The sequence below is a fragment of the Athene cunicularia genome (assembly GCF_003259725.1).
Source record: "Athene cunicularia isolate RWA chromosome 4 unlocalized genomic scaffold, athCun1 chr4_part1, whole genome shotgun sequence".
In the NCBI taxonomy this organism is placed as follows: Eukaryota; Metazoa; Chordata; class Aves; order Strigiformes; family Strigidae; genus Athene; species Athene cunicularia.
The window spans coordinates 19,392,523-19,464,421 of NW_020799098.1; the positions used below are offsets into that span (position 1 = coordinate 19,392,523).

Genomic DNA, 71,899 nt, shown 5'->3' on the forward strand with positions numbered 1-71,899 from the left:
CAAAGACAACACTGGGGTAAACCAAAACCAAATGCTGCTTCTGCAAGGGACAGACAGCAGTGTGACTCCCCATTGCTCTGGGGGAAAATTTAAACTACCACCTGAGGGACTTTCCACAAGGAAAGGTATTCTAAATATTGGAGTAGGTAGGGGAGAGGCAGGAAAATCAGTGAAGATAAGGTAGGAAATACAACTTACAATTTTACAGGGTGTACTGAAATAATGAATGCTGCCTTTAAGGGAGTACAGGATCCTCATCTGGTTTTGGCATAAACATATCAGTGTAGGTTAGTGAGTAAATACTTTTTAATGGTTGCTGTAGGTTCAGTGGGGTTTTGTCCTTCCTGAAAGATAACAATCTGGACATGCAGCTGTCAAGCTGTCTTTCGCAAAGAATACTTGCACATATGTATGTAAGTATACGTGTAGCAAAAAAAATTCACATCCAAAAAAATAGATCACCTTGTTGTCAACACTGTTCCTATTTGCCTGCCTGATACAAGTTGTATATCCCAAGAATAACAGGGAAACTGGGTCCTCAAATTGTCATTGTGTGGTCTTAATTGCAAATTAAATGGTTTCTCCTGCAAGTGAAACAGTTTTATGTAATACCCACTTTCTCAGGCACAAAATAAGAGTTATTGGAATACAGGACTACAGTTGGTCAGTATATTCATTGCTGATGTGAACTGATCTGAGACTAGGTTGTCACCAAGGTGCAGCCCAGTCCTCCCCACCCTGCACTGGCTCTGTGTTCTTACTCTGTAGCTAGATGTTGATAGCTGCTGGTGGCCAGACCAGAAAGGCAATCAATGAATTCATCATGCTAATGTTTAATTGTGTGATTTCAGATGATCTCTTCAGAGCTCAACTTCATCTTTGTAGATAAACAGTGATTTAGGAGTGCTTTCCTACTCTGACAACTATTTAATTCATTACCACACTAATGAAATTAATAAACAGATTCGATTAATTATACTTTTCTGTAATTCTAATATTTTTCTAAAATTAAGATGAGAAAAAATGTTGCTTGCAGAAGTCAACTGTCTGGCATTATCTCTCATGACAAACCAACTCCTGAAATACACTTAATGAGTTATACAGCTTCCTAACCAGGCTAGATGAATCATTAGATAATGTTGATGGTTCTTGTTTAGGATTTTTCAAGTTCTGTGTTCTCCCATGCTATGATAAGCATTAGTACAATGAACAACGTTATACTTAGGTTAAAGACCACCACTCAAAGATCAGAAATGGATGTACAAAACCCCCTCAAGTTTCTTCTAACAGATCCATAACTGCTTCTGGGCTAGGTGGTGGTTAATAACATGATATGAGCTCCTAATTCCTGCAGGCACTCCCATTCAAAGCAAGTGTGCTGCTGTTTAAAATAGAAAGTAGCTCTGTAGCTTGGGACACAGGGAAAGGCTGAAAAGGCTCAGGCTGAAAAGCTCTGGACTGCATCCCAGGAGTTGAAGAAAAGTGTGTACTTGGTGGCACAGACTCAATTGCTCCTTCATTTCCTCCTTCTCCAACTTGAGCCTGATTTAGCCCTGTCCCTTGTGCACACCAGCTGCTTTGTCATCTCTGGTCTCTTTAGGTATCTTCTACCAGTATCCTTCTCCAGCCAGTCCTAGATGTCCCCCTGAGCTCGTTGTGGAAATCACTACCCAAGCTCTTTGAGCTTCCTACCTGCAAACCTTTCCCCCCCTCCCCAGACACCACTCTCCTTTCCAAGGTGCCCTTGTCCTGTCCCCCATCAGTGCCCCAATATCTTTCCTGTTTTGCTTGTTTAGCTGGTTGCTATTGCACCTAACTGTCCTTTTTCCTAATCTTTGCCTCCCTCTCAAGCACAGTTTCTTTCCCTAGTCTCCCCCTGCATTCAAAGCTTCCCTGTTTCTTGGCTCTGTCTCACACTATTTTCCAGCCTTACTAGTACTCCTCCTCAGATCTGTCTCCCTCCTTGCTCATCCTAGGCAGTTCATTAATTTCTAAATCCTAATCTCCTTATCTAGCCAACCCTGATGACTAGCTATGACTGCAACTCCTCACTGTTAGATAATCAGTTCTTGCCAGACTCTTATTTCCTCTCCCAATGTGTTGTTTCTACACACCTTTGTTCAGGTTAAATGTCACTCCCTGCCCTGGTGGTGGGCAGTGTCACCAAGCCCACTGCAGGTGTAGAAGTCCAGGCTTCCCCTGTCCTAGCCCAATGCTGGTTCCACCTGCCATTGCTCCTGCTGCTTTGGGCTGATGTGTGCTTGTGGTGCTGGAGCACAGTCTAGTGCTGTGCTGAGGTGGAGCAGGCTTAGGTGATTTGTGTGTAAAACCCATCACTTCTTTTTATTGTTGGTATTTTTAAGAGCTTTTGTGGTGTTCTGCTCTCTTTGGGAGTGCTTATGATTACTGTAAGCCTAGTAATACTCTCATCTAGTGCAGACTGTACATGTCCTATCCAGCTGCAAAAATAGGTTACACTGATTTTAAACAGAACATTGAAAGGCAAGCTGGAGTTGTCAGTAGAGGTTTTGACACCTGTTTCAGAAGGGCCAAGATTTCTCTCACAACACTTGCAGGTTTTTATTTCCATGCTCATAACACTCAAAGCATGGCATGCACAGTTTTCTGTGTAGGTAACCTGTGGGGGCACTTCTCCAGGAATTAACTGGAAACACAAAGAGCCTGTAGCAAATGTTCAGAATTCTGTCAAAATACAGCTATGTAAGCCTGCACCTTTGAAACATATGCTGTTTCTTGTTTACTTGTCTTTGTTATATAGCATGCCATTTCTGAAATAATATGCTATCAGGTCATGTTTTTTTCCCCAGTTTTTTTGGGAGTTGGACTTGATGATCCTCAAGGGTCCCTTCCAACTCAAGATATTCTACAATTCTATTAAATCAAAGTGCATCTTGTAAGGCTCAACACAGATTAATTCAGCTCTGTAGTAGCTCTGGCTTGGTCAATTTTTTTTTATACTGTATATAAAGTTTTAGAGAAGTCACATACAAAACCAGTCATTAAAACACTGGAGAAGCTGTCTGAGAGAAGACATTGTTTTTAATTTGCAAATTAGTCTAACTTAAAAAAAAAAAAAAAGATTTTTTTTCTACCCTTAGCACTTCAGTGACATGGAAATTGTAGCTATATTTTTTTTTGCACTTGAGATTCTAGGAGGAATTTTTGAAGGTGGAAAGAAATAAATCAAGGTCAAAGACTTGTAGGATGTTAACAGATAATGGAGGAGAGTGGCAGAGGACTTGGAAATGCAAACACCTTTTATCAGAACTATAAGAGAATTGAAGGAAAAAGCAGAAGGTTGGCAGTGAAGGAAAACGAAGGCAACATACCAAGCAGAAGAGTGCAAGCACCTATGTCAAAGGTGGGGACGCAGCACCTAGGGCTGAGGTCATTCCAAACTTTGGCAAGACAGGTTTCATGAAACTAAATAACTGCATTGCATCTGAATGTCACTTAGCATGAGATAGGGTGTGACCTTTTGTTTAGTAAGTGTAGACATAACAGCAACAAGTTTGAGAAATCCTGCTTGTGGAGCAGCCAACCTTTCACAGACCTCGCGCTGCAGTACTGGCAGTGTGGGACCCCTTTATGAATCCTTTGCCTGCTCACTCGTCACAGGGTTTAAAGTGGATGGCTGCTCTGCTCTGTGTGGTAGGGATTTTTTGGTCTATCCCACTGCAACATCTGGAGGTGCACAGTCCTTGGCAGGTGCTGTGCAGGGGGCCCAAGTACCTTCCTGGGTCTGTGCTTGTCAGTGTGGAGCTGCAGTACCCACGGCTCTCCGGCTACACCACCCTTCTGCATGGGGAAGGAGGGGGACCTTTCACACCCTTTGTCTCTTTTGGGGCATCAGTGCATAAGCTGGCACTTGTTATTATTAAACTCTCTTTTGTTTTTAGTTATGTAAATATTTTCTGTAAACAACAGAATAAAAAAGCAAATATAGTAACAAAAAAAGATGCTTGGTTGTCATCTGTGGATTTACAGAAATCTGTTAGGCAAAGGGACTGCACTATCTCCATGGCCACAGTACTGATCTGCTGTCTCTGGTAGGAATAACATAGTCTTCCAGCGCATCTCCAGTGACATTATAGCTGAGGGATGAACAGAGCTGAATGTGAACAAGGTTTGTGTCATTCGGTGTGTCAGCAGGAAATAAGTCTGTTGACCAACAGGCAGCATAGATGGTGTCAGTTGGTCACAGGTGATGAAGTTTCAAATACAAATACATGGTGGAGATGAATTAAAATTTTATCAGCTGTGGGAAAAACTGATTTCTCAGCCACTGCTGTCATAGTCTTCAATGTAAATACATGACCAAGGTTAATAAAAAAATTTTACTTGACACGGTAAAGGTCTGGTAGTAGGAATGTACAACAGAAATAATGGAGAAGCCATAGAACAAAACAAATAGATAAATTATTCTTTAATTTTTGCAGTGTTTTTTCTTCCATAGCATAATTTATATTTCTTCTCAGTGAATGTCTATTTGTAGTTTTAAACCCACTGAAATTTATCTCCTAATTATAAATATGCTAGAATGAATACAGAAAATGAAAAGTGGGTTTGTGCATGGATTTGATTATAGCATTCAACTCTGAAGTAAAAAATTATCTTGAAAAAATTACTTGCTCTGCCCTTAAAATCCTTGTTTTTAAACTCCTATGCAAATTCTTCAGTTTGACAGATCAGCAGACACTATTTTAAGTATACTCAAGCTAGAACTTGAATAGTTCCAGATATTTAATTTCATTGCATTGAGAAAAATATTAAAGATCTTAAGGATGGACAGAGAGTGTCTTGGAATACAGTTCATGGTTTTACCTGCGATGGTCATTTACCCTGGAAACAGTTAATTCAGCAACATCTTGGCTTTCTCATCATCTAATCTCTTTAAGACTGAGACTGAGTATTTTCTGTAAGCTAGATGCTTCAACTTAATCTAAAATTGTGGGTTTGATGCAAAGTCATTTGGTCAGATTCAGAAACTGCAGTTGTGCAAATCAGAGGAGATAAGAAATAATCATTCCCTCATATTTATACAAAATTGTTCCTCAGTTGTAGCTTTCATAGTACTCTGCACTTTCCTGAATGTATTTCAAGGATATAGTGCATGTTCTCAGTTACTTAAACAATTAAAATTATCATCACAATTAACCAACAAGGTATGGCAGCTCCAGTCTCTGGTTTGGAGGAGAAGGCAGAGCGGATAGCTGTCTCCAACCTATTAATAAAAATGCCAGTGCTATTGCTTCTTTCTCTACCAGGGACAAATCACCTAAATATGCTTTGCTTGTTCTCCCTCCCCGAGTTATTAGGAGAGTCTTTCCTCTTGTCTTTGTGGAGCAGTCCAGGTCTGTAAATGGAAAATACATCCATTAGATTCTGATACTTATGTTGAGAAAGCTTTTCTATAAGTGATTTAAATAGGCCTACTATAGTGAGAAAGGTGCTGCTTACTGTGAGAACACAAAAATGCAGCCCTTTCCTTGCCCCTCTTACCCACAGCGTGTGTTATGCAAACCACTACTCACTGATTTGTAACTCAACTTTCTCAGCTTTCCACAATAAGGCATCCCGAGCGTGCAGTGCTAAATTGGTCAGCCTTGTGGATGCCTGTTCTGGGTGTTATGCAGCTTTAAAATTTGATGTTCATTAGTTATTGTTCCCTCAGTTGTTTCTAGCAAAGGCTGTTTTATCCAGAGCTGTCTCTCTGGTTATTGTTTTCTTTTTGGTTGCAAAGGCAGAAGCTTCCACTCTTCCTTGAGAAGTCAGTGGGTGGTGAGCCTACATTGCTGACAAGAGAAACATGCCTGTTGATCACTGACCCAGGAATCAAGATAGTTGGGTCCTATTATATGCCAGCTTGTGCCTGCACATCTGGTCCAGGCATAATACTTGTGAACTTCACAGGGGGTGTTATTCATTTACTAGGACTTACTCTTTCCATAGTGCATAGTCTTCCTCGAACTAGGCTGGGGTGCTCTATTGTCTGACTTTCCTTTCCTTGTAGGAATGTGACTCCGCTTGTTTCGTTAATATCCAGAGAAGCACGTTGTTGATGCTAAAAATAGTAACGAATAATCATGACTACAAAACCAAAGGAAACAAAGAGAGAATCTGGGAGCCCTCACTATGTAAATCTTCAGGTTTGGCTGGTGTTTGTTTGGCCTTTTTATCTGCATTTTTAAATTTGTAATCAAATGAAACTTTGATAGATAGGTTTGCAGCTAAGCTGACTTTATCTAAAAGGCTAACAAGCTTTTCAAACAAAACATTTATTTTTTTTAATTGGATCATAAAGCTGTCTTCTGTGGTACTTGTAAGAATTAAGCAATATTTAATGTTCAAGAGAGTCTTAGCCTGCAGAATCTGACATTTTCAGAGGCCAGGAAAAAATCTCGGCTTCTCAGCTGCTTTGTCTATCTTTATTTTCATTTTTTTACCACCCTAGCTGGAGGCATTTGGTCATTCACATACTGCAAAATAGAAGAAAAGTAGAACTGATGTAAAAAAATATATTCTGGCAGACCTTTTTCATGTTGTTCTCCCATTCTGTGAGATGGGGGAATTCATTAACATCACTTTTATACTTATTTACTCGCATCTATATTTCAGCTCCATCTGCTTTGTTGGCTACAAGGCTATTAGCACAGAGGATAAAGCACAAGAGCAAAAAAGTAACTCTTAAATGCTCTGTACATGAGTGTTATAAATGATGGAGAAAATTTATTATCTGTGCTTAGTGAAAAGCTTAACAAGTGAAAGCAGGGCTGTAGGGCCACAGAAAAGGAGAGACATGGTTCTGCAGGGGTTTTGTGCTGAAGTGCAAGCAAATGTTTGGAGCCTGAATTTTGGTATTTAAACCATCAATGCCTCAAAGGTCAAGCCTCTCATCACCTAATTATGAGCATCCTCAGTGTTGCTCTGGAAACTGCACAGCTGCAAAGTGTGACTCTGGAGTCCTGCTGCCCACGCAACAGAGGTGTGGAGAGCTGTACCTCACAGCCTGCAGTCCCATCATGTCTCTCCTCTTACAAGGCTAGCTTCTATTTTTATTATTTTTTTTACAAATTGAACTATTTTTATTATGCTATATGTCTCTTATTGTTATTATATTGGTTTATGTATTTTTAATTACATTCCGAGACATGAAGACTGTTGGTGATCAACCATATGAACAGCACGGAAGGAGTACACTGAAACGTGGGATATTGTGGTTCTTCATGCGTGCCTGTAACTTGACTGTTTTGGCCAGAAGAGGAGTGTTTGTCACAGTAAAATGAAGCCTTTGGTAATGTCAAAAACTGTGTCATTAGATGTCTATGGAGTTTGGGCTTCTAATTCACAGAGGACAGGTCTGCACCAGCCTCTGGAAGATGGCACAAGGAGGGCTTGAAGGTAGTGCCAGCCCAAGCCCATCTTCTATTCATTAACAGTGCCTTCACACAGAACTGTGTGCTTGGAACCAAAATCAAGGTAGTTGTGTTAGAGAAATGCTGCGCCCTATCACGTATGACCTGGTGGTTCAGACAGCACTTAGTGCTGATGTGGCAGCACCACTCGATCCCTCAGAGGTATCTGTGCTCTGTTGCGACAGTTCATGGAGACCAATGTAAGCAAGCAAGGAGCCTGAGACACACACATCAAGATGTGCTCCTTGGAACTTTCACTGTAATCTCATGAAGCAATTTTTCTTACAGTCCTACTTGCTTTAGATATGACTAGTTCTGTGGAAGTCAGGGAGTCCATTTGAAAAATCTGAGCATGATGAAGCTTTTAGGGAATAAACTTGGATGAAAAACAAGGGATCTGGTATTAATTTTTATTAACACAGAAACTCAGACATATGTAACACTTGCCCAGTTCCTTCCCAGTTTTGTGGATGCAAATGAGTCTTATGTTTGTATTGAATTCTCTGAAGTTTCCATCAAGCATCAGGCAGCACTTGCTCATCCAGAAGCTGTCAACATCCCTTCCTACCGATGTCAATGGAAATAGTTGAATAGTTTGTTTCTGATTTTGGCAATTGGGTATAGCATAAATTCAGCGTAGTTATGAATATAGCACAAGTCTAACAGAAATCAAGAATTAGATTTTTGAATGTGAATAAATAGGCTAAAGACGCACATTTGGGGTTGGGTGTCACATATTGTGTGACTGTACATTTTTATAGGTTTACAGGTGGGGCAAGGAGTTCTCATATCTAGACCTACAAATATTAGTATTTCTTAATCAGCACTATGATGTACAAAGTCAGTAAAAGCATCTGTTTAAAGTCTTGATGTTACTTTTGAAATAACTGAAACTGGTTTAGAATACATGTTGAATTTTAACAGTTGTTAAAATAAGTATAAATGGATCTTGCAATGTTGACACAGATCCAAAGCAGTAGACATAGATCCAAAGTAATATGCATAGCTCCTTAAAGCACAAAGCTGATGCAAATTCTTCCAGGTTCTTTTAGAAATAGCAGAAATACACTACATAAATTCAACCTAGAATAATGGAAATGGAGAGGCTGGACTACTCTTCATATTGAACAGGAGCCTGTTATGCTATTAGTCTGTTATGCTTCATTTTTTAAACCTCAAAAGTTCCACTACTGTGGAAAGATGAAAAGAGTGGAGTTGGACAAGACATGCGTATTTTAAAGTGTCTTTCTTTTAAACCCACTCTTCCTCTCACTTGTTTGAAGTCAAGCAATGCTGCTTAGCTTTGGCTTGGTTTGGATTTAACCATACAGAGATATGATCCCCTGATTACTTAAAGGGGAAAGAAGAGCTTAACTACTTCTGCTGCCCCATGTTTTATGAAGTTAACCATTTTTCTGAGAATAACATATTTTAATTAATAGGAAATATCTAATTTATCCTTTTTTTTTTTCTTTTTTTTTTTTGGCTTGCAGTCACAGAGCATTGGCTTATAATCTTCTCATACCTTGGATGCTGTTTGTCACCAGAGGCAAAGGTGAGGTTCCTGTAGCATGTACATCAAGAGTTGAGCAATGGGGAATCTTTCGTTTCTAAATTGCTTCCTTCTTGTGAACCAGACATAAAGTAGAGTTCCTGAATATTTAGTATGTTTAAATATCCCATGACATTTCTTTCCTGAACTGCATAATTCAAAAGTCAACACTCAATCTTTCTTCACCCTGGTGACAACTGCTGATGTGTGTCAAAGCACTGTGCATTGTCCTAGTTGAACTCTCCAAGACAAGTGCATGTGGTACGATGCACTAATGTGGCTGCAGTGCAAGGGCACCTGAAGAGTGTTGTTTCTGTAGGATGACACTATCTCCAGACTAATTACAGTGTCCTCTCTGCAGCACTGTTTGGGTGATGCTGTCACACTATTTCAGTCCTGGAGCTGGTTTGGCAGTAGGTCAGCAAACCTAAATCCTGACTCCATTGGGCACATAAATATATATCAGAGCTCTGTAAAGGTCATTGGTAGAAAGCAAGTTCAGACTGTGGTCCCGCCTACATCATAACTGGAAAAATGGTGGGTGTCATCGTCCCCATCCCCCTTTTCTTCTCTTTCTTGAGGGATCTTCCCTTGATATTCATAGTGCTTTGCTTCTCCTGTGTTCTGTCCTTACCCCTCTGCCTTTGTTCTGGAAGCCCCAACTTCCCAAAGAGAGGACTCACTGCTGGTATGTCTAGTCATCAAGTCCTTCAACCTAGTCCAATGGACAGGAAAGATGTTTATGACTGCCTTCCGGGAGCTCAAGGTACCAAGGTTATTCCCCTGACATAACCCATCAGTCAGCAGGGGTCACAGTGTACCAGTTTAGTTCAGAAAGTTAGTTTAGGGAAAGAATTCAAATGAACAGACGTTTGCAAGCTGCCTCTTCAATTAGCAGATAAAAAGGCTGGTTTTGCAGTACTGTGGTTTGTTGCTGCCTTCTGAACACCTTTTGGAAGAACAAGTCTCCATTTATTGTGATTGACTGGAAACTAGCAAGAGTAAGCTTGTGAGACTAAAACTAGCTATCTTGGTGCCTTTCTTTGTTACCAGTTCTCAGGTTTTTTACATCATTTGTCTAATAATAATTTTAACACAATCATGCAGCTGTGTGCTCTTCTGCAGTTCCCAATTATTTCTCTTTCTGCATGACAAACATTCTTGCTGTGCCTTTCTATCTGCTGCATCTTCCAAATTACCTCCAAGACTTTCTGCAGTGAAGGTATATGTTGTCAGAACAACCCCTACATGATAAGAAAGCCACAATTCTTTTTGTGTGAGCACATTCAGTGTAAAGCTATATAAAGAACTGGCTTAATACCAGTAGCTGAAGGTGGACTGGCCCAGGCTGATGCAGATGGACTGCCTCCAGCACCTTCATATATTGCTTAGTGCTTTTATAGCTTTCTTATCCATAAGTTGAAAGGAGTCCTTGTGTGGAGGTAAGTGACATACAGATGTCAGGAATTTGTAAGGATTTTTTTTTTTTTTAGACTATGACAAGACAGTGACTATTATGCTAGTATTCGTTTCACTGAGTTTCGCCTCTGAAGAGACAGGTGGCAGTCCAGGCTGCCTACAGTTAACAGAAAGCACATCAATCTAGTTTAGGTAAAATGTTTAATGAAGGGGAATGAAACAGCTTTTTGAGGTATTGATGTGTTTCCAGTGACTAGAAAGGGGAGCCTCACTGTTTCTGTTGCTCCAGTTGCCAGAAGGTCTTTGCATCAGGGAGCATGAGAGAAAGGATGAGAAAAAGGAACAAGCTCAAGAGAACTATGAGAATGTAACGTAGCACCTCTGTAGTTAGGTCCTCTTCAAATAAGGGCTGCAAACTGAAATTATGGGAAGTAGTTACAGACCAGTAGCTATATCTTAGAGCTAAAATTCTGCTTTCAAACTGAGTATTCAACATGTGTTTCTATGTAAAAACAGAGTTCCTTTTTTTCCTGTTCTACAGAGTGAAAGGTTCTACGGGGCACTTTCCAGTATCGAAAGAACTGGCAGAAAGCTTGCCCTCTTTCTTCCTTCAGCTCAACATTTTTCAGCTTTTCAAGAACTGATTTTGCTTTGTGTCATTGACTAGCATTTGGATAAATACTGGATTTAGAAATATCTTCTTTTTCTTCCTCTCTAGTGGGAATAAGGCATTTACAGAGAAGCTGCATTTTTCTAAACAGGGGAAGTTAAGATCAGTGCTAGAAAGGTCATGTACTTTCTTGTTAGTCTGTATCCCTCAAAGTGCCAGCTTTTAATAATGACATTAAACTCTCCAGATCTGTGAGCTCTTTGATGATACTCATCACATTCATAAGTACTTTTTGCAATTGCTTGTTATTCTTATAAACAGTCACTGTAAAAGCAGTAGTGTTGAGAAAATGGATTTTTAATGTGAATTAATGCTCAAAGAAAGGTGGAATTATCTTATAGTTTGCTTATATATCTGAAATATATGGCAACAGCATGAGGAGAATGTTTCCATGGGAGCATCTCTTAAAAGTGCTGTCCTCAAATTACACCTATGAGTTAGTAGAAGAGATATGTTTAAGGAAATGATCAAAATTGGAAGCTCTGTTTTGCACATCTGTTTTGAATTTTTAAAGCATCTTAAGCTTTGTATTTAACTATGTTCTTCATGTGGTACTGTAATTATTGTCTATACCCATTATATTTTTTTCTCTCCTCATTCATTTCCTTGAACTTCTAAATTTTAAACTTTCATCTATTATGACCTTTATGTTTTGTTTGCCTATAAATTATTGTTATTTCTTGAGCTTTGCTGTGACTTACTATTATTAGAATGAAAAAATTCTTTCACATATGGGCCCTCAATTATTTTTGCATCCAGGAACAATAATGTCCAATATGGGCAACAATAAAAAGGCTATTGTTTTCTCTATTTTCTGACCACTAGGTGAATATAAGATAAAAATTTCTCATCTTACTATGTTTCCTTTGTAGTCTTACTCACTGGACAATCAGTACTTGGTGTCAAACATACAAAATTTGATATGCTGATTGCTATTGAAAATTTTGGTCACTTCTGATTGTATGAAGGGTCACTTAGCTAAATGAGGTGTACTTTCAGGCCCCTGACAGATGGCTGCCTCTGCTCCAAAGCCATCTCTGCTGCTGAATTTCTCAGGTTATCAACTCCTAATCTTCTACAGTTAAAATGAGCTTTAGTAGCTCTTGGCCCCAGTGATTGCTATTCTAATGACCCTTTCCACAGGTGTTTGCATGGAATAGCTGTGGTTGGAAGAGGATGTACAGGCAAACCTTAGTGGGAGTTACTCACGAACTAAACTTTCTGGGCTGACATCCCACAAACCTTTCCTCTTTTTTGAACAACAGTCCAATTCCCATTCCAAGGAACCTTTCTTTCAGAAGTTTTATCATTATAAACTGTATGAATCATGAAGAGTTTTGACAAATCAGCATTCTCTAACAAGTGTAATGTCTCAAACACCTACCTCCAACTCTAAGGTCCTTTTCTGACTGCTTGGGGTTTTAGGTGATGCTTCAGAAAGGCAGCTTGAGTGATCTGCTCCCATTTCTCTTGAAGCTCTCAAATGACAAAACCCCAAATATATGGCCAGTGAGACACTGGAGTATTATGTTGTTCCATCAAGCTATGATGAGTGACTTGACATGTCTAATTTCAGTTCCAAGTTCCTGATTGCCTTTATGTACACTATTGTCAAATAAAGACTGTGTTTATTGTGCTGACCTTCTACAAAATATGAGTAATAAATTAAACAAGCTTTTTGAATCAAGTGTAAGAAACCCAGAGTTAATTGAAAGGGCTTAAAGGTGGAGGCTGGTAGAGTGGCTTCCTTATTCTCCAGTGTCCCTGAGATCTGCCATGCTGGTTCTCCTACCCAGTGATTGCTGTATTGATCAAGGCTGAAGTTTGGCCAGCAAGCCTGACCAATTCCCAAAAAAGGGGGGAGGACTTTCCTGTGAGCTTTTCCAGCTTCTGGGTTTGTGTTCAAGGGCTATGGATTGGTTTTCTTCTCCTCAGAGGCTTCTTCTCTTCTGGCCTTTTTGTCTCAGGGTGGGCATAGCGTAGCATCCTGACCTGGCTGTTTTCTTGTGTCTTTGGCTGGGAGCAGCAGTCCTGAACTGAGCCGGTACCTTTCAGAGACACAAGCTGTGTGACTTGGCACCAGATGAAGGCTGCACCAGATGAAGGCTATGCCAGCTGCTCTGCATGACACACTAAATAAAATTTCTCTGCTGTCAGGTAGGAAAGTATTATTTACTGTAATGACTGAAAGCGTCCCCCATTTTGTTTCTCACGCATTTTTGACACACTGCTTTGTATGCAACAGCAGTTGGTGAATAAAGGTTTCCAGGAGTTCCATGCTGCATGTGCAATCCTACTTGCAATGTGCTCTTATGTGCTATTACTTGATGTAACAGCAACTGAGGTGATGACATGCTCCATAAGGCAGTTCTTATATCCAAGATCTACCTAAAGAAAGATAATTTAAGAAAGGATTTTTTAAAAGTGATATTATGTTCAAAAGCCTAGATCCTCAAAAGGCTCATGAGTGTAAAACAGAGCGAACCCTTCGTACAACCCTTTCCTGTTTCTGGAAATGATAGGTGTGTGTTTTGTCTTTAAATAGCAGATAATTTGTCTTTGCTTATACCCCTAGCACAGAGAGCATCTATTCCATGATGGATCTTAGGTAAATTGATTTGTTAAATATTGATTTCTTTCTTTAGCACTAAAAGAAATTTGGCTATGTGGTTGTCTGTGTCTCCTGTTGATCACCAGGTTAATGGTGCATCATTGAGGGGGAAAAAAAAAAAAAGCAGACGACTCTTCCTGGGGAAAAACACAGGGCAGTGATTAGGGTCAGAGGTGTGGGAATATACTCACCATACCTGAAATGGCAGCAGGAGCTGCAGTGTGCTGGGGAGGCTGCTTACTTGTGAGCCCAGATTCTGAAATAATGGACAGAGGAAATTGTGGGTCAGATGACTTAAATGTCTGCCAGTCCAAGAAGGAATCAACAGGACTGGAAATAGCAAGTGTAGCATGTTATCCATGTAAGAAGGGAAAAAAATGGTGACTAAACCGATACAGGTATGTTGTAGTGTGCAAGGCCTCAGAAAAAATTCAAGGTAATAATTATTAACATACAGAGGCTGATAAAACAGAAAGTCAAGTGCAGATAGGTTTTGCTAACCCACACATTTTTTTAATAAAAACTTTTATTTTCTAGGCCTGCTGAATTCCTTATTTGTGTTCCTGTGGAACTGTGAGTATTCTTTCAGAAAGGAAGGGATATCTAAATATGGAGGAGAAGTATTCATGCAAGAAGTATGATGTTGAAGAGCTATCTGACAGATTTATATCAGTCAATTGGTATTGACAAGGTTCAGAGTATCATACCAAAAAACCATCAGGACCACAATACTAGAAATCAGTCTAAACATACATAAAATACAAAATGGGTGGATGGCAAGAATATTAGCAGTCAACTGTTGTTTACATTAGCAGGAAAGAAAGTATAGGGAGAATAATTTACCTAGTCAATCCTGACACTCCCAGTTCTTCTGTAGCACTGGAGTCATCTTCCAACACTAGAAACTCCATTGTAGCTCTAATGCCACATTTTAACTTTTTGACTCCCAAGCCAAGGCTAAAGTTCCTTTAGTGAGGCTTGTTCCACCTGTCAGAGTTAATACTGTGGCAGAAATGGCCTTAGCATCCAGATTGTCCTAATTCACAACAACAATAATGAAGGTGGAGCTGCATCTTGCAAACATTTCTTGCAATCCCTGCAATCCAAAACCCACAAAAGACCATGCATTTTCTCACCTGAGAATAGGAATCTACAGACTAGACACAGCATTAGCAAATTGCACCCTGAACCTCCAGGTCTGGGAACTTTCTTTCCTTCTGGCCAGTTGTAAACTCGTTGGGGGGATGAAATCTGCACGTCTCACCCTGTTCATTAGTGCTGGTGAACGTTTCTGTGTGGCAACAGATTACAGCACAGCTGGATTTGCCGGTGGCTGAGAGAACACCTCAGCCCTCGACCCTCTTCCCTTCTGCCTGTCCTTGCCAACCACAACCAAGCTGTCAGACAGGTGGTTTATGGGGTTTAGTGGCACCGCTGTGCCCTTCCCCAGCCCTGTCAGCTCTTCCTCATCACTGAGCTGTGAACCCCAGTCTGTTCCCAGGGGATGGTCCACCTTTGTGGGCGCCGGCATCTTACACTGGGACAGCTGCATGGGGTGAGCAGCCCTGATGTACTAGGTTGCTCCTGCATCCCACAGAGCAGTAGCTGCCCACTGCACCTGAAGCGGTGTGAGCTCCATGGCTGCTTCTGCCTGCAGTGAATTCACCTCTTCTGCCAGCCTCGAGGAGCTGCCGGTGCTGCGGTCAGGCTGCCCTGGGCCTGGAGCAGTGGGGCTGCCTGCCTGGGTGGAGGAGGAGGAGGAAGGTGTTTGGCGGGGGGATGCTCTCCACTGATGGCGGTGTGGGGATCCAGCTCAGAGCAGAGCATCCCAGCAAGGGCTGTGTCTAGGGCAGGAAGGTTTCCACTGAGCATGTGTAAGCCCGAATGAGCTTGAAGTGAAGGTTTTTGCTTAGAGCATGTGTAAGCCCGAATGTTGATTCACATGGCAGCAGTACGGGCTGGGGTGCTGCAGCCAGCCTGACTGGCTGACCAAGGGGCCCCAGGGAGTCGGAGGGGATTGCTCCGAGGGTAGAGGCAATGCCGTGCTGTCACTGGACTGAGGGGGGGCACATTTTGAACAACTCAGCAGAAAGTTTTTTACCTTTCTGAAATTGGCCACCTCAGTGTTCCCGTGCTTACTGGCATGGATAGAAATTCCATTAGACCACTTCTTTTAAGAAAGTACTTTCAAGCAGAGGAAGTTTTCAGAAATGGTTGTTCAAAATGGGCATCTCCCTGGCCTCCCCTTCAAAGAACAATTTTAATCTCAGGACCACCTGAAATCTGGGAAGTTTAAAGTAAAGATTACAGAACAGAGATGTGTTGGTATTTCACATATGGTATGGTATCTATCCCAGGCAACATTAACTTGTCCTTCAACAGGAATTGCTCTTAACCATTTATATCTCTCTTAATCTTACATCTTCAACATGCTGTAACAGATTAATTCCCTTTAATGTGAAATGCACTATAGAAACACCAGATGTTATTATTATACTATTATTTGACATAATAGCCTTATGTATTTTGTTTACAGAATACACCAGTTGTGCTGGAAATGGTTCTATATACCTCCTGAATAGACTGTGCTGTCTTTGTATTAATACCATTTAGGGTCTGCTTTACTCTTCAAAGTGCAAGACCAGTAGTTGAATCTGCCACATAGTAAGTACTACACTTTTCAGAAAGTGGTGGGACTAAGAACAACAAGAAGTGGTGACTTTCCAGAGGAAGTATCAGTAAGTCAGTAAAAGAGACACAATAACATGGTTGATATTACAAATAAATGGGTTGTACGAGCTATTTCTTCTTCCTCGTGCTATCCTTTGCTGTGGCGTTTTGCTGTCTCCATCTCTGTAATATCCTGCTAACATAAGAGTGTCTCTGCAGTTGTCTTTGCAGGCAAGTGCATACCGTATCACAGACATGAAAGAGAAACTGCGACAGTAACAACATTTATGTGGACTACTTCTGTGAGTAAAGGGGGAGGGAGTTGGACTGAGACTTGTGCACTTGTTTAGTGTGTGCAGTCACACTGTAAACTCCGCTGGAAACCTTGACAGTTAGCTGTGCTCCCATTTTCCCATTTTCCAGGGCTTGTACTGCTTCGCACTGCTTATTCATTCATGAGGAATAGCTGTGTGTTTCTCAAGGCACCACCTCTAGAAACTGATGCTCACTTGCCCCCATGCCTTAGTGTAGCTGTCAGAGCATGCTAAGCATCCTCGAAGGACCAGGGGCAGGTCTGGGGCAGTGAGCATGGACAGTTGGCTCCTTCCCAACCGCATCCCCGGCACTGTTTGTCCCACAGGCTGTGGTTCCCAGCATGCACCCCATCCTGGGCACAGTGTGCCCTGTTGTCCTTAATGCACCTGGGCTGAAAAAAGTCCTGACCATTATTCCTGATGCTAAGTCTCAGTGAAAAGAATAACCACAAGTATGGAACAATTAAATCTGATCACGAGCTTCAGTCTGTGGAAAAGTCACGTATAACAGTTATTTTGAAATGTCTGGTTTGAATATCTCTAAATATCACAAGCTCTATATTTCATCCTCTTTTATTCAGTAATAATTTTCAAATAAAGAAGCTCTATGGACTTTTTTCAGACTCACATAATAATGAGACAGAGTGTGCTGTGGTATATGGCATGTGAAAACCCTTGCTGTGACTAACAGGGGAGAGGGCTGATAAGTCAAATCTTAGATCCTGTAACCAGTTTGAGGCCTGTGGAGACTGAGCTGATAAAGAAATAGCAGACCAATCCAAGCATGGTGTGGGGATCAAGGACAGCACGTAATGTATTTGTAAATGGACTATACATAATTTATTGAAATTAGCATAAAGTTACAGTTTTACAACTCTAAGTCTTGAGTTACACATCAGCTGTAACAGAGACACCTCTTTAAATCTTAATATATGCAAAATGACACTTGTTACCTTCAGGTTTTAAAAAAAGGTTCTTCCAGTACAATTAAGAAGCAATTCTTGTCTTCTCGCTGTACTAATTTATGCTTGTTACTTAAACAAAGAAACAATTTTAAAGTAATGGAAGTCTTAGGTTTGCGATATTGTCACTTTTATTGATACTGCAACAATTTTAATCAAAGTAAATTAACTGATTATTAAGACTAGGTTCTCACAGAGGGATAGAGATACTTATCAAGGCTAAAGCAACAGCTTAATTAGGTCATATTATGCCAGGAAATTTATGCTCATCAGTAAGCATAACATTTGGGTTTAAGTTTGAAGAGGCTTTAGGGAGCAGCCAAACTATATATCCGGAGGTTTATCGATCAGTCTTTTTTAGAGAGGTAAAATTGTATTTTCCTATGCAGTGGATTGTTCATCATAATTTTAATAGCTCACAACATCCACCTTTTACAGTGAGAAGATGGTCTCTGCTACAGTTATTACCTCTTGGGACTTGAGTGATCAAGCCAAAGTTTAGATCTGTTTCCTTTAGGAAAAAAGTTAATGATGGAGTCAAGTATCCCTGAAGTATCTTTCTGTATTTCCAAGAAATGTTCAAATTCCTGTTCCATGACTTCAGTTTAAGAATAGGACAGAAAATATTTTGCTGTGATTTGATTTTTAAGTCCTTTTGTTACTTTTCCCTGCCTCACTGCTTGAAGCATCTTTCTGCCAGCACTGAGCCCAAAGGCTCAGGGATTTATTCAACATCTTTGCGTTTTGCTTTGTGTGTCCCACATTTTCCTTGTAAAGAGACACAACTGCAATAAAAACACTCACCTCAGTTTCTGTTTTTTAAGGGAAACAGGGAGGGAAAACCCTGTCTATCAGCCAAGGCTGGATGCTGAGGGAAAATGCTTTCCGTCTTGGATTCCTCTTCAGGTTAACATTGAGTCTATTACAGTCGTCCTTTGGAAAAGCAAATATTGGCCTCATTACTCCCTTAATTCTCCCTTATAAAGCCAAAAATATTTATGTAAGAGGAGGAACTGTAACCAATTAAAAAGAAACTACTTCCTGTGTGCCGTGGTCCATATGATGTCTTACATACATACATGTAAGTTCTTCTAAGTCAATAGGAACTATAACTTTGTGTCTGTGGTAGATTTTAATTTTCAGTAGTTTACAAGAGGCTATGCTCTTAACAGATGGAGACTGACTTCTTATTCTGCTGAAGTCACTCATTACATGCATCTTAAAGACAGGCACCTGAGGTCTATAAAAAGTCCGTGCGAATAGAATTATGTTAAAGAAAAAACCTGTTTCTCCATGTGTAACTTAAAGCTGGGGACCAAAATCCAATTTATACTGCAAGGAGAGTGGGGACGGTTTCTGTACCACATAGAGTGTCATGTTTCCAGAAAAAAATCCTCCAAAACCATCCACAGTTTTTACAGGTGACAATAGGGTTGGCTCAAAACAATTTATGTGGCACAGGCATCACTGGGAGAAGTTGCTGTAACAGAAGGAGAACATTTTTCTGATGTGTGGCACAGAGAGGTCTCTTAATTGCAAGATCTTAAAACTATGCAGCAAAACTACTTTACCTAATGATGTAGTAAGAAAGTTACTTTAGTGCTCACTCCAGAGAAGGCCATCCTCACACCCAACTTTTTATCCTTTACTAATTATTCTGGCAGAAATCAGAATAGAATAAGAGTAAGAGTAAGAGTAAGAGTAGAGTAGAGTAGAATAGAATAGAATAGGAATGGAATGGAATGGAATGGAATGGAATGGAATGGAATGGAATGGAATGGAATGGAATGGAATAGAATAGAATAGAATAGAATAGAATAGAATAGAATAGAATAGAATAGAATAGAATAGAATAGAATATAGAATAGAATAGAATAGAATAGAATAGAATAGAATAGAATAGAATAGAATAGAATAGAATAGAATAGAATAGAATAGAATAGAATTTGGAAGGGATTGATGACAATCATATAGTCTGACTGCCTGACCACCTCAGGGCTGACCAAAAGTTAAAGCACATTATTAAGTGCATTGTCCAAATGTTACTTAAACACTGACAGGCTTGGGGCATCAACCTCCTCTCCAGGAAGCCTGTGCCAGTGTTTGATCACTCTCCTGGAAGGAAACTTCCTGATGTTCAGTCTAAACCTGACACAGCTTTGAACCATTCCCACGTGTCCCGGCACAAGATAACATGGAGAAGAGCTCAGCACCTCCCTCTGCACTTCCCCTCCTCAGGAAGCTGTAGAGAGCAATGAGGTTGCCCCTCAGCCTCCTTTTCTCCAAACTAGAAAAACCCAGAGTCCTTAGTCACTCCTCATAAGACATTTCTTCCAGACCTTCACCAGCTTTGTTGGCCTCCTCTGGATGCATTCAAACACCTTCGTGTTAGATGATAATCATGAATAATCGCTCATGAACTATATATTAAGGAAAGTTACTGTATTTGACATTTATTAAATACCAGATGGTTTGATTTTGATGTTAATTCTGCAGATCTAGTTTAAAGATCTGTACAGAATTAGCATGTTGGATAATTAGTTGTATGGAAAGTATGTTCAAAGAAAAGCGATTTGTTGTCTCACCGTATGGTGGAAGATCACTGTTAGGTAACTTACCTAGAGTTGTCCAAAAGCTCTTTCAGAGGCGAAGGCTCGGAAAGGAGGTACTGCCAAACATTTTGCAACAATAAGTAATGAACAGGGTCATTAATGAAATAATTTGTATTTTTTAAATTACATTTTGAGGTGTTTAATACTTTGTGTGGAATGTACAATTTTGCACAGAATTTGTACATATATGGCCTTTGAAAGAGTAGCGTGTTTGTGCAAGATGATTTATTTTTGCAGAAATCCTCAAGTCACTCTCAAATCCGTCTTCTAGGCAGAAGTCATTTGGGTAGAAGACAAATAAGTGTGGCTGTTGTACCTGAGCAGCTGTTCTGTAGGCAGCACGTGGAGGCCAGCAGGCTGTACAACACAGATGCAGAAGTGGACAGGTTGGAAATGTAAGATGAGTCTTCTCTTCAGTGTAAACATGCTCAGCTGGCTGCCGTTAATTATTCTTGCCTATCCTGCTACTGGCAACACCATGTCCAGTGTCAGCCAAGGGTTAACAAATTGTGTAGGAAGAAAATAATGGATTTTTTTAAAAAATCTGAATTGTCTGTAATATTAAAGGAGTCAGCAACATCTACTTTCCTAAAGCACTTTGAGATCTGCAAATTAAGGTTTACATAAGAGTGTAAATATTATTACTTATTTAAGAGCTCTCACATTTCCCTTCACTTCTTCTCTTCTTCCTCTTCCCTGTTACTTCTTTGTTGGGAAGATGCTATTTGCATTCATGAATATGTGTCCAAAGTGGGAGGCAACAGGAAGATGTGGAATATAAGATTGGCTGAGAGAGTGAACAGGAGCAGGGACGAGAGGGGGTGTGGGCAAGGTAAGGGGAGAGTATAAAAAGAGTAAGTAAAGGTTAACAAGAGGGGAATAATATTGGGTTTCTTTTGTGATTAAAAATTTCTTACCCTAAAGCATGAGCAGATCTTTGTTTTGGGGTTGAGGGTTTTTAGTAGACATTTCTTAAACCTTTTAGTTTAACATTCAAGAGAAACAGTAAAAGTTTAAAGCAGCTATCATAAGCAAAGTTTTAAAAATCTGGGCTTCAGTTGCCAAAGCATGTGATATGATTCCTAAGTTTAGCATTCTGGCTGAAATCAAATTCAGGCTTCTGCTGGTGCTATTTTTTTCAGGTGCCATGCTTTAGTCTGTGCCTTTTTGCCGGTCATCATGTCTCCCGGGAAGAAGGTAGGAAGCACCTGCCGTCTAGCCGCAGGGCTATGCAGAGCTCCCACCACTCCAAACCCGCGGTCCCCCTGCACCTGTACGGCAGGCTCTGGGTGAGCCGTCCCTTGTGTTCTGGTAAATGTTGAGACTGGGTACCGGCATATATTAGTAACAAACCATCAGCTAGGCAGGAAGTTAAAATAAGCTGCACCAGGGAGAATAAGAACAATTGTAATATGTGAATGGAAAACATAGGTATCACATGTGAACAAAATAACCTCCCTAACTTGTATCCCAAGGATGCAATTGTAATGACAAAAAAAATTTGAGGCATGGTTGTAATGAGAATAAACTGGTTCTATAGTGAAGGGGCTGCTCAAGTATTATAAGAGCAGAAGAGTCTGTTTTTCCTTTCAAACACATCTGTCTCTCTAAAATTGTTGGCCATATTATTCCTTTTTAAAAACTGGCCTTCCTGTATTGAAATATTTCTTTTCCTTTTTATGTCTGAAAGCCCTTCCTGTAGTCTTTCTTTTCATGACTCCACATTTTATGTCCCCCTCCCATTCATGGAAAGGGGGATTGGCTCTGTTGAATGCTGCCTCTTTATGACTTTATTAATTACTCAGCTCTGGAAGTATGTTAACTACTGTAACTGCATTAATTTTTTTTGCATATAATTTATGTGAGATGAAATGCACAGTATTGTAATACAGAACCTTGTGATAGGATCCAGGTTCTCTACACATTAAATTAGGTATTTTCTCATTGCTGTCAAAGTAGCTTTAGGAGTTCTTCTTTACTATTCCCAACTACAGCAGAAATATTGGGCAAAAAATTGTTCTGAGGATGCATTTCAGCCATACCCACCTTAAGCAGAAGAGTACAGGGTAGCTAAAAGCAGACAGTTTCCTGGTAGGCATTGAAGCTTCAAAGACAAATTTAAATTTCTTAATGGAAAATAAAGTAATTAATCATTGACAAAATTCTAGCATTTACATTTTGTTTCAAAATCAAAGCATCCTATATAATGCCAGGGACAGAGTCTGCTACAAATATTAATCCATAGTAAATACCCAGATGTATATCAATATGGAATTTAATATTCATTAAACATATCTGACTGGGCATTTTCATTAATAAAATTCATTGCTAAAATGTTTACATGCCAAATACTTTTCAGACAATAGAGAAGGCCAGGGCTTAAATTATTCTGGGTAATTGCACAAAGAAGGAAGGTGTTCTTCAGCTGAGTAAGGATAAATCCTTAACCAAGTAAGTATTCTGGCTGTAATTCATACTGAAATCAGCACTGGTCTCTCTCTTTAATGATGAGGGCTTTGTGTTTTACATGGCTGGAAGAGGGAAGGCTAATTTACACTAATGCTGTTCCCAAATGTAGACAACTAGATTTGTTCAAGGTTTCTGAACAAGTTAAGATAGACAATGTTGTTTCTAAATGATGGAAACAATACCAATTCACTTCAATAAAGAGCCATGTAGCTGTTCCCTAGAGTCCCAACATCTCAAGTGCACAGTAAGTGTTTAGCTGTGCATTCTCTGGATTTGTGGAACACTGAAAATTAAACTGTAAGAGAGACAATTTCTCTCCTGATGTTATCCTTGAGTCTTGATCATGCATGCTATCTTTTGAGGCTGCGTCTACTAAAAGAGTAAACCTCATCACGTGAATATTGTTTGTGAATATGTATCTTGGGCTGCTCTGATACCTTTGCCAGATGGATTTCTTTTACTTCCCTTTAATTATTTTTTAATTTTAATTGTGACTTAGGTTCATTTGTTTTACTGTACTAGGGTCTGGGTCTTATAGATGAACAGGGTTGACATTTGCAAAGCAAGTATCCCTTTTGTGTGGGAGATCTGTAAGGGAGCTTGTAGAACAGATCTCTGTTATATAGACATGTTTCTTGCCTGTCTTATAACTCATTGCAACATATAACAGTGACTGGACAGAGTTCAACTCTCACAGAACTTGCACATGCCAGGAATTTTTTTCCCCATTCTGTGTTTGAGACTTTTTCTGTGGTTGCACCTCCTGCTGAATGCTAGACTTTCACAGGCACTATTCCAAGTAGCTGCAGAGTAATCCAGCACCTACGTTTGTGATAGGAAATCAGGACCCTTGAAATTTGCTTGTTTTCTTTGTTTTATTAAATGTTCCCTATTCAAGAATATTTTTTTTGAAATTAGGTCAGTTGCTTCAAAGTAAACCCTAAAGGGGGAAGAAAGACCAGCAGCATCTTTTGAATCTGTGCTGGATGCATGAAAAGCACTCTGGACTATTGCTGTGACTGCCCTGGTGTCCCAGGGAGAATTTCAGCCTCTTCTCTGATCCTGAACGAGAGAAAGGCTTCTGGAACACCCACCTTCATCCCTTGTGGCTAGCTCCTTATGGAGGCTCCTCCAGACTGACTCTGCAGAAGGCTCACCCTGGGCTTCCAAAGACAGACTGTAGATCACATGCCTTTGTTGTGAGTGACTGGTTTTTCTTTTCTGGGAATACGATGGGTCTGACCTAGGATTGTTACCTTCCTAAAACATTAACATGGTCAGCACATAGGATTGTGCTTAGCAAATGGCATGAGCAGCGTTGGAATAAAAATGCTGTGGAAGACGTCACCATGCGCTGGCTGAGCCCTACCTGGGTACCTTCTCACTGTCAGAGCTGGGTTTCACAAACAGTGACTCAGAAGAGAATAAGCCACGGCTCAGAGAAACCCAGAGGATTCCCAGTTAAAAGCTTCATCTGATTTCCTACGTGTAGGGCATCAGTGAAAAGCTACTAGGTTTAGATGCAGTGTTAAAGTACACTTCTGTTAAGAAAACTAAGCCTGTGAACCACCAAGGTTGACTTTGAATCCATTTTCCATCACTTCTTATCACTTTGGACTGTTCTCTGCTTTTCATAGATGGAAAATGCTTTTCCTTTCCACAGCCATCTCAGTGCACTGCAGCTGGGAAGGGCGAGGCAGGGCTGGTGCATTCATCCTTGGGCTCCAACGTCAGCCGTGCCCAGGGTAATGGGGGGCGGTGGGTATACACCAGCAGGGCCACTGCGGCCGGGGGAGGTGCTTGGTGGCTCCGCTGCCATGATGTGATGCTGCGTACGGGGCTGTGGAGCCTTTTACGATCACCACTTATTAAACGTTTCTGATGCCGACACAGGTGAAGGGTAAGTTCTGACTCACAGCTCCAAAGGCTGGGTGTTTCTGCAGGACTGAAAAGTGGAAAAACCAAGCGTTTTATTTTTCTAAGTTACTAAGTCACTAAGCTGCTGGGAGATATGACTGCATACACGCAGACAAAGCAGATCTGCTGATTAGGCTGCTGGTTTACAGCTTATTTTCTCAGTATAAGTTACTTGTTGAAACAGAAAAAATCCAAAGATAATAAAGCTACAGTGCCTAATGCAGCTCCCCCCCACCCCCATCCTGGTCCCCGTTAAGCTCATCAGTAGAACAGACAGCAGTGCTAGTGACTGCTTTCTAATCTGTAATACTGTACTGTATTTACTGAATAACGTATCTATTTATCATCTAGTCTTCTTCCTCACTAGTGTTCTGAGTGCAATTATCAAAGGTGGCCTTACATCTTTAAATCTCATTTAGAAGGGAAGCCACAGCCAAAATGCTAATGAGCTTGCCTTAATTGTAAACACTGAGCACTGATAAGAATGAAACTCCATCCTCTGTTCTCAGAGAAGTTCTTACGTGTTTCCTACTTACACCGTTTTTTATCTGATTCTCCTTCACTTCTGTTCTTAGGCAGATTAATAGGCACCTGAACAGACAAATAGCAGTACTACATCTTCTTCACACCTTTTTGACAGACTTTTGAGATTACAAAATTTTTTTTGAAAATTATTATTGGAAAAAAGATTACTGAATGATCAGGTGGACAGCAGTTTTTCAGGCTGGAACAAACCGTTCCCCAGCATTCACATGAACACATTAGTAATTTGTACTTAAATGCTGATGGGACATTTTTTAGAATGTGATAAGTGTGAAATAGCCTGTAGTTTTATCAGTCTTAGTTGCTGCCCACTCCTGCTAAAAAAAGGTTGATTGTGATCATTAAGTTGCAGGTAGGCAGTGCCTCTGGACTGTAAAATAGGAATGTTAGCACGCAGTGATGAAAGCAAACTTTGCTCAACACCTGTCTATATATATTGCAGGTTTCAGTGGCTGCCCAGCTGATCCGTTCGCTCTGTTGTCTGGGAATAAAGAAGTGGTAAGTAAGAATAACTAAAACCAAGTTTTCTTTTTCTTCTTTTCTTCATTTTTGAACTTCTTTAGCTTATAAATCCAAAGCTCAGCTTTTGTAGCTCAAGGAATGGCAACAGAGAGCTAAGGTGGGGAACTGGAGTGGCATGTGAAATGTCATCCACTTGTGAGCATTTTCACCTTGTGTTCTTTCAGCTGCATTTATATTTTAAGGAAGTGATAAAAAAATCATAGCTCTGAAAACAAACTGTGCTAATTTTTGTCTGCAAATAACTAGATTTATTTTTATGGAATATGATAAAGAAAAAAAGCATTTTATTAGCAGCTGTCAAAAAACCCCCAGAAATAACTGCCTATAGGATAAGAAAGTAGTGTTTTAAATATTATTTGGGTTGAAAAGAAGTGAGATTTTAAGTCACAGTAATCAGTGGTATTGGATACTGGAAAATGTCTAGGATATGATTAATGAAACATTGGAAGGAAATACTGTCAGTTCATGTGTTAGCATAGATAGTGTGTAAAGTCTGTGCTGCACTATGGCCGTGTCAGGCTATTCCTGATGGAAACATTTTCTTATGCTAATTTGGTTTGATACACGGAGGTAAAAGGAATACATTAGTCTAGTTTGCTCAACTAATGTGGCAGTAGGCAGAAATCAGCTGGATTCTCAGTAACTTTTATTAGCAGCTCTTCCATTAGATCAGTAAGTCTTTTAAATATTACTTTTTCCTCTTTTGATTCTTTACCATGTGTTTTGTGTTAGGGATGGGGTATAGCTGCTGTATTTTCTTGTTGGTGAGATTATTATTTTTCTTGTTATTTTATTCTAAAAAAGTAATTGTTTTATTTAAATACCTAGTAGGCATTTCAAATAGTTCACTGATGTTTCCTGGCTCTGGCTCCTCGGTGGCAGTGTCTAGTGCTTTGCTTGGTTGTGAATGCAAAAATTAATGTTTGGGATTCATTTTCTGTCTGCACTTGCTTAGAAATGAGTTCTCTTTATTAGTTTGTTTTATATGTGGTTTTAGTTCTGCTATGTGTTAGATTCAAGCTTGAGAGCAATGTCTCAGGGATCCATAGAATAAACAGTGAGCACAATGCTCTTTTTTTTTTTTTTAGCTTTCACATATCTATTTTTTCCTTTACTGTTATGTCAGTTGAAAGTTTACATCTGGGCTAAGCCTGTTAACTTATTTGGAGAAAAAGCTCCAAGAAAGCAGCTGGTGCCAAAGCAAAGCAAGACTTGCTCCTAACAAGGCTGAATCATTGCTGGTGTTTATTTAAGTCGTTGCCTGTTCTGTTGCACCTGGGGCTTAGTGGCTGCCATGGAACAGGTTCTGGGGCAAAATTCTTAGCTGATGTAAAGCTACTGAATGAATTTGTGCTGGCTGAGGATCTTTCCTTTCCTGTCTCTACTTAACGTGCTTCTGTGTTGGAAATGACACATTTTGAGGGGAAAAAGACTATTTCTTCAAACTGTATAAGAAGGATTGCTGTGTAGCTTGGTGTTTGTTCCTATGAAGCATGTGTGGTAAATATTAATATTTACCAAGTCATATAGTCAGATATCAGATTAGCTGATAAATCCTATTTTAACATAAAAACAGTAACACAGTGGTGAATGACAATAAAGGGATATGTTTTTATAGATAGGCTGAGAGAGAAGGAGGAAAGCCTGACTGAACCCAAAACTTGATTTGGAGGTCTTAAACAACCTGTAGGCACATGTATGATCATGTTGGTGGTTGTTGCAGTTATTACCAGTTGGTTTTGAAAATACTGCTATTTTCTCCAGTACTTCTGTTTCATCTTGGTTTGACTAGGTCTGTTTCCCTTGAGGTGAGATTTCTTTAAGGCTTACGGCTTCATAGTTCTTATTTCAGACACAACGTGGCCTTTCACTGAGCTGTCACGGGTGGAGAGGTACAAACAATACCATCCAGGCACATGGTAGTTCATATTCTCCATGTTAAGTCCAGCAAAATAAATACGTTTACAACTGTTTCTGATTTAAAACTAAAAAGCACTGAGAGTCTAGCCCTGCAACAGAGGCAGTGCTGTTACAGTCCAATGAGTCACTGAGGAACGAGATATAGGGCAACTGCATGACACCTAGTGTTGCTCAGATAATTCCCCAGAGACTTTAACTCTTTGGAATGCTGCAGTGAGAGAGTCAATATGGATATAAAAACCATGGGAGCCCACTTTTGCTTTGACTTTCTCTCGCTCACATTTTATTTCAGAGTTTGAATCCCATTGATTTCTAGCTATTTCCCTCTTAGGAGCGGGAGGTTTCAGTTTCTTTTAGAGTTAGAAAGGATGTCACATGCAGTTAGCATTTTCCAAAGGCAAGGAAAGACTATACTTACAAGGAAAGGAGCACACACGACGATGTGAGAGGATTTGCCGTGAGGTTCAATGAAACGGACTGGATTACAGTTTGCGCAGGCATTAGTTTTCAGACCTTTGCAATATGCATAGCATATTTTGACCTGCCACTTTCAGGAGGAAATTAGCTCCCATTTCAGCACAGTTCCAAATGTGTAGGTACCCCAAGTGCCAATGCTTATCTGGACGTAGGCTCCATGACTATATCCCGGGTGCGGGGATCCTGACTGGTGTCCTGCCGGCTGAGGCGGGATCTGGGCGCCCAGCACTGAGGCACGTGGGCTGGCAGAGGGATGGGCAGAGCTCATCACTCCGGGCACCTCATCCAGTAATTGTGGCTATCCTGCCTCTGGACCTGGACCGGTGCGTCCAGCTGAACATAGCTCCTTGTTGCGGTGTGCATCGTCACTGGCCCATCCTCTGCCCGTTCTCTAACATGTTCTTCGCAGTGTGCTTATGTCCTCAGTGTTCAAAAGTAAACCACTATTAGGGTTTCCATTGTCATTTATATCTTGCGTCAATGATGTTGGTCTTTTATATCACACCTGACGTCAGCCTTTCCAAAAGCGCGTACGAGCTGCCAGGGAATGATGCAGTTAGCTTTGTCACCCCACTGCTCTGCTCCTCCACAGCATCCAGATTTTCTTTGGAGTATTTTCTCAAGATGCTAATGTATGTATTTGGGCCAAGGAATAATTCTTTGAAGGGAAAACTGTAGAATGTAGATTATCCTTGTAGCACAGCGATTAATTAACAGTAAGTAAGTAGCTGTGGCCAGGACTCTAGCAAACAGAGTATCAGGTGGCTGTAAACTATCTTCTCAGCTGTGCCTCTTAACAAGAGTCAGGATCTGGAGAAAGCTGGCAGCTTTGGTAGCACTTCAAGGATCTAGATGGTTCTGCTTTCATCAGTCCTTGATACCAATCACACAGAATAGGCTGTTCTAGTAATACCTCTGCAAACCCAAATCCACAAGGCAGATGCTGTAAATACCTCCAGTATTCAAGTCTACCTTCTCAAATCAGAAGTTTGCTAGGGCTCATATGAATGATTTATATACATACCTATAAAAAAACTTCCTCCACAGAGGTAGTCCACTCTCATTCTATGGTATTTAATCACATAAAACAAAAACAATAATAATACATGACGTACCTGTGGGATCCTGAACACCTCAGGAACATGGGAGATGCTTATTAGGAAAAAATGCCCTGATGAATTCTTGAACGGGGAGAGTTTTTTTAGGAGACATAGAGGCTGTTTTTCTGCTGAAGTTTTCAAGCTTCAGTTTCTCCAGTGAATGCATTGGCTCAGTTTCCCTACCGTAATCATGCAGGCTGAATCCTTCATTTCCACGCTGAGCGTGACAGAAGAGCTGTAGAAGTACTGATGGCATTTCTAGGGCTGGTGGTGTCCAGCATATTCTGGGTCACTCCATGGTGGGAATATGTTGTCAATGCAACTTCACATCTGAATTTCCAATGCATTTTCATGATTGCCTTTCACTTAAGAAGCACTTGTGCTGAGCAGTTATTTTTTTAGAGCTCTTTAAATGCTGAACACTTATAAACGAAACTTGTTTAACAAGATGGAGGTGTTTTGGCATGGGTGGGGCTTGGAGGTTGTTCTGGCATGAGTGAAAATATGAGAATTTGCTCCAAGCAAATGGAAACGCTTGTTGAAACAAGCAAGAATGATTTTTTTTTCCATCTGTTCTGAGATCTTTGTGTATCATGGGACCTGCTCTGGATCTTACGCCACAGATAAAGCGTGTGTAAAAGCATAGTTTTTGCTAATAGGATTGTAGAATGATTTCTCCTGCTAATGTGGAAGGGGAGATACTATTTTCTTTGTGTAGTGCCAGAAAACAATACACTCCTCTGTTACAGTAAGATAAGAGTGATTTTGTCTGTGACATTTCCCTCCCAGCTAAAGGAGGAGGATATGTGGCTTATTGACATGGGCAGGGACAAAATATTTTCACCATCAGCTGCATAAAGGATTATGATTAAATGATTAATTATAGTCCCTTAGAGTGGCAGCTAAATGCAGGTGAACCTTGTTTACGGGAGCATGATGCCAACTCTGACACTGACTTTTGGAGGCTGGGTGCAGGTGCCTGTTTATGAGGAGCATTGCAGGGTGGAAGAAGACAGATCCAAAGGTGAGGCTGTTTTCCACTGAGTTTTCGATCATGCTGGCTGAGATAATCAACAGCCTCACAAGCCTGGAAAGGTAGAAATATTATCATATATTGCCTTGGCTTCCCATGGTCACCTTCCCTCTCTTCCATGTCTGGCTTCTGATATTGGTGAAGTAAATAAGTAGGACTCTTCTAGGTTTTGGTTCAAGGAACATCTGCCTCCTTCTCTTGTGCCTGGGCTAGGTCTGACATATGTGCTTGTACCTGTGCCAGCAGGATTTGGTCATGTGATGTCTTATTTTTTAAGTTATTATTTATTAATGTTACAATGCATGTCAAATGTGCTCAAAAGGGGTCAGGAAGGAAGAGGTTCAGACAGAGAGCCTACGTGAGATGGGTGAGCCTGACTTTGCTGCCACTAACTCAGCTTCACTTGCAGCAGCAGCTGTGAGTTACAAGCAAATATAGATCTGCAAATGACCACTGCAGTCTAATTACAGTCTTGTCCAGTCATTCAGCAAGCATCATTCTGGAGCTCAAAACTCTGGGGTCTTCCTCCACCTTGTCCAGGGTCATGTTCCCCTCCATGCTTCCATGGGAATGAACCATTAAAGGCAACCAAAAGATTGTGTTTAGCATATATGACCCAAACTAGGTAATGCTTTAGGGAAGAACTTTCTTTGTTAAGGTCTGTATGTTGAATTACCAGTTTGGTAAAAGCAGTCAGTTAAATTCAGAGGGTGGAATAAAGTAAAACAGTTGTCTGACTTTTTGGTGAAAGGAGATAACATGAGTTAAAGAAAATAAACGTCTAAGGCTTGGAAAGCAAAGGAATCTTTGCTTTCATGACAGTTAAAAGCAAACAAAAATACAGGCAGGAGATGGAAGTAATTTTTAAAAACTGTGTAAATTGCACAAATAACTGTGTGATTTAAAAAATAACTGAGAAATCAGTTTTGCAAATAAAGGAATAATTAATAAAGATTAGTAAAAATCATTGAATCATAGAATGGTTTGGCTTGGAAAGGACCTTAGAGATCGTCTAGTTTCAACCTCGTTGCATGGGCAGGGACACCTTCCACTAGGTCAAGTTGCTCAAAGCCCCGTCCAACCTGGTTGAACACTGCCAGGGAGGGGGCAGCCACAGCTTCTCTGGGCAGCCTGTGCCAGTGTCTCACCACCCTCACAGTAAAGAATTTCTTCCTTATATCTCATCTAAATCTACCCTCTTTCAGTTTAAAACAGTTACCCCTTGACCTATCACTGGAGTCCCTCCCCATCTTTCCTGTAGCCCCCTTTAAGTACTGGAAGGCCACTATAAGATCTCCCTGGAGCCTTCTCTTCTCCGTTCTGAACAACCCCAACTCTCTCACCCTGTCCTCAGAAGGGAGGTGTTCCAGCCCCCTGATCATCTTCAGGTCCCTCTTCTGGACTCATTCGAGCAGGTCCATGTCCTTCTGCTATTGGGGCCCCAGAGCTGAACACCGTACTGCAGGTGGGGTGTCATGAGAGCAGGGGGAGGGATCACCTTCTTCAATCTGCTGCTCACACTTCTCTTGATTCAGCCCAGGACGTGGGTGGCTTTCTGGTCTGTGAGCACACACTGCTGGCTCACAGACTTTTTTCCATTCACTAATATCCCCAAGTCCTTCTCTGCAGGGCTGCTCTCAATCCACTCATCGCCCAGCCTGTATTTGTGCTTGGGACTGCTCTGACCCACGTGCAGGACCTTGCACTTGGCCTTGTTGAACTTCATGAGGTTTGCCTGGTCCCAACTCTCCAGCCTGTCCAGGTCCCTCTGGATGGCACATCCCTTTGATTTTGACCATCCAGCCAATTCCTTATCCACCAAGTGGTCCATCTGACAAATCCATGTCTCTCCAATTTAGAGACAAGGATGTCATGTGGGACAGTGTCAAATGCTTTGCATAAGTCCAGGTATATGACATCAGTTGCTCTTCCCTTGTTCACCAGCACTGTAACCCCATCATAGGAGGCCACCAAATTTGTTGAGCACACTTTGCCCTTAGTGAAGGCATGTTGGCTGTCACAAATCACCTTCTTATTTTCCATGTGCCCTAGCATAGTTTCTAGGAGGATCTGTTCCATGGTCTTTCCAGGGCAGAGGTGAGACTGACTGACCTGTAGTTCCTGGGTCTTCTGTTTTTCCCTTTTTAAAAATTGGGGTTGTGTTTCCTCTTTTCCTGCCAGTGGGAACTTCACCAGACTGCCACGACTTCTCAAGTATGATGGATAGTGGCTTAGCTACTTCATCTGCCAGTTCCCTGAGGACCCATGGATGCATCTCATCAGGTCCCATGGACTTGTACACCTTCAGGTTCCTTAGATGGTCTCAAATATGATCTTTTCCTACAGTGGGTGGTTCTTCATTCTCCCAGTCCCTGCCTTTGCCTTCTGCATCTTGGGTGAAGTGGCTGGAGCACTTGCCAGTAAAGACTGAGGCAAAAAGCTGTGTTTAAGGACAAATTGCTTCCGTTCCACTTCCATCTCTTTTGCTTGTAGACGTAATCATATTTCTCATGTATCCTGTTGTAAGTTGAAGATTTTGACCGCGCATGCATTTTAATCAGCACTACTTTGTTAGTCACAGATCATGGCTCCCTGGCCTGAGGTGGAAAAGCCTGAAACCAATAACTATATTGGGGACTCTTCCAAACAAAACCAGAACATGGCTGGGAAAGAAGGGGAAAATCACAAAGGTAATATGTGCTCACCTGTGAGTTACAGAGATATATTAGTTTTGGGTCTCCTTGGAGAAGATGGAAAGTAATTAAACCATTTTTTTAAATGCTCTATTTCATCAGGCAATGTGACTTCACTTGGAAATAAAGGGGAAATTCAACCTGCATTTTCCACAATAGCCTTGATAGATGAGACAAGGCAGGAAGAAGAAGACCCATGGGCTCTGCCGGAACTACAGGACACGGGGGTCAAGTGGTCAGGTAGCCATTTCTCAGTAAATAAGTTATCTGCATGTATTTTTTTTCATCACTTCTGCTCTCTTTGCCTTGGTTATTTTTCTGAAATTATATTTTCTGCAGAACTGAATTTAAGATTTGAGGAGTTTTCAGATATAGACTTTACACTCTGTCTCATCTTCCCCAGAAGTGAATGGGGATATTACATTTAGTAAGTTAAGCAGAATCTGGAGATCATGCTTACGCTCCTTAAAACAGAAGGACATATATGGAAAACAATCCAAAATAAATATTATTATATCCAGGCTTCTAATGGCCTTTCTTTTCTTGGTAGGATAACTGTGTAAAACCAAGGGTCAATCTCAGACTTCATAAGGCTTTTGTCATATACCAAATGTTTTCACATGGTAGAACCAGGTAAATGAACTACCTGCTTCTGCAGTTAAAATTGGATTAAAAAGAACATTCTTTCAGGTTTAATCACACACTGAGGTCATAACACTGTCTTTGACTCTACAGTCTCTGCTTGTGTGCTAGACTGTTCTAGAGAGAACACCAGATACATCAATCAGGTCTTTTATGCATAATGTATTTATTTTGCAGAACTGGATAGAAAAGGAAAAATCATTCGTGTGCTCTACGGGATAGGGAAGTTTATTATGCTACTTGGATTACTCTACATGTTTGTGTGCTCTCTGGATGTACTGAGCTCTGCTTTTCAACTGGTAGGAGGTATGAAAATGTCTAAAATATCAAGAATAAACTATGAATGGGCCAGTAAATTTCATCTGAGTGACTAAATTACAAGTATAACTCTTCAAGAACATTCTCCATAGATTTATGTGTTGAGATATAGATTCAGAATTAGCTCTGATTGAAGACTAACCTTCATTTGTTGGAAAGGGTCTTTGTTTCTCAAATTCCAAAGAGCTTGGTCGTTGTTGGTTGTTGATGTAGCTATTACTTGCCCTGATTTCTTATTAGGTTCCTATTACTTTAGTGAAAGTTTACATGAATACATCTGTGTATAAATCTGTCCGATGTGCAAGACAGTTCAACAAGGTGAAATATGAAAATTGTGCTCTTGATCAAAGTATCCATTCTGAAATATCCCCCAAGTCCTTCAAGGACGAAAACTATTGACGTGTATTTTTCACATTTACCTGTCTCCAAGGGTTGAATTCTGCTGATGGATTCAGAAGCAGTTATCAGAGAAATATGTGAGCTTCTGTGGAGGTATTTTTGATTTTTGGCAACACAGAAAGCTACAAGAATAAAATTACTCATGATTATTAAAATAGTTGTCATTGATGCAGTAACAAAAAATATCAAGACAGCAGGATGATTTAAATCTATGCATGTGTGGGGTTTTTTGTCCTTACAGTCCTTCCTCTGATGGCTGTGGTTTTATACGGTTCTCTGCAGAGTTCAGCAGAGCTTGTTCAGTCACTGAAATGAGAGAATATAAAGTATTTTCTGATAACTGAGAAGCTGAGAGTTCAGGACCTGAGTTAGGATCCCTGGGCTACATCATCCTGTACAGTTTTTGGCTGCCAAGCACGGCTATTTATGTATGAATTAAATGGTTGAATGATCTTTAATTAAATGCTCTGATAATTCCTATGGACTTTACCTTGCACTTCCCTCACTCCGAGAAATATGTTTTTTGTAGGTAAAGCAGCAGGGGATATTTTTAAAGATGATTCAGTGCTGTCTAATCCTGTTGCGGGATTGGTGATTGGAGTTCTGGTGACTGTTATGGTCCAGAGCTCCAGCACTTCTTCGTCCATTGTGGTCAGCATGGTGTCCTCCACATGTAAGTCTGCTTGCAGTATCTTCCTAGAGATCACTCATAAATCTTGGTCTGGGGTGCAAACATTGCTTCCTGTGTTCAAGTTGTAGAAGATTTGGGTGTAAAGTAGAGACTGAAGTAAAAGATTTTCACAGCTGTCGTCCTGATATAAAATAAAATCTTAAATAATAATAATAGTAGTAGTAGTAAGTAAGTCCACAACTGTAATGAAAATTATTGGAAGCCTTGGCATTGAATGCATTAATTTTGGAAGTATCTGCATACTTTTCTCTTGTTATCCAGTTACTGAGCTTCATTTGTTTCTGTAGCATCATTTCAAAATTCTGCAGTGAGTAGGAAAATGTCTGGGAAAGAAGAGACTTTATCTTACTTTGGCCCTCTTAACATGTGGTGAAAAGGGATAACCTTGGACTGCAGTTTCAGTGGGGATCATGGGATTATGGGCGTACCACATTCCCAGGGGGCTTGATTGAAGCAAACACATCTGTATTGGAATGCATAATCCTGGTGACATCAAGGGAAGTCAGGGTTCCAGTGACATTAATAGATGTTAATTTTCATTGGAGCAAAGAGCTTGCTGATGATCTGATTTCTTCATTCAGTGCTTCCTTTTCTGCTTTCTAGTGCTGACTGTTCAATCAGCTATTCCTATCATAATGGGAGCAAACATTGGCACCTCAGTTACAAACACGATTGTGGCGCTCATGCAAGCTGGGGACAGGAATGAATTTAGAAGGTATTGTACTTAAACACTAGAAAGTTGTTTTTTTTCATTCTTTGTGGGTTATCTTCTATATTCCCTGTCACTGCTACAGCCATTCACCAAAATATGAATGTCTAGTTAGCAAAGTCACAAGCATGGCCATGGTCAAGGTATAATGCTGACTAGGTATATGGCTTCATATACTTGAAGAAAAGCATATTGGATTTTGTGGTTTTGTAAGAATCCACCATTTTTAACTAGCTCTTGCACAAAGAAAAATTTTCAACTGCTCCCACTGTACCACCCACCTTTGATTATCTCTTAATTATGAGGGCTGTAGTTATTATTACAGTATTTGGGTCTACTCTCCTTAGAAGAGACTTCAATGTTGAAAGTTTTTTAAGTCTACAGTAAGCAAGAGCTGTTAACTGTAGAGAAATTAAGTGTTCTGGCTGTCAAATATATACAGTGACAACTTTTGGACCGCCACTTGACATTATCACTGAGACCTCATGGCTTACTGGAGATGGGCAGTAAACTTGGGAGGCTTATGAGACTCTGGTACCTTGTCATTTATAGCATACCAGACATATGAAATACACTTAGCCAAAGCCTCTGAGGGAAGAGCTGTGGCTCCTTAGGCTGTGGAGAAGCTGGAAGGGGGCTTGCCATTGGTTTGCAAGAAGGTAGGAGAGGGTTGCAAAGAGCTGTGTCTTCCTCCATGAGTCAGGGAGAACAGGTCGCAGAGGCAATGCCTGACTGAAGATTTAAAATGTACCAGAAATGGGCGAAAAGCAAAACAAATGTAGGCTGTACAGCCACTTCTTTCTTCAGACAAGTACTCATGGCAGCCTAGTGTTAAGGATCACTTTTGCCTTTTCTAGTTTGTCTTGTTTCACTCACCTAGCTACCTCTTTCACTCCATCAATGGCATGGAGACAACTTAGCACTCTGTAGCAAAGTAGCCATCTCCTATGACCCCAGAAATTAAATGATTCTCATCTTGAAATGGGTTTCAGCACCCCTTCTATGATTTCATATTTAATTAATGTTGAGCACATGTCATTTAATTAAAAGCAGCTCTGGTTTTTAATTTCTTTTCACAGGGCCTTTGCTGGGGCAACAATCCATGATTTCTTTAACTGGCTCGCTGTGTTTGCACTGTTGCCCATTGAAGTTATTTCTGGCTATCTTTACCATCTCACCAATGTTATAGTTGAGTCCTTTCATCTTGAAAGTGGTGAGGATGCCCCTGAGCTACTAAAAGTTATCACAGACCCCTTTACCAAGCTCATCATTGAGGTAAGCTCTTTCTCTCTTCAAGGAAGCTGCTTACTTGGTTCGGTCACAGCTAATCAACATGCTCTGAATATGTGGAGGGAGGCTTTCTCTCACTTCTTCTGTGTCCTCAGGGTAAAGCTCATTAGCAGATAGATTATCTTTTTTACTCACATTTCATAAAGCTCCAGCTCTATATTTCATGTCTCTATTTCCCTCACACTTCACCTTAAAAATTATAGACCTAGCTAGGAGAACTGAGAGGGCAGGTAAGGACAAATACAGCCACATAGGATGGATAGGATGTTGCTTAGACATTGGGAGATAGTACTAGCTGAGACAGCCTAGCACATCCAGAAGATCTGCACAGGACCTGAAGAGAGGACACTGAAATTATGGGTAGCTCACACACATTTAGAGGGACAGCTGGAGGCCAGGGGGGATGCGAGCTGCTCCTAAAATGACGGTAAATGCATTTAGGCAGTTGTGCCTGTGTAGCTGTTTAAACAGAAAGGGTGAGATGAGGTGGTGAGTGATTTGAAGAGAATGAGACACAGTGTTTGTGAGCATAGAGTTGTACCTTTTTCTGGGCGTAAACCTCCTCCTACCTGTTGGGCAGCAGCTCCAACATTAGAGATGGTCATGCAGGCTTTAAGTGGCTGAGCTTCCAAAGGGAGTTATTTCAGTAGAGCTGAACAGAACTGTGTGGTGCAAGTTGGAATAATGTCCTTTTTTTCTTCTTTTTTTTTTTTTTCTTTTTAAAGCTTGATAAATCAGTAATAAATGCAATTGCTACAAATGATGAATCAGCAAAAAACAAAAGCCTGGTAAAGATTTGGTGTGTAACTGAAACCAATGTGGTGAGTATCACGCTAAATTGTCAGGTTCCTCAGGAAATATATTACTGATCTGTAGCTGACACTCCTTGTCATTGGATTGCAAAATCAGATTTTTAAATGAGTATTTTTTTCAGCAGAAAAAGAATGAAAACAATGTAATGTAGTTTCTGTTCCACTTAAACCAAGGATGTCATACTAGTTGCTCTGGTTGCTTTTGGTACCATGGAGGCCCTTGCTTATCAGAGGTGGTGGTTTGCAGCCAAGCCTTTTACGCCTTTCACATCCAAATGCCTTTAAATAACGATACTTCTACTTACTCCCTGAAAGTGGAAAAAAATCTGCAATATAGGCCAAAGAAAGTATCTTTTTGCCCACCATTTATCTATCGATCTAACCAGCTTTAGTCTTACATGCGTTAGGGTCATCTGGTGGCAGCTGGTTATTTGTAGCTTTCTTGGAAAACTGCCCCTGAAGGAAGCCTCTGTGGGGCTATGTCCTGTTGTTTTTCACTCAAGCAACTCTGCAGCTTGAAGGAATCTGTTGCCAAGATCCGACACCAATGAGTATTTTGGTAAACTGTAGGGCTGAGTGTTTGGTTTACATTGTTCAGCTAACTAACAATTAGAGAATTAAATATCCCTTGGATCTCTAATTATTCTACTTGTTATGTATAGGAAAGTAATTCCTGAAGTCCTGAGGCAGAAGATACTTAAGGACAGCAGAGGTTAAAATTAAGTGCTTGGGTTTTTAGTGGAGCCCAGCTCCTATTGAATGACGGTCTGGATGGCCAGTGAAATGCTACCTAGGGAGATAGTGCCAGGAGCAGAGCTGTGCTAATGTGAAACTCTGCTCAGGTTACACTACTGAGGAGCTGGGTGTTTCATCTCACGGGATGCATGATGCTCCGGCAGCTGTACTGCTTTCAGGCCCCCAGCCCACACTCGGCGACACACTGGGCAGGCACAACTTAACTCTCAGTGAGGTCTGAGCCCCTAAGTCCTACAGTCACCCCATTCTTAGAAGACTAACAACTACACAGAAAATGTTACATTTCCATGTATGCAGGTTTTTCTGTTTGTCTGTATTTTGGTTGTGTAACTACTGCCCAAGCATGCAGTTAAATTACAGAACCCACATGAAATCCCTACAATCTTGGCTTGAACTTGGTGGGGGAAGAGAAAGATCATTTAAATGATTGACATTCCTAGTGGGTTAAACTAATTTCTTTCAAAAATGATTAGACAGGCTTACTTATGAGGTTTATGCCAGGGGTGAGTACATACAGACCCTGTATGTTTAAAGCAAAATATAGGGATAAACATTTTGATCACATGCAGCTACTTTGAAACTCAGATGACAGAAAAAAATTCAGAAAGGTGAGAAACAGCATTGTGTTGTGTTTGTGAAGGCTGACATACTGGGGAGGCTGGAGACCAGGTGCTCCCTGAAGATGTGGGGGCAGTGGATCCCCCCCCAATCTTTGCTCATCTGCGTCAGCTGAAGAGGGAATGAGAATGCGGGTGCCTGTGGCTGTGCCCAGCAAGAATATATGATTTCTCTTTCCCTGTTTCTGCAAAAGAGAATCACTTAAACACATCTTAAAGCTAACCCCTGTTCAGCAGTGTGATTCAGAGTCCATTTGGCTGTTAGCTGCTGTTGTGGTGGAGTACAGTTCAGTCAGCAAACTCTTCCTCAATCTGCATGAGGACTAATGGACCTAGTGTCAGAATGCAGTGTGTCTGGGCTAGGAGCTCTTACAAGGAAGGTTTTATTGCGGTGTAAATAGAAATTCACGTTCAGCTCAGTAATACTAATACTAATCATAGTGCTAGTAATTATCTCTTGGTATATGAGCTTTAAAAAGGAAAGTAGCAGCACTTCTAATTCTACAGACAGGAAAACAGGCACAGAACAGCATGAGCAGCCTGTGCTCATCCACAACAGAGGCTGCACTAGTATTCACAGCACTGAATCACAGTCCTGTGCAGTACTCACAGGACCATTAACAGCACTTAAGAGGACAGTAAAGAGATCTTTCTTTGACCCCCAAAGAAGTTGTGGCACTGTCTGGATAAGGAATGTCACTGTTTCCCAGCTGCAACCAGACATGAATCTCATTCCACAAACCCTGACATCAATAGTTAAGTTTCTTAACTAGTAATGGCTTGGTGCTATGGTGATTACAAAATATCCTTGGGGGATATTTTAATATTTAAATGTTGTATCGATTGACATGGATAACAGCACAGCCATTTATTTTAATAATAGAAGAATTTTGCCTTGTCATTAATGTGGTGCCACCTTACACTCCAGCTCACAAATCTGCCTTTAGCTGATGAATGTTTAGTTGTAGTAAATACCTAGAACTTTGCATGAGCTCTTAATGAAGGGTTGTAGGTGACTGAACTATCTGATTTGTCTGACAATCTTTAGACACTGCAGAATGTCACAATTCCACCTTCAGAAAACTGTACATCTTCTGACCTTTGCTGGACTGAAGGAAACGTGACATGGACCCTCAAGAATATAACTGAAACAGAATATATCAGTAAATGTAAGCAGTAGAACTATTTCTCTTTTGGTAGTATCTTTACAAATGTATATAGCTTTCTCATGGTGTTAACAGACCACTGCAGAGGTATATTGAGAGGCACCCGACCGCATATTGACACAAGGTGTTACTGACTGCAGGTGCAGTCAGAGCAGCCCATGCGCTGTTATAGCTACACAGCTGCAGTTGCCAGCATCATCATGGTATCTGGCTGCAGATGGATCTCTTTCCATGCTCCCTGATATCAGCAACTGAGGTCTTCAGTATCATGTCACCCCTGCTGTTCAGGTGACTCGGAGCTATAGTTACTTTGCTGTGATGGTTGCTCGGATATCTCCATCCCTATGCATGCCCTTCAGGAATTTCAGCAGCCCTTCTCAGGCACACAGACACCTCTGGGAAGAGCCAACCCACCATCCAGCTTGGAGCACACCAAGATTTCCTCACACTGTTCTATTCCTCTCCCTTGAATATGGCCACCCAGCTCCTGCCTGCCCTGCAGGGCTGCCCACTGTGTATTTTATAAGCATGACCACACAAAAGCCCCCCTTGCCCTCCTCAGATATGCTTTTGTGGAGCAAGGGAGGTGGCATTTTCACTCTTCACATCACCCCCTCAGGCTGTGTGTGCTTTGATCCTATTTTCTTAGGGGCATGTATGAAAACCAAAGCTGGGCTTGGAATCAGAAGCAAAAATGTGTCTAGGCCAATTCATTTTCTTTTTATTTTTCAGGCCGGCATCTCTTTGCAGACGCAGACCTGCCTGATCTTGGTATCGGTCTCATCCTCCTGGCTTTGTCCCTGCTTGTTCTGTGCTCCTGTTTGGTGATGATCGTTAAGCTATTAAACTCTGTGCTTAAAGGACAAGTGGCCAGCGTTATCAAGAAAACAATCAACACTGGTAATTATCTGCTTTTTCTGAAGATTGTTTTCAGGACTGACAAGGACATTGAGCACATTTATTGATATCTCCTGTTCTGGCAGATACTCTAGTATAGTTGAAAGAAAACAGTATTAAACAAAAATCGCACCCTCCCCCCCCCCTCCCCCTAGCATTTTTTCTCCCAAGCATGTTATTTTCTTCCTTTTAAAAATCTATTAGTGAACAGCTTTCTTGGGAACTGCAGCAGATTAACAGCAGCAGAGACCAAAGTCCAGGCTCTGTTTCTTGATGTATAATCATTAGCTGTTCGAAACGTAATGTTCCCATCCTCAAAAGATAGCGCTGAAGTGCTGAGATTGTGATTGCTTGCTCTGGTAAAGAGCCTGCATGTTTCTTCTAAAGTAAGTTGAAAAAAAGTTTGTAGTGATTAATGATCTAATTCCCTTTGCTTGCCCTTTTCCACTGCTTCATTCTCTCTTCAGTGGGATAAGGCAGACCCGAATAGTGGTACTTTTTTGTCTTTCCCTGTGTTCTCTAGGTGTTTTTTCAGCCTGGACCCATTGAGTGAAAATGTTGGGTTTTTTTCATGTTGGCTGCTTTTTCTTCATCCTCCCTTGCGTGGAGATGTTAGAACATGTAGCAGAGAAAAGCAGTCCTGGCAAGTCTCTGACTGTGGTTGAAGAGAGGGTTCACAGAAATAGGGAATGCAACAAAGTGGTCCCCATGCTGTCTTCTCTTCTCACAAGCAAGCAACACTGCCAGAATTAAACACAAGGATTAGAAAGTAATCAGCTGCCAGTTACTGTTCATTTGTGATCTACTCTGTGTACCTCTTCGCCTTCCTGATTGATTACGCCCTCACTTATTGGCTCACTTATAAATCTGCAGGCTACAGGGGACCCTTGTGCCTAGTTTCTCTAATCAGTGAGATTAGTTTTTCTTTGCAAGTGCTAACAAGTGAATTTTTAGGTCATCCACTTGAAAACAGAACAAACAACCTGATTTTCTCATAATGGTCTTCAGAACTTTCTGAATATCCAGTGCATGCAGCAGGCGCCTGGTTGTCGAAACCAAGACACTCAAGACACCCAGGAGTTTTTGTGTTGCCTCTGTAGAAACATTTCTGGTACCTAATTGTATTACAACATAAATGCTACTCTGGGTCAGGACAAATGTCTGCCTAGTCTAGTATCCATCTCTAAGTGTATCCAGTGTTGGAAGGCTGGAGAGGGAGTACAGTGAACAGGGTACATTAGAGTAGTAGAACTGACACTGACCCAAAACTGTCATTTAAGAGACAATATGCAAACAATGTATCTACATTTGAAATGCTTAATAGTCTTTTCACTGCAGTGTTACTGTTCCACAGAGCATTCTGTTATACTAAAGACAATGTTCTCCCTCTACTTTTTTTAGATTTCCCATTTCCTTTCACTTGGCTAGCTGGATACCTGGCTATGCTCGCAGGGGCTGGTATGACCTTTGTTGTCCAAAGTAGTTCTGTTTTCACATCTGCTATTACACCCCTTGTTGGTAAGTTGTCAATGCTGTATTCTTATCTCCATATTTTATCTTCTCCATAATTTTGAAACCACTCAATCCTGTTTCTTCTCTTCTAGGCATTGGCGTTATAAGCATTGAGCGCTCTTATCCCCTTACCCTAGGAGCTAACATTGGCACAACCACAACAGCTATACTTGCAGCTTTAGCAAGTCCAGGGAGTACGTTGAAATATTCATTACAGGTCAGTATAAACCAATGATTCCTTGTCTTCATTTAGAAGCTGCAATTTTTCTGAAGAAAAACCTGACAAAATAGGCTCTGATGCAAATATGCCATGGATGTCATGCCTGATTTTGTGTGTGCTATTAATGACAGTTTATTAATTTCAACTGCTACAGCAAGAAGATTGTACTAAACATTCCCAGAATGTTAATATATAGTAGAATCTTTCTTTAGTAAATCGGACTTGATCTGACTGAATTAATTCAGAACTGAGGAAGGGTGGGCTGCTTGACCCCTGACCATGGGGTCTCTGCAGCTTGGAATTCAGTGCCTGCATCTTTGACAACCCTCTTAGGCAGTCCCCTATGAGAGTTACTAATTTCTGTAAGTTCCCTCCTCAGGACCCTAACTCTGTCCATGCAGTGTACAGGGACTCCTGTAACCTAGGTGAAGGCTGTACAGCCCTTAAGGTGGCAAGCTGTCTACCTACCTGAAGTTGCAGTGAGCATCATGAGATCTATTTTCTCATTGTAAATCTAATCTGAGTAGGTTTTATTGAATTCCTTGTTGCTTCAGACTATTTGAAAAGTAGGTAGCCAGGCTTTGGGCTTCCATTTACTACCCAGTAAAGAACATTCCAGGTGGCAGATAACATTTGAATGAACCCTCTACATCAAAGAGTGAAAAGATAATGAAGTTTCCTTTGTGAATAGGATGAATGTTTTTTACTAGCCACAATAAATCAAGAAAATTACAGAAGTCATTTTATTGTCCTCAGGCATGATAGAACAGATGTAATCATGAGAAGATACTATCTTGACCAAGCTCAGATTTCATGATAACTTGCTGTTTTTATAACGTACTTTAAAAATAAACCCTGTACTTTTATATTTACTTTAGTCTGATAACAGTTATAGAATGAAAATAAGATAAGGTGAGCAGGTCATGTACTGTTTTGTTCAGTATATGCTTATTCTGTCTAAGCGACTTCTGAAAGCTTTAACGAGTAGGTGTTTCTTCACGCTTATTTTTTAAAAAGCGATTTTGAAGTATGTGAATTAAATGATTATAAAAGTCTCAAAGTCACATTCCAGGAATCTCCTCAGTGCCCTATAAACTTTTAGCTAATTTTTGTAAAATCCAGGTTTGTACCACTAACAATTTCTCAATAGCCTGTATGCTATATCTAATTTACACTTCCCATCTTTCAATTGAAAACTTATGAATGCAGAACCCAATAATGAGCAGTTCTCATGCCTTACTAACAACATACTTATTCCATGATAGCTGCTTGGTTTGTCAGCTTTAGTTCTAATGGACTCCACTTCTTGCAGTTGAAAGCTGCATTTTAAGACCTCTCCATCTGCGGGGAGATACGCCATCCCCTCTATGCTTGCCTTGTCTCCAAATTCTGTCCCCTGTTTGTAGACAGTGATCTTTACAATGTGGAAGATAATACCAAGTCCTTGTTTTGTGCTAGGAAAGGCTCTGCAGGGAAATGGCACAAAACCCAAAAAAAAACAGTGAGGAGCAAGGGAAGGGAAACCATGGAGTCTTAGTGCCGCTGGAAGTTATTACCATGTGGGTAGGAGCATTTAAAGGCATTTTGGCTAATGAACTTCTCAAATGTTTTTGCTTTCAGATTGCCTTGTGCCACTTTTTCTTCAATATCTCTGGGATTATTCTGTTTTACCCGCTACCTTATACCCGGCTGCCAATCCGCATGTCCAAGACCCTGGGAAACATAACAGCCCAGTACAGATGGTTTGCTATATTTTATCTCCTTCTCTGCTTCTTTCTCTTGCCTTTGTTTGTATTTGGTCTGTCACTGGCAGGCTGGCCAGTCCTTCTGGGTGTTTGCCTTCCTTTGTTTGCTCTTTTTATTGCTGTGGTTGTAATTAATATTATGCAGAAGAGGCGACCACATTCACTGCCTGAGAAGCTCCAAAACTGGGATTTCCTACCTGTCTGGATGCACTCGCTAGAGCCCTGGGACAATATAATTATGTCTTCACTTGCCTTTTGTGGGAAACACTGCTGCGGCTTCTGCAAGTGCTGCAAAGTCAATGCAGAACAGGAGGGTGCCAAAGACAAGCAACTAAAAACTATGGAGGTTTATGAAAATACAATTGCAATGGCTGATGAAGAAAGAGGTGGAAGAAGGGCACCAGCTGCAGCTTGTGTTGAAAAAACAGGCACAAACAACACGGCCTTATAGTAGCAAATAAACCCATATTAGCAGAGATACAGCATAGAACAGTCAGGCTCTTGAAAACCACCTTGGACAATGCACTGAGGACAGAGTGAACGTTTTGTTAGATTCCTGCAGCCAGTGATATATCACTTATCAAGGAATGGAGTCAAACAAGATTGACAGAGTCCCTAGAAAATCTATGATCAGTTGAAAAGCTAATGACAGATTTGCTTACAGAGGATCTACTATGAGGTACCTTCATCCAATGCTATCAGTAGCAAACAAAAGAAATCCTGATATAGTCCCATGAAGAGAGGTATGAAAGGAGTGGTGATCAATTCAAACTTAATTAAAAAACAAACAAACAATGCACTTGTAGAACAGCCTTTCTGACCTACTGACTTACTCAGCAGAAGTTAATTTATAATACTTAAAAAGCTCGGGGAAAAAAACCCCACAAAAACCAACCAACCAAACAAAAACCAAAAAGAAAGAGAATCCTAATGTTTTCATTGGCCTATTTGCAGTGGACAAAATGGAAAACAGTAGCTTTCCTGGTATGGACAAAATCTATTCTATGTGTGTGAAGGAAAACAAAATGCTGGGATGTCCTTCAGAAGCTCTGGGAGTCCTACTTTGGCATAAGCCCATTTTGAGCCCTTTCTGTCTCCTTTAACACTGGGGATGGGAGTTATAATTTTTCATCTCAAGCTAAAGGCCATAAAAGTAATTGCTGATCACTCTGCCTGCTGAAGGTTAAGCACGGAGTTTGGAGACACTGGGTGGCTACCAAAGGGCTTGATGGACTCAGGATGTCGTTGTGTGGCCATTCCTCTCTCTAGATGGTCCTCTCCAATCCTGTTCACCATGTAACCCTGCAATCAGAGGAACGGTGCAGGAGGGAGAAGTGGCCAGTGTAGGGGAGGAGATGGCTGACACCAGGAGATCTGCGTGCAACTGTGGCTCCGTTTGGCTGAGCCACAAAAGGACTTCTCAGGGTAGTGGTGGAGACTGGCTTTAGAGCTACAAAAGAGAGAACCTGGAGAGCAGATAATGGCTATCACGGGACATACAGTAACATTTACTAGAGAGAAAGGAGTGTTCACTCTGCACCATCACTTTGTGCTCTGAACTACTCTCCTTACAAATAATGTGAATTTTACTGGCAATTGTATGTAGCAATCCAAATCCCAAGTAAAATCCATAAGTAGTGTAGTCAATCCATAGGTACTGTAGCACTTGGTGGGGGCTGCTTGTGCTCAAATCTTACCATTACGGATGTTTTAGTAAATGCTTCTGAGGCTGCTCTGAATCATGGGCTGACAAAAGGTATAATTTCAATGTCAGAAAAAAAGCATTTCAAAAAAGCACTGAGTACTTCTGCTGGCCTTCAATAGCTTAGATATCAGCAAGTATGGGATAATATCTGAAGTCCAGCCACTAACATTAAAAAAAATTTGGGTGGCTGAGTGTAGGCCAACTGTCATTTAGAGATAGTTTATGTGGCTGAGCTGTTGATCAAATTTGTAATAGAAATGCTGAGAAGACTCTTAGTTTAACATAGCCACTCAGTGCTGCTAGAACACATTTACTTCTGAATACTTGTTTGTTTTCTGCAGACCTCTGGAATTCAGTAGGTTGAATTTGATTATCAGGTAAAGATGTACATTTTAGTTTTCATTTACTTTTTTAAACTGACATTTAAGCTGGCAAACTATGTTGCTGTAAATGTGTTTGCATATTGCATTCATACTGAGATTCCAACTGTTTCTATAATTGTGAGCCAGTGACAAAATTCTTAGAATCGGAGTGAATTTCCAAAAGCATCTAGTTTTGGTATAGTTCTGCTCTTTTGAGGTTTAGTAGCAGAGAGCAGAGTTATGCCAAACTATTCTCTTAAAAATTATTTTCCTTGTCCCTCATAGAGTTGAAACAGAATTTTGTCAGCATCTCATTTTTTAAGTGGAATTTTGATATCTTCAATAATTCTTTTTCATTTTATTCTCACAATTCTGGATGCTTTTAGAATCTGTTTCTTTAAACCCCAGTGTGCAATTCCCATGCTCTTTTTCTTTTGGAAGAATATAAGAAAAATCTCCAGAATTCTTTACAAGTTATCTCAAGTTTCCATTGACCACCCATTAGAACAGGAAACATTTAATCTACTTTTACTCATTTCTTAAACAGCATGCACCTTATTTTGCATCTTGAAGTAAAGCCGTTAAGCACAGTGATGATAACTGTGGGAAAGCAGCTTTTACAAAGCGATCAGGGTAATAATTAATAGTCAGACATATCAGTACTTTATGGTTCCTCCTTGTACCATTTACCCTATGATCTATTCAGTTCTTACTCTCCTCTCTCCTTGCTCCAGGCCATATTGTGCCTTTGTTTTAGGCAGATTCCGACAAAGATTTCTGTTTAACACTTGACAGCACACCATGTCCTGGTGTATTTCCCCCCCCTAGTCTTACCAAAATATATTTACACTTTATTTATAATTATTTGAGTGTACAGAATTTTTCGTAAGTTATACAGAAAAAAAGCTCGTGATTGTGTTATATATTACATATTTGAAAACTATGCAATGTTTATCTATGAAAATGTAAAAAGGAACTACTGTATATTTTGTAATATAACTTTTCAAATTGTTTGTAACTGTGTATACTACATATTATGGAGGCTGTTGGCTCCATCAATAGGTTACATAAAGATTGTTAGCAATGCAGAGACAGATTTCTTAAAGTAAAGATGAAAAACATCTACATACTTTAATAATACGGCTTAATGCACAAGGATTTTTAACTCTACTTTTCTAAAAGATTTGAATTTTCTGTAATGAGGAATTTGGGAAATACAAGGTTTCTAAAATACTTTTTTAAACTCTTAACCACTCTATCTTTTAACCGTTTTGATGACAGTATATGGCTTTATATTTTGTCACAAATATTCATCTTTCTGTCCTTGTGCATTGAATGTAAAAATAAAGGGAAGTTTTAAAAAAATAAGATCTTTTAATAATATTTGTTTATATACATATCACGGAAGCTTGCAGAAAAATAAATGTGCAGACAGGTTCTAGTCTGAGATGATGCAATGTACATGAAATGAGGTTAGCATCAAGCCCTAAAAACCACCAGAGGCCCGTGTGTTCAGTATTTTCGTATGAATGAGAGATTTTCACATAGAGAAAAATAAAAGGAATTGCTCAGTGCAATTGTGTGGGTCAAGGTATTTTCTGGAAGGGTTCTGCAGACCGTCCTCAGTGAAGGTGAGCACGGGAGAGCAAAGCCAGGGCTGTTGTAACAGCAGGCTGTGTGATGAATTATAACAAATGATCTGTGTCGCTGTGTTAGGCTCAGATTCCCCCTTCCGCATGAAAGATGGCAAACAGGATATTTCCAAAATGCTGCTTATAACCCATGACCTGAGAGACGTCCGGCCTATAACTGGGCAAAAATATCCATTTTACTCTGTTTTTAATCACACATGACCGATGGAGCTTAAAATTAAACAGACACAGAGAAATAAAAAGTACTCCTTAAATACCTTAAGGATTCTTTAAAAAGGTTACTAGACTTCCTAACTATGATCTCAACAGTAACTGAGGAACAAGCCCCAAAAGCAACTGTCACTCCCAACTATGTCATATTTTAGTGAAACAAAAATAGCAGAAGTATTTCTTATAGCACAAATATTTGCGCACTACAGTGTAAACTGCCTTATTCTAAAAATGCAGTAAGCATCCTCGGCCCATGGTTTAAAACTTATAGCTTCTTGCACCCATGCAAAAATACTGTGATTCTACTTGCCATCACCCTCCATGACTCACTGTCCATCAGGAATCAAAACGCATCCAGGAAACATGCACAGGTTGTGCCATCCACCTCTCCATTTCCAAACCCTTTGCAGAGCTGCCTAGGGCAAAGGTCAGCAATGTCTACAGGTATTTAACAGCAGGTATGTCATGAAGCGCTGCACTTATCAGAAGCCTTCAAAACATTCAAATAATGCTTCAGCTAATAGCCTAGTTGATCCTGCAACTGGTCTCAGTCCTCTTCCTCTCTGCCTGTGACTTAACCATGTTGTCCACAGCTCCTTCTGGTGCTCCTGTGCTTTTTTACCCTCTGCTGAAGTTTCACATTCACTTCCCCCAGTTTCAAATTCTTGATAACACTGCATTTAACTGCACCAGGCCTATCACTATGAAAGATTCTCATTAATCAGAAATGCAGGTTAGATGCTTCAGTTTATTATGTAGTGATGGGCACCCAGTCAGGTCCCCAAGACAGCCACTGGCCATGCCACTGAGAAAGGCTGTTCTCTGATTTACAGCAAATTATTTGAGGGTGTAGACTGATGTGGTACCATTGGCAGTACCTTAACCGACACACAATAGCAAAGGATCTGATCTGGTCAAAAATAAACAGTGAGCAGTACTGAGCAAAAATCCCCTAGTTCAAGAGCTGCGAAGGGAGGATATACTCTATACACATACCAGGGAATGACAGGCCACACTTCAATTGCATAATTTCAATAGGCTGTGCTTCCATGCAAGCGCTTTATCTGCATTTGGATGTTTTTTTCTCTAGCTAATGGCCAGTCCTGGAGTTGCCACATGCCAAAGGCATGACACTGTATGTGTAAACCCACTCATGATATTTTTACGGTGAATACTTTGCAGATCTTAGTCCTTTTATTACAATTCTACTACAAAGGAAACATGATTCATACAAGAGAGCTGAGTGTTCACTTTGCATATTGAATAGTAATTATACTGATTTCCACTGAGCTGTCCCTAAGCAGGTTTCCCCTAACAACTGAGATCTGAGTGTTTCAACAAGACAGACAAACAGCGTGAAGGCTAGCATTAAAGTGTCACAAACATTCCATCTTACTCAACACCTGATGAAATTCCCTAATTGCCATTTACACTTTTGGGGTGTATCAATCTTTTTACACAGCTCAATGTCTAAGGACACATTAGCATGGCATAAACAATCAGAGCAATTACAGCAGAAGATATTTTGCAACCAACACCACAGTTGATAGATTGGGTTTTTTTACACAATGCAAAAAGCAAAAATTACAGGACATGCAAACAATTTATGGACCAAATGCTGCCCTTGGTTAGGCAATATGCAACCGTAATTGACATTAGGAAAACTAGTGCAGTGTGAACCAGGATAGCATTAAGCCCTATTTTAACTGACTAATGCAATGGCCTCAGGCACCGGATCTCAAATGGTTGCCAGCAGAAGGCTAGCTCTGGTGTTGCTGTATAGTACAAACATGTGGAATTGACTCTTGCTTGTTGCTTCCAGCTGTTATATTGCCTGAAAAGATACACTTAAAGGTACCTATCAGTGCAATTTTTCCGTCTTCCTCAAAGCCTGCTAGAACACAGCCTCAAACACTCCCCAGCGGAGCAGGAAGCATATAGCTATTCCTGCCCACTCGGCACAGAGCATCCTTTGGCCCGTGCTTGAGGACAGATGTGACACAAGGAACATTTCTGATGAAAATGGCAGCACAATGGCTTAGGTTATGGGCTCGTATGCTGGAAGTTGAAAGAAACTTAGGAGGTTTAGGTGTGTTCTGGAAAAATCTGCTTACCCTGGCTGCTGCCTTTGGCCAGGCTGGGCATGTCCTCACTGGCCTCAGAGCTGACACCTCTCTCACAGAAAGGGGAAAGAGAAAAGGAGCAGGAAAAAATCACAAGCAGCTCATTGTGGCTCAGATGAGATCCCATCTCTGCTTTCAGTCCTGTGTGCTTGGGACAGCTCTTGCCCCTCACTTCAAGCATGCCAATGCTGCCAAACCAAGGAACCCTTCAAGCTGATGTTCACCCAACTTGGGAAAAATAGGGGCAGGGAATAATATTTTGTTTTGTTCCCTCCCTCCCTCACATTCAAGGGATGCTGGATGTTGACGAATCACAGACAGAGCAGGAGTGAGGATGGAGGAAGAGGTCTCCAAAACAGGGCATGACTTCTGAGGGTCAAATGAGGTGAATTGGTACCTGGGCTGGGTGACAGGTTGGACCTGGTCATTAAATGACTGCATGTGCATCACAGCAGGCAGAGATCACTTTGGCTTCACCATCAGCAATTTCAACACTAGGCTGAAATGCAGGGAAAGGAATCTGTTTTACTTCCTTTGGAGTAAAACAAAACACGTGTTGAGCCCAGTGAGGCATCCTAAGCCGGGGCTAATGGAGCTGGCAGTCCTTCTCTAGGTACCTCATGGTGATGGATGTGATGGAGCACCTCCTGTCCTCACCTTCTAGTCAGGTTGGAGACCACCAGCTGTGCATTCACAGTCTCAGCAAAGCCCTCAATAAAGTGGACTCAATGCTTTCACTAAGGTTGCTGAGAAGAGAAAGCACTCTGGTGTTCAGGGGCACCCCATCGCAGGGCTTCATCTTGGGCACTGCTTGCAGAGGGATGGAGGAGACCTCTCTCCCCCTGCAGGATGGCAGCTAGGCCATCTCTTCTCCAGTATACACACACAGAAGGGTGCTGATGTGGTGGGTACAAGCACTGCATATTGGTGCATTTAGGACATGTATCTGCAGCTGGAAGAATGACCCACATGAAAAAGGAGCCAGGCACCAGTGGCTATAAAACTGAGATATATAAATCTAGGAAAACAACACTGTTGAAATCAGTAACTGAAAAATAGTCAGATTAATTGTGTGGGTCATTAATGGTTGTCATTAGTCCTCCAGAGAATGAGAGGTCTGGTTCCTGTGAATTTGGAGATTCTGTTTGTTAAGTGGTCTTCTACTGATGCAACTACTTGTCCTATGATGGATATGGATATTGCCTGAGAGCAGCATGAACACTCCTCCTCTGTTAGTAAAACTAACTTGTTCCCAAGCCATATTCAGCTGCCCCTCTTGAATGTGAGTCAGAGAAGTATAAGCCCTGAGTGGCAACTTTTAAAGCTGTTAAGATGTCTCAGCCACGTGTAACAGGTGACAGGGATGAATTACAGCATACAGCAGTTTAGTGTAAAGCTCTGGGGCTTTCTCACATTGTACCAGCTTGTTGTGCAGTGGTGCCTTGCAGGGCAAGACCTGTAGTGCTGTGCTGGGAGGTATGTTTGAAGTTACATTTACTCAGCCATTGTCACAATTAATTGTCTGTTTCAGGACACACCACAGGGTAATTTTTGAATAAGAGTAATGAATGTGAGGTTCAGATAATGAAAAATCTTACGACGAGGACAGTATAGATAACACTGCAGAAGCTGCTATGAGCTGTCAAGAGCTGGAAGGATCAGTCAGCTAGAGCATCCACAAAGGCAAAACATAACCCCTGTTGTGTGTTAGGGGCTTGTAAGGTGGTGAAGATTCAGAAGATATGGCAGGATGCAGCAGGCAGGTACATTCTGGGGTGGTTCCCCATACTCACTTCACCAGCACAGTGGAGATGTCAGGTCCCAAGCACAACCCGGTCCTTGGGGATTTCGCCACCAGGGCTTGAGGTCTGGGGCTGGTGCAGGCACGGGGCAGCACATAGAGAGACCTCAGTGGGGGCTCCCCCCATCTTTTGCTCAGGAGCAGATTTAAGCCAAAATGTCAGATCAGTTTTGCAAAATACCTCACTAGAGAACAAACACTTAGTGCTTTCACATCAAATTTAGCTTTTAAAAGGTTTAGCAATCTTTTAAAAGATTACAAGGGAGACTGGATGGCAGAATTCCTTCAGCATATGTACAGCATCTTCAATAAAGCAGGGTATGGTTAGTGGAAAAAATCACAGTGCTGAGAACGAATTTCCCATCTAACCAGTAGAAAGGGCCATTTCAGCACCATCTGTTGACATATCCTGGCAGTTCTCCTAGATGCAAATCTCAGAGGAATTTAATATTGCTTCACCTGGGCCAGGTGCCTTGCTCACCTCAGGAACAGGCACTGACATTGGCCTCTGTAGGACACAGTTTTCAGAATGTGCCTATGCCTGGACATGCATGTTTTACAACAGGTGTTTCTTAGTCTTAGGTCTGCAAATGACTAGTAGGATAACTGATGCTGTGTAAGATATCACAAGCAGTCATAAATGTTTGTTGATTTTTTTTATTAATAACCACATCTATTTCCACACATGCAAATAAGCAACTGAAGTAGAAATGAAAAATAATAAATAAACACTCAAAATGTTACCTAATATATTTTGGGTTACAGATGAACATCATTCAAGATGGACTAGGGAATTTTTTTTTTCCCCCTAAAAGTTTCAAGCAGCTTTTCAGCTTAGAAAAGATGAGGAAAATTGCCCTAGAGAGATAAAGTATTTCAAATAGCTGAATCAAGGCTTCTAGGGCACAGCTGGTGATGCTTTAAAGCAAAAAGAAGTGATTGAAAACAGCTGAAAAGTGACTGAAGGTTTAAGGGTATGAGCCAGAAAGTGCTATGTATTTAAGTGTCTGAAGATTAACTTGTGGCAGGCAAGGATGGTAGTTCAAGGTTGTGGCTGTTTAATGAGGAGGTAAGTGTTTAATTTTTTTTTATTTTTTTTTTTTAATTGTTTAGTACTAGTTAGTTGGTTTGAATCTGTTGTGCTACAGTGGAAGGGGATGATGTTTCTATTCTGAGTGTTTTCTTGAACCAGGAGAGTTTTGGGTAAAGGGGAGAATATTTTTTTCTTGGGCATATCAGTGATGTTCTGAAAGAGTGAGGATGTTTTTGTTGATTTTTATTGTAGGAGTGTTATTCGTTTCTCTCTCTTCCCTATTTATGAGCTAACTTCTGTGGAGGCTTTATGTACAATCTAAACTTGCTCTGCTAGCTGTGTAGTGGACCTGATGGATAAACATTAGTTAAGACTTTATTTTGCCTGTAGGAGACAAAAGGAAAAAAATAGGTCAATAGATATCATGTACTTATTGCTCATTATTGCTATAATACTGTAGGAGGGATGGATCAGATTTTTGTGCTTTGGGTGCTACTAAATACAGACCAGAATTCTTGTCCTTCTGAAGAAAGCTTTACTTCTTGGTGGGGGTGGGGAAAGAAGGCATAAAATGTGACTAATCATCACTACACAATATAGAAAATTTATCTAAAACAATGCTGGAGGAACTGAGGTGCTGAGAGTTTTATTTGAGACTGGATAGAGAATCATAGGATCATTTAGGTTGGAAAAGACCTTTAAGATCATAGAGTCCAACTGTAAACTTAACACTAAGTGCACCGCTAAACCCTGTCCCTAAGTGCCATGTCTACACATCTTTTAAATACTTCCAGGGAGGAGATCGAGTGCACGCTCCATAAGTTTGTAGATGATACCAATCTGGGCAGGAGTGTTGAACTACTTGAGGGTAGAAAGGCTCTTCAGAGGGATGGATGGGCTGTGGCCAACTGTGTGAGGTTCAGCAAGGCTAAGTGCTGGGTCTTGCAGTTGGCTTTGTGTGTTTTGCACTTGTTCCATCATCATCCACCCCTCAACAGTACTTGCGTCTGTAGAAGAGGGAAACATGGGAGGGAAACACCTGAATGAGGAAAACTATGAGGATATACCACCCCAAATCGTCCTGTTGCAAGTCTATTTCTTAGCTGCCTCTTGTCATTTCTTAGGACCACCAACTAAAATTGACCCAGCTTATTCCCACCAGACCCAGCTTGTGCTGTGCCAGAAGAGGGGATCTGAACCAAGCCAGTGTCACCTAGGGCTCTGCGAGTCCATAAAAAGCAATAGAAATTGAACAAGCTTTGCAGTATTATCATGTGATAAAATGATTAAAAAGAATACAGCTTTCTCAGTGTGGAGCAGTTGAGAGGGTGATGTTTTCTCCAATGGGTTGAGATGGGTATGAGCCTTAACTGAGGTTGCAAAGCAGTCTTTAAAACCTAGTTTAGGTTTTAAGTTTAAAACCTTTAGTCTAAGGTTTTAATTTTAAAACCTTTAGACTCTCTCTGCTTGGGTGGAGCTCTGGGTGGATTGGTTTGGGACTGTGCCATTCAGGGCTGATATCTGGAAAGACAGCCCACAAACAGACTAGGAAAACTGTTGGATAACAGTGATATGAGTAAATGGCCAAAAGTACTTTGCTGACAGGGGATTAGACCACTTGAGAATCAGATAGTCACCTACTGACGCTACTGGTCTCAGCAAATTACATACCAAGATAAATGTGCAGAAAATATTACTGTAGCAAAGGTCTTGCCGTGCTGGAGGATCATAACCTGTTACTTATTACCTGAAATCCTTTTCACTAAAAATATTATATGCAGTATACTGGATTACAGAAACAAAATGGAGTTGACAAACACTACATTAATATGGTTAACTTGAGTTTATGAGGCAATACAGTGTTTAATATAGCAAAAATCCCACCTGTTTTTGCTTTGCCTTGAATGGAAAAATTCCTGTCCTGGAAGAAAAGCTGAAGCACCACAGTTTTTGACATTAACTGCCTAGCTTCAGACATTTGAACATCTCTGTGCAAAGGAAGGAAAGTTAGCCAGCTGAGAGGGGAATCACGACATGGCACGGCAAGGTATCCATTGGAGAGGACAATGAGGTGAGGGTTAGCGCAATGTGATGCTGAGGTCCTCCAGCCTGGTGACAGGCAGCTCTGATAATCCCTACAAGTGGTGTAGTCTATATACTGGCAATACTGTGTGCATGGATTGTCACTTCCATTCTGATGTGAGGTGGCAATTCTGCTTCGGGGACTTGATGTTACTGTGAGCTAGCCTGGGTGTCTTCAGCCCGGGGCTGGCTCAAAGGCCCTATTAGAGCTTTTAGATTTAGGCAGCTGAAGTTAGGAGCTATTGGCATAAGAGTCAGGTGGTGGTTGCTTTTTTTCCTGTTTAGTCTTTTAAGAGCATTAAGTGCATGTGTCCCAGATGAGACACCACCAGTAAAGAAAACTCCTCAAAACAAACAGAAAAAACCAAACACCAACCAACCACCATCCCACCCCATTTGCCAAAACTAAACCAAACTCCCAAAAATGGGAAGTAATCCTGTTGAGGTGTCTGTTAGGCTGGGCATCCTTGCCCGTTCCCTTGGCACTTTCAGCAAGCTGATTCTGCACGGAGCTGCCTGTACAAAGCCCTGCAGTGGCTTCCACAGGACTAGGTAGCAACCAAGAAAACCCCTCATGAATACCAGCAGTACCCCAGACACGAGTTCTGGGTTAGAATAGGACGGGAGTGTAATCCAACTCCTGAGAATGCTTATGGACTAGGAGCATCATGAAGCCAAGCTCCCATTCATATCTCCTGTGGCACAGATACAAGTGATGTTGACGGGACTTTTGCATTTCTCTCTGATGTATTGCTAATTTGTAGGGGCAGGGCAGTTTTCTACGGAGTGAGAAATGTAGACATGAACCTCCTTGGACTAAGAGGCTTTTGAGTGCTGCTGCATCCTGGGTAGGTTCTCCACTCACAAAGCTGTCTTTAGTAATAAAAAAAAGCTGCCTTTTTATACAAAGACAGACAGTAGTATAATCACACAGCCCTATTAGTGTATTAGGTATACATATTTTATTTTTCTTTCTATATGTAAAAAAAGGCAAAAGTAGAGTAGCAGATTCTTGAACATACTAGGCACTGGGGCACCTTCACATAGTTTTTTGGCATTTACAGTAACCAGAAGCTGTAATCAAAGCTAGTCAGAAAGATATATCACAAGTATCTCTAAGTTTTGAGTTCCTTATTGCTATTTTTCTGAGTCTAAGAGTGCTGGAACTAATCAGGCAAAAATAAGGAAAAATTTCAAATGGATTGGAGGGTTTATAATTGCAGACATTAGCAAAAATTAGGTTTCTAAATTTCAGTTTGTGAGGCAGGAAAAGGCTTGGACTGAGAATTGAACTATTCTGAATTTGCAAAAATCAACTATCTGAGTGTTACCTTCATGTAGAAGAAAATATCAGAAATATTAATATTTCATGAAGTTGGACATTCAGGTCCAGAATTTGCCATTTAGTTCCTGAATACTCACACTTGCAAAGGCCTGTGGGCCTTTCTCCCATGGTCTTTGAATAGGACAAAGATTCTGTCAAGGCTCATATTTACAGTCAGGTCTAGCAAAGTAATTCAGTTTTCTATCATAAAACACAAGGACAGTCATGTGATATTTCTTTCTATGGTGAGGGGAACTCCTCTGGAGCACTGTTTTATTTGCTTGGTGGGCTAAAGTTCAGTCTTTCTGCAACAATAAGCCGTTTCTATTGGAAACTGTCCCACTGCATGTGTACAATATTTCATCTGGAAGTCAAATGTCAAATATAATTCAATACTCTTATTGGTGAGAGACAAATCCTGAGGACAACTCTTGTGTTTGCTTCTAATAAGCAGAAGCTTGAAGGAGGATATCATGAGAGGCACTCGATGTTCTTAATCTGATGGAGAAAAAATAAATTTGTCTTGCAATGTAGATTACGGACCTCATGAATTTACTTAATCTGTACCAATATATGTATGTTGGCATGGACTATCCTCAAGTGGTTGAGATGTATGCTGGGGCTGGTGGAACAGAAACTATGGTAAGGACAACAGTATGGAAAGCTTACAGGGTACGTGCCCCAGATCACAGTTCAGCCATACCACAGAGCAATTACGGGTGTCCAAACTCTGTGCTGCATTACCACTCAACATCGGCAATCTAACATGGTTTATAAACTCAAGCAGGGTTCAAGTACTGTTGCTGTCTGGAACTTTGCCCAGTACTGTTGGCTGAAAAGGGACAGTTATCTCTGCATTGAAGAGCAAGTAGAGGTTAATTTGCTGATAGCACCTGGGATAGCCCATGCAAGGAGCTACCCCGATGAATCATCCTTGAACTACTTGACTTATGCTACACATAGACTTCCATGAGAATATTCTAAGTCCTTCCGTGCTGTTATAAACAAAGTCACTATATTTATCAGAAAACTGCAGTAAAGACCCAGAGAACTGCTTTTTTTTTTTTTTTTTTCCCTGGATAGAGACTGTAAAAGGCTGTGGAAGACTCTAAGGACTCCAGTAATTGTGGGGTTTGGGGTTGGTTTTGTGTGTTCTTCTCCCTTCTTTTCCCCTTGCTTCAATTTATTCACAGCCAAATAAAAAATGCTTTTATTTTTCAGCTGGCCTCACTTTAAAATATGAGACTCTAGCATGATGGTTTTGTGTGTTGTGCTGTTTTTTGGCTGGGATAAGGTTAATTTTCCTCCTAGTGGCTAGTATGGGGTTATGTTTTGGATTTATGCCGAAAACTGTTAATTCAGGTGTTTTTTCATTATTGCTCAGTAGTGCTGACATAGTATCAAGGCCTTTTCTGCTTCTCACCCCACCCCACCAGCGAGTAGGCTGGGGGTGCATAAGAAGTTGGGAGGGAACACAACTGAGACAGCTGATCCCAACTGACCAAAGGGATATTCCATACCATATGATGTCATGCTCAGCATATAAAGCTGGGGAAGAAGAAGGAAGGGGGGACACACACATTCGTAGTGATGGTGTTTGTCTTCCCAAGTAACTGCTACATGTGATGGAGCCCTGCTGTCCTGGAGATGGCTGAGCAACTGCCTGCTGATGGGAAGTGGTGAATGAATTCCTTGTTTTGCTTTGCTTGTGTGCACAGCTTTTGCTTTACTTGTTGAACTGTCTTTATCTCAACACACAAGTTTTCTCACTTTTACTCTTCTGATTCTCTCCCCCATCCCACCGCGAGGGGAGTGAGAAAGCAGCTCTGTGGTGCTTAGTTGCTGGCTGGGCTTCAACAACAACATGTGTGGAGGAGATCAAGGGTGAGACAAACATCTGAGTTTTTAGATGAATTATTCTTCTTGTAAGTAGAATTGATATCGTGTCTTCAAAAGTTACATTTTATAAGTTGAACTCTTCTTTGTCCTGGGTGTGTGGTTGTTAACACTAACACAGTTTTTTAGATGTTATAAAGAAAATCCTTTTATTGGATTCAGTGAAAGAATCGATTGTGTGTATCTTTATGTATTTGCAGAAGGGGCCTTTGTTAAACCCAGCCTCCTATCTTCAGACCTTCAAATAGTTCTGGAATTATGAGAGGCAGGTGCACAAAGCAGTGGGTAGATATCTAAATTTCTGCTTTCATCTGCTAGTGGTGGTGGGTGCCTGAGGAATTACCTGTTAGGGTTTTTATAGGCAGACTTAGGACCATAAATTTTTTTCAAACTGAAAGAGGGATCTTATTTTGTGCACATACCCTTAACAAGCATTTAATGCATCACAAGAGAATCTAAATATTCCCAGGATAATGATATTGGGGCACAAAGTACAAATAGGCATGAAGTAGGGGTTTAGAGAGTAGCCTGATTTTTTTTTTTTTTTTTTAATATTTTTTCCTGTTGCTAACTGAATTAACACATGGGGTAGTAAAGGTTTCTCAGAAAGGTACATAGTTATCTTATTGCTCAAAATGCTGAACAAGGTTTTTTCCTATCCCTGATATCAGCATCAGTGTAACTGACTATCATATGTTGTTCCTCTGCACAAACCCATGTGGAGCTGATAGTATCCAAGCACCAAGGATCTCCTGTGTATTCTCATCAGATATGCAAGACATGAAAGTGAAGCTTTTAATCTGCTTTTAACACTGGAAAGGCGCAGAGGGTATGTTTGCAGAGCACACTAATGCAGTGCCATGTGGGATAGAAGAGTTTGCCCTAGGAGAGCCTGAGAAACAGGCTGTGCAGCAACACCATGCTGCTAAACTGCCTCTAGACCCTGGCCCCAAGAGCCTCTGAGGGCACATCTGCACTTGCCAAGGTTATCTCTGTGTGGCCGTCACTTCTATTGTGGAATTCAGCCTTGCTTAGAACATCTGCATTGTTTCAGTGAGTGTAGATCACCACTTTTAATTCCGTTAGTCCAAGTTGGGTATGTGAAGAATGTGGCCAGAATTACTCTAGGCTATGGAATATTTGGATTCATGTCTCTATTTTATGGCAGCTTTTCAGGTCAGTAAATTAACTCCTAAATGTTGGCCTATTGGTGCTTCTGAAGGCTGCTGGTGATTTTAATATGTAACTTATTTTTGTTTGGGATCAGACACAGCTGAGCAGTAGAGATTTAAAAATATCTAGAGGAAAGATTTCTGATACTCGACTTCTCATATTTGTTTAATGTAGAAAACTCTAGGCTATTTTCATTAGAGTAGATGTATCTGGAATTCCCTTATTGGTACTGTAACCAACAGAATCAAAATGATTAACTTGTTTTCCGGGACTAGCATGTTGTGGTTGACTCGAAAATGAAATCAGAAGAGTTGTCCACATGCAACTGGAGCCGGCTTGGAAGAGCAATGCAACACCAATGAGCAGATGTGAGCCTCTGAACCTTGTCGGCTGGGTAGGACAGCAGACAGGGGTGATAGGAGACAAGGAGGCAGGGACAGAGTTATTGCCACTAACCAACTCTGCAGAGCAGAAGGGGAAAACTATGCTTTGCTCTTCCTGGAACAAGGTAAATCATGAGCAGAGATTTAGCACTCCGGTCAGTTAGTCCTGGTGTGTTTTGGAAAGACTGTTCTGTGGTCTGCAAACACTTGCTGAGCACACTGCTCTCAAGAAACAAGCCTTCAAAGAAGCTCTGAACACGTTTGGACTGCTGGAAGGCACACATTGATAAACAGGCTGGTGAAATCAGAATGATTAATCTTACGGTAGTTGCTTGGGGGTGGGATGGAGTGTCACAGCCTCTAACAGAGGCCAGCAGTCTCAGTTTGTCTGCACAATTAAGCTAAACAAGGCCTAAAGGATATGCTCGGGCACTGGCTCGTGATCATCTCGGCCATTTGGTGGTATGCTTCCTGGCCTAATGAGCCCGTTTGAGTAGAATCCTCCTAGACAATGACTGGGCACCGTTTGGGGGTTTTGTGGACCAGGACTGGTCCCAACAAGCAGTACATGAGGCAAAGGATTTTCAGGAAGAATTTAACTACTCACAGCCAGATAGCGGAGCCTGACCTTCATTAGTTTATTAATACAAATCTAGCCAGGGAGATTTGCTTTTAACTTGCACAATGAAAGATGCTTGCTGTGTAAATCCATGACTGGCAATGCCATAACAAACAGCCAGGAAATGCCATGCCGGTTCCTGCTTTTGTGAACTGCCATAAAACGGTGCTAGGCTCTGCTAATGGATGTGTGCTTTCTCCTGTTCACCGGGCAGAACTGGAAAGAGCAAAGAGCATTGCCGAGCATTAGAAGCTATCTAGAAGGCTGATGAGTGATTAAGGAGAGGTCAGTGTGGACAAATTAAGAACACCAGAAATCAGAAAATGCGAACTGGGGAGGGAAGCGAGGTCAAGGAATACGTTAGCAGAGAGGAAAGATCACTGAACACAGTTATAAATGAACCTGTTGCAGCCAGTTTTCTTCTAAGGGGTTATTAAGATGCCCAAAGGTGGATGGGTATCTGATAGCACTTACCAAACAACCCAAGTCCCTTAAGTCAGTGGGCACACAGCAGTAGTGCACTTTAAGTTTGGAACCTCAATGCTTCAGAATATCTCTTCTACTGCAAGTGGTTGTGTCTTGTGTTCAAACACATCAAATGCTTACTGTAACATAAAAACATACTGCAATTATGCAAATTATCCTTTACTTTCCATTTTGGTTATTGATTATTCCCAATCTTTTCTGGTTTTGATGCTTACTTATCTGTACACAGCTGCTATTAACACAGACACCTTATATTTAGGCATAGACTCAGGTTTTTTTACTGTAAATAATAATTTGGCCTTCTGGCATAGGGATTAGGTCTTTTCATAAACATCCAAGCTGTGATGAATTTCCAGCACATGTATATCCCAGTAGCTGCTTTTTCTTCATTTAAAATGTTCTGTTGATTATTCAGGAATTGTTCCTGACACCTAGATCTTAGAAGACAGCATAGGAAATTGCTCCAAGCTTGGAATCCCCTTGCATTCTTTAGTTTCCTTACACTTGGGCTTGTTCAAAAATTCCAGCTTTTTCTTTCACTTCTGTTCTCTTTCTATATCCCAGTCTTCTAATGATGTTAATGCATTTATGTGAGGGAGGAGAGGGTGTGTGGGTGGAATTCCTCAGTCAAGGCTTATTCAACCTGTTTTGTACCTTTGTGCTGCATTTCATCCAGGATAAGGGTCAACAGTCAGCCAGTGTTAAATGTCATAGTCCATTAGTCTATGGGGACAGCTTACACAGACAAGAATCTGCTATAAAACAAATCTCTTCACAGATAATTCATATTTCCCATGTGCTTTTAAAGACCATCTATGCTTTCCCAGTAGCTTAAATGGAAATACAGAAGTCGCAACAGAGGTTATACTTCTAATACATCATCAGTATGCCAGGACTAATTCCCATGCATTGGCCCCTTCATCACTGAATGAAGTATCTAGTGCAAGGTATGACTTTTCAACATGTATTAATATATAACTTTCAGCACGCATTCACGCCTGTATATTGGGATGTCATGTTCATCACTGTGTGGATTGGGAAGCAGCACCATGCAGTGGCCACAAAGTCACCCACATAGGGATGCACACATTCAGGTATGGGCTGCTACTACCTTGCTACGCAATTCAAGGCTGAACAAACTTTTCAGCATAGTTGCAAATTTTGCATAACTGGCTTGAATCGCCTACTACGTAACCTTAAAGTCATTAACCACTCAGAACTACCCAACGTTGACTTTTTTTTTCAGCTTATCTTTACCTCCCTCCCTTTCTCAATCTGTAGTTGGTATGCACTTCTGTTTTCATTGCACTTTGATACACTGTATGTAATCACTGCTCTCCCTTGTCACTTGCTGTAACACACATCTATTTACTTACTTGGTGTAAACTGCATTAATTTCAGATAATTGGGCACCTATTTTGTAAATAACCACTCCAAAATTCTTTCTTGTCTCCAATTTATTTGCTAATGATGATTCTGGACGAACTGAGGGAGAAAAATGGCTATGGCTTATACTACTTTAAGCATTACCTGTGTTGTTTAGATGGCTGGGCTTCTATGAAATGTGTACATTTTAGCTCTATACCTGTGATTTATTACTTCCTCACTCCCATCCTGACCACTTAGCACGGGCTGTAGAAACTATAAACTTCAGTGGTCTTGTTTCAATCTACAAAAAGTAATTCTTGATACAGCAACTCTTTTTTTTTTTTTTTTTTTCCTTCCCCTTCCCTTCTTGTGGATGTAGTTGAACTATGTAGCTGCTTTTCTTAACTAACCATCCCTTCTTTCTCTCCGGGAATTGTTTGATTCTCTAGGTTGTCAAATAATAGCCCCCTAGATCTTACAAGAAATGAAGGATAATAATGTAACTATTATTATTTCAGCCTTAAGTATTGCCAGTTTATTGTGAAAAGTTTCTTATCTTAACATACTTTAAATATACTTTGGTAGAACTTCTGATGTAACAGATAAAAATAAACAAAGACCTAACCATTAACTGCTGGCATCAAGAAATATATTGCAGCTTCAGCAATTGCCTTCTGAAATACAGATGTGAAATCATGTTTTTGGCAAGCCTCCTTAAATTAATTAATTACTGAAGTTGAGAACATGGGCTTACTTTGGAGAGCAAAACGGAGTCAGCCTGACTGCTAACAACTCTGACTCTACATACACAACCTAAACCACTGCTGCTTTAAGAACTCCATGATTTCCACACCTGGGTTGCAATCATACCACCAAACTCCCATAGGATTAATACTTCACTAGGAATTTCAATTTTGCTACATATGACATACATATTAAAATACATGTTGCACATGTAGCATACTACAAGCAAGATTTGCTATATGCATGTCCAAATAGCTTTTTGTGACCATCTAACTGTACATGCCATTTAGTACTTAACATCATGCCTAATTGTGACAGTTGTCTACTTGTTGTCAAAGGCTATACTTGACTTGCTGCAATTTTTGGGTTTCCTATCTAAACCTGCCCCAGTTTTAATATAAATGCACCCTGTCCTGTTTTTTTTTATTGGGTAGTAAAATTAAAGTTGAGAGAATTTTTCAAATATCCATACATTTAAATAACAAAATCTGTATTTACAAATGTATTAAGGACAAAATGTACTCTTTGCACTTTTCCTGCTTGAATAAATGAAAAACTCAGTAACATGGCACTTTCTGACTATATGGCTGGAGGGCAAGGGGTAGGGGAGAAAGCTTCAACATCTGGGTTTTTTCTGCTTGCTTATTTAATGCAAATGCTGCCTCAAAGCATCGACTCTTCTCTGAACAGTTTTGAATTTTCATTTTTCTGCAAGTGAAATATACCCTGATGGTATGTGTACACATATATATTTATAAAAATCTTTCTTGAAGGTTGGAGGTTTTTTCCTTTTAATTCATTCTTTTCTTAATAAGAACTCCTATGTCTTGACTGAAAGCAAAATAAAAAGTCTTCCAAGTCTGCTCTGTGAGAATGCTGCATTCCTCAAAGAAAGCAAGGGTTGATTGTCCCATCTGAAGCTAAGGAAACAGACACCTAAATAATGTTCTTGAGAATTTGCAACAGCTACATACTATTTTATCTGACAGGTGCTTTAAAAAAAATCCTCCACGTACAGGCTGAATTAGAAAAATATTTTTATTTACAAGAGTAAATAATGTAGTGCAAGGAGAGTGGATTTAACCCTCAATAATGCATAGATTGATGCAATTTATAGTCTGTGATCTACATAATTTTGCAGAGGTGCATGCACACCTGCTTTAAAGGTCAGACCTGTCCTACAGCCACTTCCCAGAGAGCTTTAAATCAGAAGGCATTTGCACTCCATACTTGTTATCCATATATCTCATCTAACATTTACCAAAGAAAATGTCACTTAAGTAGGTGTCTGTAAGAGTTACTGTAGAACATGAAATAAAATCCTTGCCAACATTATCTATGGAAGAATCAAAAAATAAATGGTTTATTCACTTTGTGTCACCAGTTCATACTCAAATATTATTTATTCATTAGGGAAGCTAATCAGTGACTCCTGGCAGGGTGGAAAATGTTTTGTTGTGTCCACCAGGGAACTGCTAACACCTGAGAAAATTTGACCAAGGGTTAGCCAGCAGAACTACTATGTTATAATCATATTTCAAATCTTCCTGGTATTTTTCTTTCAAAATAAAGCACTTTTAACACCAAAGAGTTAGGATGGAATATAAAACACCAAAAAACTGTTATCACTGCACATACTGAAGTCTTAGCTGGTGTGCCATGGAACTTGGAAAGTGTGGGTGGCTGGGTTTCATTTTTAAGTAATTTCCATGCTTCCAACACGGAAAACTCTGGTAGCTTCACCAGTAAAATAAGCTCAAATGCAGTAAAGGTAATAAAATATTAGGTATGTGAGTAAAACTTCTTCATCTTCTCTCATTCTTCAATTAGGCAAAGACTGCATGTTTGCTTCCAGTCCTTCAATGAAATACAGTATGATCATGTGTTGGGTATAGTGAGATAATCTGCATTATCTGTTTGTAGTGTTAAATAAATTACAGGGATGGTTTTCCTCTATAGTGGAGAAATCAGATCTGTGAATTTCCCTACAATTCTGGTGTTGGACTGCATTATTAATGCCATTAATATGGTTGGTCACTAGTTCTTAGATTTGTCATTGTTCACATCCCATCTTCTTAAAGGGATATCAACCTTAAGAAAATTACACTTCAGCTTGTAACAAGAAGATTCTGAGGGTTTGACTCCTGCTGTGCTAAATCATTTGAAAAAGTAGATTCATCTTGCTGTACTAGTCTGGTAGCATCCTCGTTGCTATTCCCTGAGGAAGAAGGTTCATCTGATGATGGTTCTGATCTTGTTCCAGGAGAATTATGGGCTTCAGAAAAAATGTCAAAAGAAATTATTAAAAAAGATCCCACTGCATCTAGAAAGTCTATTCATCAATATTTAAATATTATATGGATATAAAATCACATATAAAGGTAATACTCAAAGGTTAGGAAACACTGAGAGTATCTGTTAACTAACTATATATATACTTTGTACAGATGTAGTATGATTCCAAAGTTACATAAATTAGAGTTAGTAAGAAAAGAAAGCATGGTTTCAGAATTATTTCCATAGCCAGCATATTATTCATAGTTACATGTCTTAAATGCTATCAAGAAATTATAAAATTCAAGTATTCTTTTTATAGTTAATAGTGTTCTGTTTTACAATACTATTCCCTATAGGTATAGGTTGTCATGTGGAAAGTACTTTTTTCTGTATTTTATTACAGAAATATATCAGAAACCAGTATTTTCTGACATAGGTTTAAGCTGCCTACTGGAGTTAAACCACAACGTAAGACAATGTATTTAGTGAAAGAAATTACTTTATAACTGATAATATTAATTTCACAACTTCCTGATCAAGATCCTGTCTTGTGATTTGGAAGTGAAACACTCGGTTGAAGCTTGCAATGCTTTTAAAATGATGATTCATCATTTTTGCATGTGATGGTAGAGATTTTTTTCCCTCTCCTGAGCAATGTAGTTTTGCCTCTGATATCTTTTTCAATATGCTAAGAAAATAATGGGAGTTTTAAGACACTAAAGTCTGGCATTTGGTTTTCTGTCCCATGAGAAAAGAGAACATAGAGCAAACCTTTCTAGTTTAGGACAGCAGTAGTCTGCAAGTGCCGATTGAATGTATTTACTGATTCTGTTACCGGTCTGAGGAGGCTGAACTGCCTCCTCCTAAGTTACTGGAGTGAGTTACCAGCTCTCTGAACCTCACTTTTTCTCTCTCATGTATCTGAATGGATCCAGTCATATGAACCAGGGAACACAGTCTCAATTCATACTGCAGAGACAACATATGAAATCAAAGTCATATAATTAACAATATCACATGTTGAGAGATGGGAAATAATGTCTTATTTCCAGTCATAATCTCCTGTATTTAATGTTTTTATTAAGATTCTCCTTTATTGGAAATATCCAGAAACCAGGCTTAAACCTATGCCTCGCTTCATCCATCCCTTCTCAATGAGCAAAATATGAGTTGTGTGTCAAAGAGTTGCTGTTCAGAGGTACCTCTACCAAATCCAGAATTCCTGGTTTTATTTTTGAAGATTTTACCGAAATAAAAAGATCCCTCCTCTTTCTTTAGTTTTGCTATGACAAATACTTACCAGATAAAGACTGAAAATACTGCACTGCAAATGCAACCAGAATCGATAAAAAAAAGGTTCCCATGAAGTAGATCTGTGACAGTAAGTTTAAAAACATAATTAGAGCAGTGTAAATCCAAGGTAGCAGTCCAAATGAACTGTGCATGTACCAAAGGAGCAATACTTACCAGAGTAGATTGTAAAATATTGTTCCAGAAAACTCTCATGTAAAAATAAAGCAATGCTAATGAGCATGGACTAATTGATTCTTGGTTACTATTATTCCAGCACCTACAAGAAGAAGATTAAAACAACTGATTAGTCCTCCTCTGCAATTTTGTGGCATCTGTCATGTGGGAATGCTGCAAAATGGGTTTGCAGCAAATCTCAGTAAGACAGAAAAACAAGCAGATATTATCACCACTATCTCATGGGTGGTGAAGTAAAAATTCATAGAAATACCAGATTAACCTCATTAAGCACAAAATACGTTACCCTAGGAGCATATTTTTTTATTTTCTTATTAGTCAGCAATGGGTCTAAGCATCCAGGCTACCCTTGCCAAGGAGTCACAGTACAAGGTCATACCCAAGACACTTTGTTCTAACTAATGTGAGTCAACAGCAGTAAGACTTAAGATTAGATGTACAAAATTTAGTTGTCTAAGCAGGACACTTGTGCCTAAACCCCCTTCAGAAGCAGTGAAGGACTACACAATGCAGTCAGAGCTTGAAGAGAGCTTTAGATGACTAGCTATGAGGTATCTGGTTGTGGGGTGAGATGAGCAGCTTTCTCAGTTCCATCAGTTAGGAGTTAGGACAGCTAAATCACAGGCACCTATTTTAAGCCACAATTGATTCTACCAAGCTGAGGAGGGAGGGGTGAGTGGGGGTAGGTGTGTGTGTGTATATATATATGTATATATATATATATATATATATATATAAAATTCTTATATATATAAATATATATATTTTTTATACAAGGTTATACATGATTTATATATTTTATATATATTTTTTAAAAAGTACATGCCCTTCTGGACAAAAGTGTATGATGATGGGAAAACTCTGTAGCGCTGTCAACTCTGGAGTTACTCTCACTGCAAAGCAGATGGATTCAGCCCAAGGGAAGGCAGAACTCAGGCTTACACTCCAGATGGACCAGCTGGTCCAGAAGCCCTATTTATCCATCTGATAATTTCATGTGGAGTGGAGGTAATCTAGGGTACAGGTTCAGGCTAACTGCAGTGAAGAACAATTTCAGTGGATTGTTGGTGAATCAACAAATGAGGTTTTAAAACTGGTGATATCTCAACTTTTTTTGTGTCACACAACACTCAGTAGCAAAACAGAAGATAAACCACCCATTCTTGGTTCACAGCTCCCTGTATTAACCATTAGGCTCCTCCTCCTTTAAATATCTGAAAGGCAATTCCATAAATTCACCAAATACTGTATAAGCTTTTCATTCCCACTGTGCTTTCCAACACATGTAGCTTTAGCCAGGTAAAGGAAACTTAAGTTCTGTACTGGAACCAGAGGTTTCTAGGTGGTTTGTGCATGAACAGTGCTGGCACAGGCAGTTCAGGCAGCAGAGCTGTAACCTTCTCATCCATTTAATATTCTGTGCCACAACATCTGTGTCAGGCTGGAACATCTTTGCAGAATAAATAGGAAGGAATGCTATTATCCCAGTTACCAACTTTCAAGTTCTGCATTAAATTATGCTGTATTTATCATTAAAAGATTGTTTTGGACTGTATATAAATTGTCAGTGCCTAACTTTGGAAGTTGAATATATTGAATTGGAAAAGACCTCCTGGATCATTAAATCCAGTAGTCCCTGCCATTTCAGGCAACCACATATAACAAGGTCTCTTTAACAGGCATAAACTGAAATATATTTAGGTCATTTAAGCATTTCAAGCATGTTGACCTTAACCTGCCTTAAATCATACAAGTGAACAAAGTTAATAATTACAAGAGTTGCTGTTCTACAGAGTAAATGATACTCACGTGGAAAAACAGAAGATGCTGATTAAGGGGAAAAAAGACTCACCTGTAATAAAGTTCCTGAAGAAGTGACGTATTACTAGAATGCAATGCCTGATCAATTTCCAAGTGATCCAGAATGTAGGAAGGTATGGAGTTGCCCTCTTCTATGACAAGGGCCAAATTAAAGAAACCCTAATAATAAGAAAGTGTACACGCTTTTTAACCATTAAATTTTCATATGTATATTTAAGATCCACTGTAAGCATCAAATATCCAAATAATTCTAACTGGTTTCAATAAATTCATTTAGTATAGTGTCATCTTCACTGAAAAATGATGAGACCCTTTTCTCCTAACCACATACCCAGATAAATACTGAAAATGCAAAATAAACAGTGTTCATTTGTTGTGACACCATTTTCTTAGAAATCACCTGGACAAAGATCTGAGCTTTCTCATTTCTAAACAGCCACGATATCAAACTGTAATCTTTTATCTACTAGGGAAATACAGACTGAAAGCAGAAATGGATTCCTCTCTATTACTGTTTAATTCTAGCTCTACAGAGATCAACAGTAATCTGAATAGTGAAATTGAGAGCAGAAATTTCCTCTAGACAATTTAAGTCCTTAAACTTACAGTTTTGCCTACTTGGACAAGTCGTAGGCATCCCTATGTCTCTTCAGAGCCATGAACACACATGATATGTATTATATGATTCCCCATCAGCTTGGCTTTCATACCTCAAAGTAATTGTTCATACAGCTCTTTTTTCTGTTGGTTAGGTTAGCAGTAATGTTATGTCCCACTATCCTCAAAGCAGAATCCAACTGTGCTACCTCTAATAAATTCACATACAAGATACTGACTGGAGACATAGTCATGGGGGCAGGGAGACCAGAATATCATACCCAGAACACTTCAGTGTGGTCTGAGGGCAAGAAACTCAGTGTTGAAACACTGCATATCTTTGGTAATGTGATATAGTGTATACTTTAATTATAAGGCATTTTAAGATGAAGCTTTTATTGGTGGAGTGAATAAAATTCACTCTAGGATACACTCAGTATACCAAGGGAAATGGGTCAGTCGTCTTGTTAATATCCTAAAATAGCAGAGGATAGGACTAGAATACAACTCAGCAGTCTATTCATTCTTCCCCTTGCAGTAGCACAATACCAAGGTCACAAACAGTTGTGCCAAGGTAAGGTAGCACTGAATTAGGCCATTCACATCTAGCTTTCAAAACAGGACTAAACCAATTCTAGGACTGTTCATCTATGTTAGGCTTACCGTCCATTATCATGAAACAGCAACTACTGGCTCACATGGTATTTTGAGATAATTAGAACTTATTCTAGCAGGTTTCTTCAGTGCAGATGTAGCCAAGCAAAATAACCAGACTCAGACAAATCCTCATATTTTCTAAAGTCTGATGTTTTATAAACACATTATAACAGCAGACCCACCTGTGAATCTCCCTCTAATGCAGCTTGTGCATACATTCGCATTGAGAGCTCAAGGTCTTTAGACTGGTTCTGGTAACCATAGTAGTAGAAATCGCCCATCTTCAAATAAGCTGTGGAAGAAACCAGAAGCAGATCATTTACAGTATTTGTAGAAATAGAATTAATGTGATGGAGAAGTTAATAATAATTCTATTTAAAGCACCATATTGAAAAAAAGAAAAGGTTCTCTCTCTCTGGTTGTCTCTGTGGCTATCTTCCATTAGTCTGCCCATTGAAAATACTTCTGGTCTCCCTTTAATTAAATTTAGTGAATGATATTGCTACTTTTACAAAAAAATGAGACTTAGAGACTTTATACTGCATTCCTTCCTCACTTGCTAAATCTGTCTTTGGGCAACCTGTGGCCTTAATACTCAGGTTAGCCCTACTAACTTGATGAGACTGAAAAACTCCTATGCTACATCTACACTTATCTGATCTAACCTTTCCCCAAACGGTCTGAAACACTTCTACACCTTGCTTTGTGCATCTATGGCAGCTACCTTGAAATCCCATTGTTTTTACAGTGGACTATAGCAGAGCTACTCCAGGAAGCAAGTTGATCACTGACTCAATAGCAAAGGCAGAAAGACTACATGATGAGCTGGTACAGATGCAGAGTGGAAGGCCATGAATGCTGTAGTGAATCACCAAGAGAGTTCCCCTCAACCATACCAATTGCACCATTCTAGCCCTGGCCCAGAGAGCACCCCTGCAGTCACCCTGTGTTGAGGTCACCCTGTGTTGCACTGATAATGTAGCCTGGGAAATCTCTGCTGCTGAGGTTAAAATCTCTGTCATAGGCCCTACGCTGGAGATTTGATCCTCCACTACTGCAAAGAGGGGTCTGAGATAAAACTGCCCTTATGTTACTCATGTGAGGAAAAGATAAAATAATCCTTCCCCTGTTAGACCCAGCAAGTCTCCTCTCCTTTACTTGAATGGAATCACAGTCTCAAACCCACGAATGTGACGTTCAGAAGTGTATCTATTATAAGATGGTACCAGTGGATCTGCCAAAGGGTCTACTAAACTGCACCTTGCTGTCTACAAACGCCTCATGAAAGCTAACAGGGTTTGCCAGCTCCTGTGGCTTCAGGCTATATTAGTGTTGCATTCAGTTTCTGTGCTGCTGTGTATTTAAATGAATAGCTTGAATTATTTTTATACTCCACTTTTTCAT

General features: G+C 40.4%; 2 protein-coding genes and 1 long non-coding RNA gene across 5 annotated transcripts in view; 2 read left to right on the forward strand and 1 right to left on the reverse strand.

Moving 5' to 3' along the window:
• Positions 1-1,528: 1,528 nt before the first annotated feature.
• LOC113479271 lies at positions 1,529-3,263 on the forward strand. The gene is made up of 2 exons (XR_003398216.1): positions 1,529-2,297; positions 3,175-3,263. It is a non-coding gene; the product is annotated as an uncharacterized LOC113479271 (long non-coding RNA).
• A 21,932-nt stretch (positions 3,264-25,195) lies between these two features.
• On the forward strand, positions 25,196-45,560 carry SLC34A2 (solute carrier family 34 member 2). 3 transcript variants are annotated; one of them, XM_026847211.1, is made up of 14 exons: positions 25,196-25,527; positions 25,618-25,673; positions 32,803-32,917; positions 33,023-33,160; positions 33,740-33,868; positions 34,809-34,952; positions 35,574-35,685; positions 36,759-36,954; positions 37,695-37,790; positions 40,203-40,323; positions 41,053-41,220; positions 42,619-42,735; positions 42,822-42,946; positions 44,570-45,560. In XM_026847211.1, the coding sequence occupies exons 3-14, from the start codon at positions 32,812-32,814 to the stop codon at positions 45,143-45,145; spliced, it is 2,028 nt and encodes a 675-aa protein (XP_026703012.1). In that variant the 5' UTR covers positions 25,196-25,527; positions 25,618-25,673; positions 32,803-32,811; the 3' UTR covers positions 45,146-45,560. The 3 variants fall into 3 exon arrangements, with proteins under 3 accessions (XP_026703012.1, XP_026703011.1, XP_026703013.1); XM_026847210.1 differs by having other exon boundaries at positions 32,809-32,917; XM_026847212.1 differs by lacking the exons at positions 25,196-25,527; positions 25,618-25,673 and adding an exon at positions 26,267-26,369 and having other exon boundaries at positions 32,809-32,917.
• Positions 45,561-64,675: 19,115 nt separating this feature from the next.
• The window catches only part of SEL1L3 (SEL1L family member 3), a 30,907-nt gene continuing 23,683 nt past the window's right edge, over positions 64,676-71,899 (reverse strand). Inside the window, exons 19-23 of the mRNA XM_026846754.1 lie at positions 70,678-70,787; positions 69,273-69,400; positions 67,400-67,502; positions 67,233-67,305; positions 64,676-65,930 (exon numbers count right to left, since the gene is read on the reverse strand). Coding sequence (XP_026702555.1) covers positions 65,764-65,930; positions 67,233-67,305; positions 67,400-67,502; positions 69,273-69,400; positions 70,678-70,787 — 581 coding nt within the window. The 3' untranslated portion in view covers positions 64,676-65,763. The remainder of the gene's footprint in view (positions 65,931-67,232; positions 67,306-67,399; positions 67,503-69,272; positions 69,401-70,677; positions 70,788-71,899) is intronic.

Bases quoted from the DNA above. Each gene is read 5' to 3' on its own strand.
- SLC34A2 (XM_026847211.1), top strand. From the start codon at position 32,812: ATGGCTCCCTGGCCTGAGGTGGAAAAGCCTGAAACCAATAACTATATT. The intron at 33,161-33,739 runs GTAGCCATTTCT...TTTATTTTGCAG, and splicing joins CACGGGGGTCAAGTGGTCAG to AACTGGATAGAAAAGGAAAA. The intron at 34,953-35,573 runs GTAAGTCTGCTT...TCTGCTTTCTAG, and splicing joins CAGCATGGTGTCCTCCACAT to TGCTGACTGTTCAATCAGCT.